Below are 68,719 nucleotides of genomic sequence, written 5' to 3' on the forward strand. Positions count from 1 at the left end.
TTCGGTCCGAACACTATCCACTAGAATATCGCCTTTGCTAACATGATCTCTGAGAAAATGATGGCGAATATCTATATGCTTGGTTCTAAAGTGTTGGACCGGATTTGTGGCTATTTTTACAGCACTCTCATTGTCACATAAAAGATGCACTATTTTGAAAACAACACCATAATCTAGCAAAGTTTGTCTCATCCAAAGTAATTGAGCACAACAACTACCCGCAGAAACATATTCCGCTTCAGCGGTAGAGAGTGCTACAGAGTTTTGTTTCTTGAAAGATCATGAAACTAGCGATCTACCAAGGAATTGACAACTACCAGAGGTGCTCTTTCTATTAACTTTGCAACCCGCGTAATCGGAATCCGAATATCCGATTAGCTCAAACTTAGCACCTTGAGGATACCAAAGCCCTATACTAGGAGAGAATTTTAAATATCTTAAAATACGCTTAATGGCCATCAAATGATATTCCTTAGGGGATGCTTGAAACCTTACACACATGCAACACTAAACATGATATAGACCTAGACGCTGTAAGATAAAGTAAACTACCTATCATAGACCTATAAAGCTTTAAATCTACTGGTTTACCTCCCTCATCAAGATCAAGATGATCATTTGTTGCCATATGAGTCTTGATATGTTTTGCATTTTTCATACCAAACTTCTTCAATAAATCCTTCAAATATTTTGATTGACTAATAAAAGTCCCAGCTTTGAGTTGCTTGATTTGCAGTCCGAGAAAGAGCTTAATTCACCAATCATGGACATTTCAAATTCCCTTGACATCATTTCTCCAAATTCCTCGCAAAAATCTTTGTTAGTGGATCCAAATATGATGTCATCAACATAGATTTGATAAACAAAGATATCATTGCCAATAGTCTTAGTGAACAACGTAGTGTCAACTTTCCCAATATTGAAACCATTTGAAACAAGAAAATTTCTAAGTCTCTCATACCACGCACGTAGAGCTTGTTTAAGACCATAGAGAGCTTTAGAGAGTTTATAAACATGATTTGGTTTCTTATGATCTTCAAAACCGGGAGGTTGTTCGACAAATACGAGTTCACTAATTTTACCATTCAAAAAGGCACTTTTAACATCTATTTGATATAATTTGATATTATGAGATGAAGCAAAAGCAAATAAGATTCTAATTATCTCAAGTCTAGCTACGGGAGCAAAGGTTTCTCCAAAATCCAAACCTTTAACTTGAGTATATCCTTGTGCAACCAATCTTTCTTTGTTTCTCACAACAATTCTATCTTCATCTTGCTTATTCCGAAAAACCCATTTAGTGCCGATAACATTATGATCCCTTGATCTCTCCACTAATTCCCATACATTATTGCGAGTGAAGTTGTTTAATTCCTCATGCATTGCATTCATCCAATCCGGATCACTTAGAGCTTCCTCTACATGGTTAGGTTCAATAGAGTAAACAAAAGAAATAATGCTCACAAAATGAAGCAATGCGAGAACGAGTTTGAACACCCTTACTAAGATCACCAACAATTTGATCAATAGGATGATCTTTGGTAATAGTGTGATGAACACTTGGATGAACTACCAGCTCTTGAGATGGAATTGATGAAGCGGTAGCTTTTTGTAATTGATCATCTGAGTCTTCTACATTTTGATCTAGAGCTTGACCATTTGAAGAGGAAGATGGAATAGCTTGAATAGGAATAGATGGATCATCCTCTTGTTCATCTTCTTCTTTTGGTTTGATGTCACCAATAGACATATTTTTTATAGCACTTCTCAAGCCCTCATTACCTACATCATCCAAATTTTCTTGCTCTTCTTGAGAGCCATTAGTTTCATCAAATTCAACATCATGTGTCTCTTCAACCAAAACCAGAATTTTGGTTATAGACACGATAAGCTTTACTATTAAAAGAATAACCAAGTAGGAACCCTTCATCATATTTTCTTTGAAATTTTGATAACCGAGTACCTTTCTTTAGAATATAGCACTTGCATCCGAATACTCGAAAATATAAAATATTTGGCTTCCTTCCAATAAGAAGTTCATATGGAGTCTTTTTCAATAGCTGGTGACAATATAATCGATTAGATAAATGGCAAGCCGTGTTGATAGCTTCGGCCTAAAAATTATTCGAAACATTATATTCCGAAAGCATTAACCTTGCCATATCAATGAGAGTCCGATTCTTCCTCTCAACTACTCCATTTTGCTCCGGAGTACAATTAACAACTCTTGTTAATTTTACCCATCCATAGTTAAAAATTATCCAGTCTATTATCCTCTCAATGCTATTGATTTCTTGTTTCCCATCCAAAGTTTAGGAACCGATCGAACACGATTTACAACCTACTCGAATGAGGGGATCGCTTTAGGGAATTGTTGTAATTTAGTTCAAATTTGAACTAAATTTCAAACCCCTTATTGAAGAGGAAGATTGCTTTACAATTTTTTTAAAAACTAAGTTGAGGATTTGAATTCTGACCCCTTTTCTAAAGAGGCGCTTGATTTACTTAAAATCTCTTGTTAGCTCACTCGAAGTTGTCATCATCAGAGGCAATTCGTTGTACTCATCAACCAAGTGTACTCAACTACATCTGTCAAGTAGGAGCGATAGCTCTTGTTAGCTTACTCATCCAGGATGAAATATTATCCAGCTCGTTAGCCTGATTATTTTCAGTGTCTTATTCATTTCTTATTACATCCAGATCTTAGGGCTTGTGCGAATAAGTTGATTTCTAACAAGGAAAATGATCAGGGATGTAAATAAATATCAATAGGTAGTTCTCAATCACTATTTAGTTTATTTTTTCCTTATGCGAAACTTAGTTTATTTTTTTTCTTAACTTAATTATGTGAAAGTGAATCTCCAATTTAATTTTGAGTTTTAAGTTGATCCAATGACCCAAAAAATATATAACTTTCATCCCTAAAAAAGATGCATTAATCCTTGTTTGACCTGATGATAAATTAAACCAAATGCAAAGGAAGAGATTATTGCACGCTTCATACCAAAAGGCAATAGCACACGTCGATAACATTAACGATAATATGGATATGTACATCGGCAGCAGCCCAAGTATTTCAATGGTTCAACACATGTCAGAGGAAGTATTCAGAGATCAAGGCGTCCCCAGTATGGAAATTTTAACTGAACCTGCATCACGGATTCCGTTTCAAGTCTCCAATCATCAGCCGGCTGTATGGTGTTGTCCTGGTTACAGAGAGACAAGTGCGTTTTGAGGATGCATCTAGCTTCCACAGGCCAGGCACTCTTCCGGGTTGTTCAAAGAACAGACCATTTGTGCCATTTTAGCTTCCATATCATCTTGCGGTGCAGCATTGGTATTGTTCACCTGCATATGCAAGTGTTTTTCATGGTGAGTCGTGTTTGAGCAGCTGTTTCGGAAAAGACCGTAAAACAATACATATGGAATTAAGGGGCAGAACACATACTCCGTTCTCCTTTAGAAGTGCAGTATCGACTGTAAACTTGATTGCGTCAGCAGCTGCTCGTGTCCGTAGATAGTACATCCCCGTTTTCAGGCCCTGACATCGAACAAGATTAGAGAAACCGCCATTCTGGGTTAAGTACAAACAGCTTAAAGATAAACAATTGCTTTGATGGCACAAGGCTAAATACCTTAGACCAAGCATGGAAGTGCATCGATGTTAGCTTCCCAAAGTTAGGTTGCTCCATGTGAACATTGAGGCTTTGGCTCTGATCAATATAGCATCCACGATCGACCGCCATGTCAACTAAAGTTTTCTGCTTGATCTCCCAAACAGTCCTGGTGCAATAATTACATAGAAACTTTTAAATACATATGCAGTTGTAGCATCCAGTAGGAAATAACGATGTAGGAGGTTGAACTACATACTTGTAGATTGCTTTAAGATCGTCTGGGATTTCTGTTATCTTTTGGACAGAACCGTCTTCATATATTATCTGGTTTTTCAGAGCAGGAGTCCAAATGCCCATTTCAGTCAAATCATGAAGAAGATGCTTGTTAACCACAACAAACTCCCCACTGGAAGAAAAATTGAAACATCAATCATATGCACCTGTAGATCAGAATGTAAGCACTATAAGGAGTATATTTACAGACCTTAGAACCCGTCGACTGTAAATGTTAGACGTGTAGGGTTCAAAGCACTCATTGTTGCCAAGAATCTGACTAGTGGAAGCAGTGGGCATTGGAGCAACAAGAAGAGAGTTTCTTATCCCAGCTTTAGAAATAGTCTCCCTTAGAGATGGCCAGTTCCATCTGTTAGATGGCACTACATTCCACATGTCAGGTTGGAGAATGCCCTACGAAGGAAGTAGGTAAACAATAAGTGATTAGTTATTAAGGTCAATGCATAGAAATTTGAGGGTAAAATCAGACATAAAACTACACCAAGATAAAAATCGTGAAACATCAGACAGGATAGTAATTAAAAGAGGGAAAATTTGTAGAAGAAAACCTTGCTGACAGGGCTCCCTTCATATGTTTCATAAGGACCTTCTTTAGCGGCAAGTTCAGCAGAAGCTTTCAGAGCATGATAGTATATAGATTCAAAAATATCTTTATTCAACTGCTGAGCCTGCAAAAGAGATTCCATTTGTTACATACCAGCTAACTACAGAACGGAACAGGTGCCAGTGCTGAGCTGGGGAAAGGTACCTCTGGTGAATCGAATGGCATTCCCAGTAATATGAAAGTATCTGCCAAGCCTTGAACACCTATGCCAATTGGCCTGTGCCTCATATTTGATCTCTTTGCTGTCTCAACAGGATAATAATTAATATCAATTATTTTGTTGAGATTGTACGTAACAGTTGAAGTAACCTGGCAAAATCAACAATGTATCAGAACATTAATCGACATAGGGCAGAATCAAGGATATGAATTAAATAGGATCTGAGCAAACCTCAGCTAGCTTGTCGAAATCAAAATATCTATTTTTCGAATCAATGCTGCCCACAAGCTTAGATGGATGGGACTCTATAGGAACACCCTGAAACAGAAGTTTATTATATGACATGTCGGAATACAACTTTCATGATAGAATTCAGCCAAAGCACTGACAAGATATACCTTTTCCCTTACAAAACGTGGTAAAGCAATAGATGCAAGGTTGCAGACAGCAGTTTCTGTAGGGCTAGTGTACTCAATTATCTCAGTGCACAAGTTTGAAGATTTGATTGTGCCCAGATTTTGTTGGTTACTTTTCCTATTGCATGTATCCTGCAGAAAATTATTAGGCATTAAAACAAATGCTTGGAGCCTGATAATTAACAGGGGCAAAATTTGGAAAAATAAACACTAGTCCAGAAGCAAGTACTCCTATTTGTATAGTTGCCAAATGTACCTTGTAAAGCATATATGGTGTACCAGTTTCTATCTGTGCCTTCAAAATGTCAAACCATAGGGTCTGTGCTGGTACAACTTTCTTTGCCTTGCCCTGAAACAAGAGAACTAGGTTACTAAAGCATGTTCCTATTTCAATAAACTGCATATCCAAATACAATTTTTAGCTTACTTCTCTCTCATATTTCTTGTACAAATTCTCAAACTTATCGCCCCAGCAATCAGCCAACCCTGGAGCTTCATTAGGACAAAACAATGACCATTCTCCATTATTCTGAACTCTTTGCATGAATAGATCAGGAACCCATAGTGCAAAGAAAAGATCCCTTGCACGATGCTCCTCCTGTTAAATTGTCGTTCACAATAACAAGTCTTTAAGAATTTTTCAGGCTAGCCTTTCAGAAGATAGAAGTAATGGATTATACTATGTCAGAGACAGATAGCAGGCAAAGCATATGCACATATCCCGTGATCAGTGAGCAGACTAAAATATTACGAAGCTTAGATATCATGCACAAATACACTAGAGCAACTATGTCCATAAGATATTATCTTGAACCAAACAAAGACTTGAACAGACATCTTTAAGGTATGGCTCCAAGCACAGGCAAGGAATAAAATTTTATGTGCAGGAATCGAGATAGCAATAAGCATGCATAAAATCAGCTTCATGTTGCAGTTACTATACAAGACTATGATGGCTCACTGTTTTCGTATGCAAAGCGTAATTAAGCACTAGTGGTCGAGATTTTACCTTCCCATGGTTCTTTCGCAAGTCAAGGAACTCAAAAATATCAGCATGCCAAGGCTCCAAGTACACAGCAAATGCACCTAAGTTTTAGAAGCTCATGAGAATTTCTGAAGACAATGGAATTCAACTAAAAAATGACAACAGAACATACCCTTTCTTTTGCCGCCACCTTGATCAACATAACGTGCAGTATCATTGAAGACACGTAACATAGGAACAATTCCGTTGGAGGTTCCATTTGTTCCTCGAATATAACCCCCAGTAGCTCGAATATTGTGAACTGAGACACCAATTCCCCCAGCAGATTTGCTTATAACAGCACATTCCTTCAGGGTGTCATAGATTCCCTCAATGCTGTCATCTTTCATGCAAATAAGGAAACAGCTGCTTAACTGCATCACAGAGAACGCAACAGTAAGTAAGCAATCTCACAAGCCACACTGCAATCTTTTGGCGAGAGAGAAGCACAGTACTTGGGGCCTCGGAGTGCCAGCATTGAAAAGCGTCGGTGAAGCATGTGTAAACCAGCGCTGAGACATCAGATGGTATGTTTTGATGGCAGACTCAATGTCATCCTTGTGTATTCCCACTGAAACTCTCATTAACATGTGCTGTGGTCTTTCGACAACCTTCCCGCCAAGCTTCAAGAGGTAAGACCTCTCCAATGTCTTGAACCCAAAGTAGTCATAATCGAAGTCCCTATCGTAAATAATCTCACTGTCCAAGCGAGCAGCATTCTGAAATGTCACAACATTGGAAGTCATATGAGGAACAATGACATCAAGGAGTGCGAAGAGCACAGCAGGCATATTGGAACAGATAAATAACCTTATGGGGAAAAATGTAAAAGGAACAGTAAATTTAACCGCCAGAAACAGGTGCACAGTGACAATCTACGCCGGTTTCCTGTCAGAAATGCATCACGACTAATCAGCATCTCACCTTCATGATTATTACATATATGTCTTCTGCAACCAGAGGGGCCATCAGCCCAGATCTCTTGTTGAAGTGCCCGTACATGTCCTTAATTCTGCATCCACAAAAACCACAACGCATTTCACAACCCAATCCACGAATCCAGCGTTCCTCCTGCCGCAACGAATGAAATTAAGCCAAAATCAGCATTCACTTACGTCTCCGAGAAGGACTTCTTGGTGTTCTTGTGCAGGTTGGACACCGCAATCCTCGCCGCAAGCTTCATCGCCACAGAAAGGGCAATCAATCCCACGTCAAGACAAGACAGGCAGGAGAACGGGGAAAACCAAGAGGAAAGGCGCGATTTCGGTGGATTTCGAGGTCGTTACCGAGGCGTAGTCGGGGTGGGAGGCCGTCAAAGCCGCGGCGGTCTCGGCGGCGAGCTCGTCGAGCTGGCTGGTGGTGACGCCCTTGTAGACCCCCGCGCAGACCTTCTGCGCGACGAGCACGGGGTCGCAGTGCTCCTGGCTGAGCCCGTAGCTGAGCTTCTTGAGCCGCGCCGTGATCTTGTCGAAGTGCACCGTCTCCTGCCGCCCGTCCCGCTTCACCACGTACATCTTCCGCCGGCGAGGACTTCCGTCGAACACCTGGTGCGCGCGCCCACGCCGCCGCCGCCGCCGAGCCGAAACGAGCGGTGGATTGGACGGGGGCAGGAATGGGAGGGAGGCGGTAGGGTTTGGCGGAGATTTAAATGGCTTCCCTGCGCGGCGAGGCGAGCAATAATTTATAGCAGCAAAAAATGGAGGAGCTTTCCTGGTGCTCTCGAGGAAAACTTTCGGGTTTGGAATGCGTTTGGCGCGCGGGCGCGGAGGCGTTTCCCGCGCGGTTTTGGCGTCGTGGCGCGGGGGAGGCTGGGTCGGTTGGTGGGAGGCGCGGTCCCCCGCGCGGGAGCTCAAGACGCCGACCTGTGGGCCCGGATGTCTGTCCTGTCCTTATGGGCCCACGTGTCAGATAGCCGTCTGCGCTGCGAAGGGTATGGGGTGCCACGTGGGGATAGGCGGGCCGGCCTGTGGCCCACCCGTGTCAGCCGTGACGGCGGCGCGTGCGCGGGAGGCGTTCGAGTTTCGCGCACGGACGGCCGCTGATTTTGAGACGGCGGCGTGGAATTTCGGGAGCCGCATGATTCGTCGGTCTGGATTGCCCTGTCAGTTCCTTCCATTAGAAGGAGACGCCGTGCTGACGTCACGAGCTGAGATGCGTCGGGTAGGCTGACCTTTTTTTTTTAGGTCGTGTGCTGACCGTTGAGATCTGGATTTGAAACTCGAGAGGAACCGTACGGGAGAAGGCAGCGGATCACCGAAGCGTGCAAGGGAAGCTAAGGCCGTCGTACGAATCCTTAGCTGGGCTGGGTGGGCTGCGGAACGTCCTTCCTGGCCTACCTCTCGTGGGCTGTTGAGAAAGGAACCCTCTCGGCCTGTCAGGCCACCCAACTACGAAAGCGCAAGAGAACGAGCTGATGGCCTGATGGTAGCGCTGCCGTTAGCAGGTTACCCATCCGGATCGGCATCCGGATGTCTCACCGGGGCAAGCCCTCAAATTAATTCGCTGCCTCTCGTGCATGGTGATATAATGGAAATGTGATGTGCTCGAGACTTGATGGTTTCGTTGATCTCATTAGAGATGTGACTTTCTAGCCGTATTTAGTTGTAGGTCTTGATATATGTGTGGAGGGTTAAGGCATGTGTACGTGCATGAACAGATATTACATCTGTATCCAGTTAAAAGGCGTAAAAGAACTACGAAGCACAACTCTTTGGTCCTAACCTCTAAAAAAAAAAGTGACGAGAATTTTTTATTTTTAAAATTTAAAATTTGCAAATATCTGCTGCTGTTTTGAAAATTTGAAATACTAGGCTTCGACCACCTGTTGAAATGGCGATGGGCCACATGTCGTCCATTAGAAGGGCATGCTAGCCCTCCCACCGAGCATAGTACTTATTTGAGTGGTTTACCGGCAGCAGAACAGGAGAGGAGAGGAGAGCATCGAAGCCCTGCCATAATCCATTTATGGTGAAGATAAAGAGTCTTAACTTAGTTATTTGTTTACAAACTAGTTAGGTTAGCCATTAAATCTAGTTTTTCATATAGGTTAAGTATTAGATCTAGTATTTTTTAGGAACCTAGCATATTAATATAATTTTCATATAGGTTAGGTATAAAATCTAGTATTTTTTAAGGAACCCTAGCATATTGATATAATATGTTATATTTTTTTAATCTAGCACATATACTTATCTTTAGTCAAAATAATAGTGTAGTTTGTGGGCAAGTATGTTAGATAAGTGACCGTTCAAGATTTTTTTATGGAAAAAGAGGTATTGCTTATAGTCCGTAAGGGGTAGATATGTCAGGTTTACTCAGTGGAGAAGTGAATATCTAGACCAATAGAGAAGACTTTTGTTAGAGTGCATGGCTGGTTAATGTGGAGTTTTAGAATAGATACTGGGCAATAAGAGATGATCATTAGCGTTGCAGTTGACTGCGAAACTAAATGTGTTTACTGGGATGTGTTCCATCTTACTGATACATCGGTTTGGAGGAGGTATCTAGAGGGAGCAATGGAGAGAGGTTGCCATTAATGTTACTTGTGCAATTCAAGTATCGAGAGAGAGTTAGGAAGTTACATGGTGGAGGTGCTATGGAGGATGCTAACAAGGTGGTGGTAAACGAGGTGGAAGCACCGAGTATTGGGCAATCGTCTGTAAGACTCTAAACTCAGGATCTCCTATACCTCCTGTATCAGTCTCTGGATCAAGTAACTGATACGTATAGTATAGCGATCATGGCATCACAGTCAAACTTCATACATAAGGTATTAAGGTTTAGAGTACAAAAAGGTTTGCAAACCATACGATATATTATAAACTTGATCTAACAGCCAACAAAAGCACAACAAAAAGAACTGCCCAAGATAAGCAGTTAGGGTGCGAACGTGACTTCTAACTCTACTCTTCATCCGTGCCTCCATCCTCGACGTAGTCGACAGTGACTTTCTCATCTGAATGGTAGCAAGAGTGAGTACAGAAGTTACTCAGTAAACCTTATACTACTTCAAATGGTTGATAGATGCATAAAGGATATTTCAAGATAAAACTTTATGGTTAATTTTAAGCGTAAATCAGGTTTATACAATCATTCAGTTGTATTCTCTACTAATAGCTTTAAAATAGTTTGAAGTAGTTCAAAACCAGAAAACAAGTCATATCTAGGGGTTTTCGATGCAAGGAGGGGCTACACCTCACTCCGTAGTCTCTATCATCATATTTAGTGTACTTCTAGTACCACACAGATCCTAGCAGATTGAGCCCGCAACCTCATCACATGGATATCTAGTCCACACACTCACTCATCAAGACACACACCTAGTGTCTAATCAATCGTGACCATGTATTTGCATGTCCATGACCGTGGACACGGCTATTCGAATAGGTTTACACTATATAGAGGTTGTACACTATACCCACATGATATGCTCAGCCTCCATCTGTTGCGAGCGGAGAAGCGAATCATACCGAGACACTTCAATCACCTTTTATACCAGACTTTTCTAAGAGGTTTACCCCCAAGTACTAGAGGTCTTGTACTGAATGTCAGCTTCCATTTTTAAGCACTTGCCGGTCTCTGCACATTCAAATTGAGAGTCAGATAGTCACTTGACTGCTCGTGGCTCTCAACCTCCTAGTATGATGCCCAACTTAGTCTGGTGAAAGAAAAGTCAAGTCCTGCCCATACAGTACGCATGGTTGCAAGGGGGTGGCTCAGCATGGCGGGACAAGATTCGGTGCTTAAACAATCAGTGTAGGTATCTTCCAGCAATGAATACCACAAAGGTAACTCAAGTCCCGAAGAGCATCCTTGACCGGAAGACCACTCTATCTGCCCCTGCCAAAATAGTCTTCACCCATTTTTACACATCTCTCACCACATCCCAAACGACATCAAGGATTTCGCAACCATCACAAAATTCACAACCATCAAGGATCCATGGTATATGTGTTAATTTGATAAATAGTGAATTGATATCTCCGGAGAGATGCATTTCAAGGCGACGTCTCTGAGGAGACGTATTCAATCCTAAGCATGCTAGATATCGAGACGTCGTTCGACGTTAATATAGATAACAACAGATAATTTTTAGAGCTATATGTATTCTGGACGATAATATTTTAGGCATGGCAATTGTTTGATAGGATTAACTACTACAAGCAGTTTGGAAAAACGCAATACATAGCATATGCAATAATAGGTCCAGTTTTAGTTGATCATGTAGATTATTTCAAATCATAGATTCAATATGATCAAGGAGATAGGACTTGCCTTCTCCTATGTTATCTTCTAAACCTTGATCGAAATATAGATCTTCCTCGCTCCTGACGCTTCCTGCGCAGCACTCACAAAACTCCGTTCGTTCTGCAAACGCGATTATGATCAATAATGAACTATACTAGAGAATAAAAAATAACATAAAATAGAAAGCCAAAAGAGTGTTGATGGATACCACAATGGGATAGATAGGTAGATCTTGAATTTATATGAATTCCAGTAAAAGAATCGCTGAAATTCGAGCCAGAATGTAAAAGTTATGACTTCCAAAAGATTTAATCTAAAATTAAACCAAAAAAATATGAAATAATACTATTTATAGGTGAGACCCACGACTGGAGCCTACTAAACAGTAGCACAGGCCCACAGTAATAGGTGGGACCCACTGCATAGTACCATGGGTTGGCTGAAATGGGCTTGGACTGGGCTAGGCTTAGACTACATAGTGGTCGGCCCATTGCCACGAGGCCCATGGCAGCTGGGTTGGTCTGGCAGGCCAGCGGTGCGTGGACAGAGCCATAGCCCACTCGGCTAGGTTGAGCCAATGGCCTGCAGTCGTTCCACGCGTGCGGGGGTGAGCGGAGTGGTGAAAGGGATTGATCGGCGACAACAAATCGCGGGGAGCCGCACCGGCAAGCATGCCGGAATCACGCTCCCGCCGAGGGTCCTCGAAGGCAAATAGTCGTCGGGCCTCTACACATGACGGCTAACCCATCTGATGGGGCTTATCGATGGCGAACCGTGGCCGGAGCAGCGCCAGGTGGCGGTCGGAGCAGGTCTAAGCGACAGTGTAGAAATTGGGCAGTACCTCCCCTCTTCGGGATTGTGGCGGAGAGCAACGGCACGACAGCGGTGAAATAGAAAAAAGGGGAGGAGAGAGGCCGGGGCTACACCTGTTGTAGCCTTACGGGTCAGCTTGAGGCGATGTTGGGCTCGTGACATCGTGCGGTCATCAGCGAGCAGCATGACGGTGAGATGGCGTGGGGTGCCCACCTTGATCCCCGAGGCATGGCCACACTACGTCGTCCATGCACGTGTGCGAGCACGAATGTCGCACGGCTGCACACACATGGGCAGCGTGCTATGAGAGAAGGGAGAGAAGAGAGACCGATAGAGCGGAGGGCTTCACAATGTATTCAATGCGCCGGCCGTGATATTTCCCAGGGGAGAGCAGCAGTCACGATGGCGGTGCACGGACAGCATGACGCGGTGATGCGCTGGAGGAGGGAGACTACACGAGTGGCAAGCGGATGGGCGACACATGGACAACCGAGCTCATGTGGGCACATGCACTAGAAGGCGACGCGCACAGAAGCTGGGTTGGCAGTGCAGCTGCGGCTCAGGCATGGGAGAAGGAAAGGGGAAGGGAGCCGGGCCGGTTGGGCTGGCTGGATGGGTTGCGCCAAGAGGGAAGAAGGGAAGTTGACCCAAGAAGAGAAAGATATTAGGCCCGAGGTAAAATAGAGAAAAGGAAAAATGCTTTTGGGATAAATTCAAATGAGGAATTTGAATTTGGATTTGGGAGTAAAGCTCTGAGATTAGGAAGATGAGTTGAATCAAAAAGATTTGAATTCAAATTGGAGTTAAGCTGAACGAAACCTAAGAATAGATTTGAATTTGAGAGACATTCAAATTGAAGTTAAGCTGAACATCAAGGATTTCACAATCATCACGGAATTCACTACCATCAAGGATCCATGGTATATGGGTTAATTTGATAAACAGTGAATCGATATCTCCGAAGAGATGCATTTCAAGGTGACGTCTCCGAGGAAACGTATTCAATCCTACGCATGCTAGATATCAAGGCGTCATCCAACGTTAATATAGATAACGACAGGAATCCTATGTTGATATGTGTTCTGGATGCTGACATTCAAGGCATGACAAGTGTTGATAGGATTAATTACTACAAGCAGTTTGAAAGAAAATGAAATACATAACAGATGCGATAATAAGTTCAGTTTTAGTTGATCTTGTAAATTATTTGAAAACATAGGTTTAATATGATCAAAGAGATAGGACTTTCCTTCTCTGAAGCTCTCCTCTAAGCCTTGGTCATAATCAGAATCCTCTGGGCTCCTAACGCTTCCTGTGCAGTACTCACAGAATTCTCTTGGTTCTGTAATTACGACTACGATCAATAACGAACTATACCAGAGAAGGAACAAATAACACTAAATGGAAATTCAAATGATCCCTAATGGATACCATATTGTGATAGATAGGTAGATCTCTAATGTAGATAAATTTTGGTGAAAGAATCATCGAAATTGGAGCCAGAACGGAGAAGTTATGATTCTCGAAAGATTTAATAAAAAAATTAAATCAATGAAATTTGAAATTGCACTATTCACATGTGGGGAACACGGGTGGGGCCTACTGAACAGTGTCGGGTTGGGCCGAGATGAGCTTGATTTGGGCCTGGACTTGGGTCAGGCTGATAGTGTTGGGTTGCATAGGAGTCGGCCCACTCGGGTCAAGCCACGTGGTGTTGAAGGCTGTGGAAGCTGGGCTGCCCCACTGGAGCATGACCAAAAGCAGTTAGCTGGCTTAGTAGGTCGGTGGCGCCTGGTCCGAGCGATGGCCCACTTGACCAGGCCTGCATGACGCGTGGGCTGTGGCACAGCCATGCGCGCATGTGTGCGCAGGCGAAGCAGAGAGGCGAAGGGAATCTGGTTGGTAGTAAGAAATCGTGGCGGAGCAACACCGAAGCCTCACTAGAATCGCGTTCTGCCAAGGCCCCATGATGAGATACTAAAACCAGCTGCCTACGCGCTATAGGGAACTGGTCTGGAAGCTCATTGACAGCAAGTGGCGCTCAGAGTGGTGTCAAACAACGACTAGAGTAGATGATGGCTATCGGTGACACAGGAACCAGAGGTCCCCGAGTCCCGAGGCCAGACCAGCAGGTTGGCACGTGGTGACCTCTCGCGGGGATGATCTCCCCGAAGCGCGGGAAGGCTAAGTCCCGGGAGAGGGCGCTCGGGGCCATGAACAGTGGTCCCCGAGTACCCGAGTTCCCCGATGATCTGCGAAGACCAAGTGCCGGGAAGAGAGTGCTCGGGGTCATGAACAGTGGCCCCCGAGCACCCAAGTCCCCCGACCACCAGAAAAGCTGAGTACCGGGAAGGGTGTGCTCGGGGCTGTGAACAGTGGCCCTCGAGCACCCGAGTATCTCGAGGACCCAAGGAAGGGAGTTCCGGGAGAGAGTACTCGGGGCCGTGAACAGTGGCCCCGAGCACTCGGTTTCCCGAGTACCAAGAAAGGGCATTTCTGGGAGAGAGTGCTCGGGGATGTGAACAGTAACCCCTGAGCACTCGGTTCCTCGACGGCCCAAGAAGTCCTTTGCCGGTGGCCCCTACAGGGGTCCAACGGTGAGATGTCAACCAGTGAAAGGCCCAGTGCCACATTTAAGAGGGCGCATGACCTGTCACTTCCAACTGCTCCTGCCACGCTCGGTGTCAGTCCCTGCCACGGTTTGGCAGAGAGGCGTGGGGACATTTAATGCACGGGTCCCATCCCGCGTCATCCGGCGCGCCTCAGGATAGCATCGCGAGGCCCAAGGTGCCTCCCCTGCCACCCTGCTGTGTCAGGCGAACAAGACCAGGCGGGCACACCGGGTTGCTCTGTGGCTGCCCGGTGGGCCCGCTCCGCGGCGCCCGTTGCCAACGCCATCATGACGACCGAGACCGGGCGGGGGGCGCGTTTTCAACCCCCCGTCACTTCGCGCAGCAGCCCATGATGGCTGCTTTTCCATTTATAGAGCCTTGGAACTCGTGCCCTCCCTTTCGGGGCACGCTACCGCCGGTGAGTATTTAAGAGAGCCGGTGGGCACGGACAAAGACAGACTCGAATCCACATTCTCAGAGGTGGAAGAGTCCTGAGCGGAGACAGAAGAACACTCAGTATAAGCACAAAAGCTGAGACCACCGAAGAACAAGGAGCCCGAAGCTCTAGGATAGACAAACATTCTTGTAACCAACAACTTCCCTGAGGGACATTCTCAGGGCATTTATAGCATCCACACAGGAGCAGGGTATTACGCTCAGTGCGGCCCGAACCTATCTAAAAATCTCTCTAGTGCATTTACTGCATTCTGCATTCAATCATTCCATCCCACATGTCATCGCATTTACACCCATTTATTTCTCCCGCAAACATATTCAAAATCATCCCCCCGGCCGAATCTAAAAAATGGGTCCCTCCGGATCCCTGCGATAGGAGTTCACCCTCCGACAGTGGCGAAGAAAAGAAATTGGGCAGCACCTCTCCTACTCTATATGTGGTCTACCTGCAAGAAAAAGGAGCCTAGCACTCCTAGGCTACACAGCATGACGGCCGAACCACACACAGAGGGGATTTACAAACGTTGGCGAGGACCATGGCACATCGGTGGAAGAAGAACACATGGCTACATGCGGCCAGGCAATGTGAAGGCACGGGGATGACGACAAGCTAGCTAAGATGTTGCGCGAGGGGACGAGGATGCTCATCGAGCTCGAGAACGGTGATGGACAGGCCGGCGGTGACGGTGCTGCTCGGTCTCTGGCTCAGGCGGGCTCCCGTCAAGCTCCTGAGCGATGGAGGGCAGCATAGGGATGGCGGCAACCTCCTGGTACTCCTTGGCTGCTTGCGAGGGGAGAAGTGGCGATGGCAGAGCTACAATGACGAGTAATGGCGATGACATGGTGCTGTGGTGGTGGCGAGGCGGGGAAATAGAGAAGGGGAGACCGGGCTGCTCTATTTATAGAGGGAGGGAGATGAGCAGAAAGGTAGTATGACGCGTTGTGCTATCCTTGGTGAGCAGTACGATGACAGCGATATTTCACTGGGGATGGTGGCTCTGCGCAGGCCATGCACGTGCGACAGGCGCCAAAGTCAAGCAACGTCAGACGGCATGGGTGGTGCGCGTGAGAGAGCAGAGAGGGGAGAGAGAGCGAGAGTGCGGGGCAACTTACTGGCACATTGAATGCGGGAAGGCAGTGAACATCGCGGTGGTGGACAACGCGGTGTGTCGCGGTGGCGAATAACGCGATGGCTCATGTGTGGGCACTCCGACAGAGAAGGTGCATGCCTGATGGCTGACACGTGGACGGTTGGGCTTGCGCGTGGGCACGAGCGATCGCGCGCAGGCTGGCGCGCGTGGGGAGAGCTGGGCTGAGCGGCGAAGTGAAGGGGGAAAACGGAACCAGGCCGGTTGGCCAGTTGGCTGGGCCGCTCAAAAGGGAGTGGAGGGGGGTTGAGCCCGAGGAAGAAAAGAAAACGGAAAAAGGGTTTGGGTTTGACTTTGGACTTAACATCAATTCAAATAAGTGTATTTGAATTGTGATAAGGAATTAGACCTCGTGATTTGAGAGAGGATTTGAATTCAAAGAATTTGAATTTAATTTGATTTGAGCTGAAGTGAAACTAAGAATAGATTCAAATTTGAGAGATATTCAAATTCAAACTTTCACACAAAGAACCATACGAACAATAAATCGAAGCGTGTGAACAATTCAATGCATAGAGAAGTTTAGAAATTAAGTTAGTGCATTTTGGAATACTTAGACAAGTAATACATTTGAATGTACACACACATTTAATTGCATTCGATTGTATATTTCCTCAATTTCAGTTAGCTTAATTAATCACACAAAATTTAAATTTGGAGTGAAATTTACTATAAATTAATATGCTAAAACTCAAGATGTTACAATTACTGAATGAGGGTTGTCCATGAGGAGTGCACGCCTTCAAAGGAGAATAGGTTGAATATTAGGAGGTGTCCATAGTGGAGGACCACACTTATCAGCTGGACGATGGAGAAGCAGCACTGGAACCTTTCATCTTCTTTTGTTACTAATGTCATGTATGCTCAGATTATGGATAACCAGAACTATGGACCCATATCCATAATCAGGGCAAGTGATAAAACATGCCTTTGGTAGGAGGTTCTTCATGTGTCCCGAACTTGACCCTAATTTAAAGGTATGGTCATCTTTCTCATTGTTCCACACCTGCCTAATCCATATTGCAAACTACACTCATAATGCAACCTTTACTTGTTAAACAACATTGCCGCTTCAAGAAATAGATTGACGTGGTTAGGCCGTCGTTTAATGAGGGGTGGATCAGATAGGTCGCAATGAAAAGGGAGTACAAGATCATGATAGAGGAAACACAACAGAGGCAGGTGTCACGTCATGCGTGGCAAGAAGAACATCAGCGGTGATAACAGGAGCTCAAGCGGTAGGTTGAAGACCTTCAAAGGCAAAGCAAGTAACGCCGTCTCTGGAAAGACATTTTAAGGAGGTAGGAGGCCGAATTTTAGAGGCATAAGGAACTTCTTCGAAGGCGCCAAATTCTCCTACGTCGCCAAGAAGGCGAGGAGCATGAAGCAACATGTGAGAAGAGGAGGAAAATCTCCGGTCCATGCAGTAGAAATCATGTTTTATCACTTGCACTGTAAATTTACAACCATGTACCACGAAACTTTGTATTCATCATAGATGTTTAACTTTGCGAAACAAATTGGCGGCGTTCGAATAATCCATAACAATTCTGAAAACTAACCCTTAAATCAATCCTTATTTCATTTTTTAAAAAAAAAGCAAATTGTCGCAGATTCAATAGGCGGCATGACCTATCGCCCTTCAAACGAGTGACAGGTTGTACGGCATGTCCATGTTGGCAGGCAACGTCAACCTGCCACCCGTTGGAAGGGTGATAAGCAACGAGCTCTTGTCACCTTTCCAACCGGCATCATGAGCCTAGTTTTGTAATTTTTCAAAATGGCCACATATATCTGCAAATTTGTTATTTAAAAAATAAAAATAAAAAACTCAGGTGATGACTGCTTTTTCCCTGTAGTATTTTTTTTTTGTTTTAAATTCCTACTGTGTTTTTTACCAGATCATGATGTTACGGTTGTTTTTCTCCCCATTGAGGTATACGTTGGATTTGTTTTACCTCTATGATGGGTTCCAGCGGACTAATATTCTGAACACACACTTGCTCAGATATGCAGACAGGCCAGTCACACATTTATTGTGCAGTTGTGCCAATTAAATCGACTGATGCAAGTGTGGTGAAGTTAGTAACAGAAGCATGAAGCAAGCATAACGAAAGCTATGGAAATGGACCAAATATTTTTTTTAAGGGTTACAGTGGGGAAGCCTCCGTTGTTGTAATTTTATTAATAAGAAGCTAAGAACAAGATATCTTGTAAGGCATGCCATTGGAAATGAACCAAATACTTGTCACCTCAAAGACCAAAAGGGCCAGCAGTTGCACACATCGACTGATCATTAAGCTACACTTAGAAGATCGAAAAGTTTTCGATCTGAAATCAAAGTACATTATTACGCAAGAGCACCAAAGGAAATCAAGACTCAAATCTAGAGACGCTGCTAGCTTGAACGCGACCATGCCAGTACAAAGCGCCACGCATGGCGCATAGCTAAGCTCGTAGCTGGTGATCGATCTCAGTCGTAGAGGCGTAGAGCGGCGGACACTGGAAGCCTGGCGGAGGGTGCTTGCCGCAGGTGATGAGCAGCTCGAGCGCGACGGGGAGGTAGATGTTGATGCCGAGCAGGCGCGCGCGGATGGTGGTGCAGAGGCAGAGCGCCGCGTCCAGGTCCGCGATCCCCTGCACCAGCGGGCAGCACTTGGATTTCGCCTCCCGCCCGATCACCAGGTGGATCAGTCCGCCCAGCACGTCCACGCACGCGTTCAGCTTCAGCGCGTCGATCGGGCACGTCCTCCCCGTCGGCGGCGTCGGGGGCGGTGTCGGTGGTACGTACGGAGGAGTCGGCGGCACGTAGGGCGGCGTCGGTGGCACGTAGGGCGGCGTCGGTGGCACGTAAGGCGGAGTCGGAGGCACGTATGGCGGGACGTAGGGAGGAGTTGGTGGCACGTACGGCGGTGGCCGTGGCGTCGGGGGAACGTACGGTGGCGCGTACGGCGGATTGCATGGCGGGCACTTGGACGGGGGATTGTGGTGGTGCTTGGGCGGCTTGCCGTGGTGGGGCGGGCTGTGGCCGGCCCCGGGGGACGGCCTATCTGGGGAGCCCCTGCCGGGAGGCGGGTACCACGGGCGGCCGTGGCCGCCGGGCGCCGGCGGCGGGCAGTTCCATGCCAACGAGCTGGGGAGCACGACGGCGGCGAGGACAAGGAGAACGCGAACGGACGCGAAGGTGGCCATGCCGCCGCGCGCTCGGCTCAAGCGATGGCCGTGAACGATTGTACTCGTACACGCATACACGCCTCCTTTTATAGCTAGAGGGACCTCACGAGCGGTCGAGTGAGTGCAGCACAGCGACCAAGCTCTGGCACACAATGGCAGTCTCACACTCTCACGTTCCAATGCTTGAGCCAGCCTCCATGACTTGTCATCACTGCTCACTAATCATGGTTGAAGGCATCAACAATGCTGCTAGGTCCTTATAGCTAGATGCATAAAAAATAGTGTTAAACACTGCATAAAAATTATAATTTTCAATAAAAGAAAGACTATACATACTTAAAAATTATAGTTTTAAATTATAATTTTAAAAACAGACTACACATGCTAAAATATGGTTCACTATCTTGTTAACATTTATATAAGCATCGATATTTAACACTGCATAATTTTCAATACAAACAAAGACTATATATACTTAAAAATTATAGTTTCAAATTATAATTTAAAAAAAAAGACTACGCGTGCTAAAATATGGTGTTAGCATTAATATAAGCATCGATATTTAAATAAGCATATTGCTCTCCGCCTAAACACATGTGTTACTGCCGTTAATAAAAACCCGGTTTTTTTCCATAAACACCTCCTCTGAGCACTCCATTGTACATGCACTTGAGTCAGCCTAATTCTATCTTCATCGCCATGCAATGTGGAATAAGGCGGTTGCTATTTGTTAGGCGATTGAAAATCAGGCGTTCCTTAGGTGACCATTGATTTGAGTTCAAACGATACTTGTCTATCTTCTTCCTTCAGCTCTAGCAACCGCTCCTACAACGCTCCCCTGCCTTTCTCGCCTCTAGCGGCTCTCTCACCGCCAGATCCGTGCCCACCACCAGCTGCCAGCACTGAGCCACCGGCCGTCCTTCACTACCCCGCCCCTGTGCCTGCCTTCTCTGTCGGGCCGGCCTGCTTCCTCGAGCATCTCTCTAAACCCTAGAAGCACACCCATGACCCCGAAAACCCTCTCCTCAAACCCTAAATCTCACCGGCGGTTGCGTGATCGTGGCTCATAAATTTCAGGACAAGAAGCGTGGTGGAATAAATTGCTTGTGTGATGGACTGGCGGATGGCCGCCAGGTGTTGGGCGCGGCGTGGGCACAAAATCTTTTTGTTTAATAATATTTTTATTGGAAATTGCAAAAATAATAGCTAAATTCAAAAAATTGCAAGAATAGGTACTTGTCGGCACACGAAATACTGATAAGGGTCATGTTGGCATTTCAAATGCTGACAACCTATGTGGCATTGAGCATGGGGCCCTGTCGACACACGAAAAGCAGACAAAAAGCCTGTCGGCATTCCGCGTGCCGACAGACCCCAGATAGACACTGATAAGGGTGTTGCGGGAGCGAAGAGCCGATATGCCTGTCGGCAAACGAAATGCCGATAGGTCTATCGCGTGCTGTTTGCCAACATGCCTCTTTTTATTGATTTTTATTAATAATTAGGGCTGACGATAGCTACTTTTCCATTTGAATTTGAATTTTTGTTTTTAATAAACTTATGCTATAGGAATCTGGCAAAAAACTATTAATCGAACAATAATACTCCGGGAGCACAATTCTTATAGAATCAGGCACGGATGTTACATACGCTGAAAAATATTAAAATGGGGTTTATCTTCAGTGCGCAAATGGATCCTAACCATAAAAGAGATGATGATATTATACGTTGGCATGTATGGTACACTTAAAGACTAACGTAATAACGTATCGTTGCTAAACCTAATATGCCTTAGGGAAAGAAATTAGGTCAGATTATAATAGATGCTCTCTACTGAGTGCACCTAGGATATTTGCACTTTTGCGTGGCATCGGGGCCTCCCGCCTTAGCACGACGGGCCCTTTCCTGCTTTGAACATGTAACCTCTAAGAGCTTCCATTGCCAGCCGGTTCCTCGACGTCTAGAAATCAGAAACTTCACCGTCAACCGCTGATGTGCGGACTAAGTTACAAAAATATATATACACTCATCATAACACTTAGGACCACTGAATATCTCCCGAACTATGCAAATCTATGTCCACATACTGAAAGTTGCTTAGATCCACCACACTGCTACAATATATAACATATCCAGGGTCGTAAAAAACCTTAAACCCCACTATGATCGACATACCTGATTCAACAACCATACTATACTAAGTTAGGTTAAATAATTGTAACCAATATACAATAGCTACGACCACAAACTTGTATTCTACATGATCATCAAATATCATGGTAATTTACTCTTTATGTTCGCACTGTACCATTCTAAATGTATTGCCATCAAAAACAATTACTGCATTTCTATTCTAAATATCCTGCAACTATTAAATATTTGTACTACATATTCATAATAATTCAACTTCAAACTAGCCTATATTGTCTAACTATTGAAAATCCACAACAATTCAAATGTACAATTCCTTCATTGACGGAAATTATATACATCTAATAATATCCTATTTTCATAATGCTATTAAATAACCTATTTTAATTCTACATTACCAAAATTTTAAAATTTTCAACTATTCCACATTTCCTAACTAACTATACTATATTTTCTAGCTATAACTAATTTTAAACCATATCTACTCTACTCTCCTCTAAATTTCATATCCTTATTTTTCTAAATTATACTATATTGGATATTTCTCTAATAGTTTCTAACTATTTTCATAGTATTTTTTTAAATATTCCTCATTTTTCTAACTATTCTTAATTTCAAACTATTTATCCACTATTTTTCTTAAATCACCTATGATTTTTCTAACTGCTCCTGAGTCTTCTAACCACGACTACTTCTTAACTACTCTAAATTTGTAACTAATTCTAACTAATTAAAAAAAAACACTAACCGGTGCCATTGCACGTTGGCTGAAGCCGCCCGCCCACCCGCTACCGCCACTCCCGCCGGACACCGTCGCCCGCCTCCACCCGCCTCACGTAGCCGCCCACCTCTGCCCGCCGCTCGACGCCCCGCGTCGCCCACCGTGTCCCGCCGCACGTCGCCCCATTGCCTCCCGCCGCATGACGCCCTGCGCTGCCCGCTCGCCATCGTTGCCCGTCGCCGCACGCTATTTGTGTACAGTCGCGCGTGGGAGAAGAATCGACGGACGTGAAATATATAAAGGCATGTCGGCATTCCACGTGCCCACAGGCTGAGGAGTCGTCTGTCGGCATTTCGAATACCGATATGCCGCCACACTGCACGAACTGCCTACGTGGCATCACCCTTTAGGTGGGTCCACAACCTGTCGACTTTTGGAATGTCGATAGGTCCTTGGGCTCACTGCCACCAGGCTGTCGGCATACGGAATACCGATAGGTCTATTGTCGGTATTTCGTGTGCCGACAAGTAACTATTCTTATATATATATTTTAATTTAGCTATTATTTTTATAATTTTTTAGTAAAATAATATTATTAAAAAAAATCAGCGACACATGGCGTGGACGCGCGTGCAAGCGGCCAACGGCGCGGGCTCACGGGCCGGCGCTACTATGCTAGCGCAGAAGCGTCAGCTCTGCTCGAGACGTAGCTACCTCGGCCGTGCATGCATGCACGGAACATAGCCGCAGGAGGTGGGGTGGACTGACGTGGTTGTCCTCCGAGTAAACTGCCCGCGCACCCGTGACCTGCCGCGGGTTTGGTTTGGAGCCTTCCGGCGCTGGACTCCGCCGTGCGACGCGACGTCGTCGGCCGGGGGGTCACGCGTACGACGCTACCGAGCGATCGTGTCCCAGGTGAGCAGTATCTCCATTTCCAGGCTAGCACGGACAAGAGCGACCGATGCGTGGCATGTCCTCGGAACGCCGCAGGATTGCATGATCCTGGCCAAATTCAGCTAACGCGAGTGAGGGGCGGGAATTGCTTATGGGACGGCAAGAGTCACATGGAACACGGAAATTTCATTAAGGTATACTGATATATATTTTATCAGAACTATTTATTTACTTAAGATCTTTAAGGGAAGAATATGTAACAAAAATAATAAAGTAAGCAAGAAAATATATAGTTGGATAAATATAAGATGGGAGGGATAAACGAACGAGATATGTCATATGTACATAAGAGCATACGGAGTTGTATTTCTCAAGTCACGCTGAAAAAGTGTTCATGATGATAACTGCATGTTCAGTTTCAGTTCTTTTTTTTTCTTAGCGTATATAAGTGCAGGTTTAATTAATATTGGAGTATTGAGTAAGGGGCATCTAGACGAACCGGTCTCATGAGGGATGTGGCGACTGACGGGAATATTTTTTGAACCCTAGCCTATTGCGAGATCAGCCTTTGGTTCGTACGACCAGCGCGAGGCTTGCGCAGCCAGCCTTCTTGCGATATAATATAGTCCTGCGATCAGCCTTTGATGGTTACGGGACGTCCATACCGAACTATCTAAATCGTATTTATTGATGTCTACTCAAGTGTTTTTCTTCTCGAAGTACCTCCTCCAGCGAACAGAGTTGTGGCCAGTGTAGATGGGCAGTGTCTCGTCCCATAGCATTAATTGCTAAGGAGTGGAGTGTTACGGACCGACTTGCGCCACACGACGGATGTGGCAGGATCTACAGAACGACCATGCAAGTGGATGATTTTGTAGCTAGACTTGCAAAGTGTAGGGACGAGATGGCTTGGCAGACGAACTTGCAGTGCACGGTGATGGGACAGGCCTAATGACCGGGGGAGGCAGGTGTGGCGGCGTTCCAGGGAGGGGACGTGTCGAGGTTTAGTCCCTAATAATGATTTCAAGATATGCTGGACAGCAGGTGCGTGAACGGCGTTTCGAGAATCGATGTTTGCGCGTATAATAGACTCAGGGACACAGGGAGTTATACAAAGGTACTTCTAGCTAGCTACTAGACTTGATCTTTCTCCTTTTACAAACGGGATCCTCATCTCTTTATATAGTAGGGAGGAGGAGAACTTACATGTGGATCCAAATAAAAGACCCTACTGATCCTAATATCTAACCCAAGCCATCATTAAAGAGGACCGTCCCCAACCACTTGCTTGATTAGCCTGCTGACAAAGTCCCGTTCGTCGTACGGCGCCACGTCGACCTACAAAAGTCCAACTCCGTAGCATTTAATGCTATGAGACGGGACAAAGCCCCTTTGCACAGTCCATGACTTCGCCCACTGGATTTGGCACCTAGGGAAGGAAAACACTTAAGTGGATGTCAATAGATGTGATTGGACATGTTGTGTCAGATACGACCATGCAACCGATGAGGCCGGTCGCGGGTTTATATGATGGTGCAGAGAGACTGGTCGTGCATGCCTCGTATTGGTCGTGGGAACCATACCCTGGTCACGCGACCGACCAGTTTTAGAAAATATACGTCTTTGGCCATTATATCCCTCACGGGACCTGTTTGCTAGGGTACCTCTTTACTCAATACACCGACAGTAGCCCCCGAGCTTCCTCATGACTGTTGTCTGACCTGATAACACCACTTAGGCCTCGGGCGAACGTAGTCTACGTAGAGAGTGGTCATTAAAATTGTCAGTCCTTAGAGTGCAACTCTAAACTTCACGTCACGTGGGGAGGTTTAAATGCCCCGAGAGGGAAAAAAGAGGGTATGAGAGAAAGAGAGACATTGATTGCCGCTAGACCTGAAGGACTCCTAGTTCCTTCTATGTGCCCCCTCGGGTTTCGAGCGGTTTTGAAGGCTGCGCTGGTTTAGGTGTCGCTGTGGTTTAAAAAGGAGGAGTGTTGGATGGCCTTTCGAGCCACCCTCTCGCCTTCCTTCTCACCCTCAGGCTTTTAGTGCCTAGAATCCATTCACCTTCATCTCATCTTGCATTCTGCCCTGTAGTGTCTGCAGGCCCGAAAGCCATGGCGTATTCCCCTCTCTCATCACTGGAGAGGTCGATGACCTCGGATGGCTCAACAGGGGGAGAGTCGGCTCCGACTTTGGATCTGCTTGTTGTGGTGCTTCCGGAGACGGCGGTTGCCATGAGTGCACTTACGAGGTTAAAGCCGGCGACCATCGAGCTCACGGCCTTCCAAAGAAGGCCGCCCCCTCTGAACCGTCTTGATCTCCCGCCCGGGCAGATCCCTCGATCGAGGTCATTGATATCTCCGATGATGATAAGGGGGTCGATTGGGACCTTCTGGAGAAGGACATTGATGAAGAGGAAGAGTCAGGGATGAAGCAGAAGAGAGGTCTACAGGGTGCGCCAGTGCTGATCAACATCCCTAGCAGGATCTTTGTGTCGGCCACCTTCCCCGGACCTGGTTTGTGTTCCACCACAAAATCAAACCCCGCCAACTTACTGACCCAATGTTGTTGAGGTGGCATCACCAAAGCTTGGTCAAGGAGAAATTTCAAACTGGCATGATCCGTTCGAACCACAAACGGTCGACCCCACAAATAAGGTCGCCAATGTCTAATCGCCTTCGATAATCCAATTAGTTCCTGCTCATAAGCCGCTAATTTCTTATGCCGATCTGCCAATTATCGACTGTAATAAGCCACCGGGTGCCCTTCTTGTTGAAGCACCGCTCCAATGCCGGTGCCAAAGGCATCACATTCCACTATAAAAAGAATGTCAAAGTCTGGAAGGCGGAGAACAGGAGCCGATTGTAAAGCGTCTTTCAAACGCCGAAAAGCTGATGCAGACTCATCTGACCATTGGAACTCCCGACGACGAAGAAGATTAGTCAGAGGTGCAGCGATCGTTGCGTAATGATGGATGAAATGCCGATAATATCCCACTAAGCCCAAGAAGCTCTGTACATCGGCCACAAACATAGGAATCGGCCAACGATCCACATCCTGCACCTTGTTGGGATCGACATCCACTCCCTTGGCTGAAATTACGTGACCGAGATAACACACCACCTCCTGAGCAAAGGCGCACTTAGATCTTTTCAAATATAGCTGATGCTGCCAGAGTTCAACCAATACCGAATGAAGATGCTGCAGGTGGTCTTCCCAAGAAGAGCTATACACAAGTATATCGTCGAAGAAAACCAATACAAATTTGCGAAGGAATTTGGCTAATACCTCATTCATAAGAGCTTGAAAAGTTGAAGGAGCATTACACAGCCCGAACGCCATAACCAGGGACTCAAAATGTCCATGGTGAGTACAGAACGCCGTTTTTTCAATATCAGCCTCACTCATGCGGACTTGATGATATCCTGCTCGCAAATCCAATTTGGAGAAAAAGTGAGCCCCATGCAGTTCATCCAGTAATTCCTCGACCACCGGAAGTGGAAATTTATCTTTAATGGTTTTGGCATTGAGTTTGCGATAGTCCACGCAAAACCTCCAAGACCCATCCGCCTTACGCACCAAGAGTACCGGCGACGAAAATGGGGAACGACTGGGTCGGATAATACCTTGTGCCAACATCTCTTCACATTGCCGCTCAATTTCGTCTTTCTGACGATGTGGGTATCTATAAGGCCGTACGACGATGGGATCTGATCCTTCCTTCAAGCAAATTCTGTGATCACAAGGACGCGAAGGTGGAAGGCCCTGTGGCTCCTTGAACAAATCATCAAAGTCACTGAGTAAGTCCTGCAATCGCCTGTCCTCCCCAACTGTGAGGCTGCGCAGCTGCGATTCCATCGCGTTGCTCCTAATGCCTTGCAAACACACCTTGCAATCTTCCCACGAAAAAGTCATTTGCAGCGAGTCGAAATTCCAGCCAATAGTGCCTAGCTGCTTTAACCACTGCACGCCCAATACGACATCAAAACCTTCCAACGGAATCACCAAGAAGGAGTCCTCGAACTGGTAGGACTGAATACAAAACTGGGCCTGTGGTATGCGCCCAAGACAGGGTAAACGAGCACCATTTGCCACCCGCACCTGCTGTCCTGTAGCCATTGTCTGGTTAATTTTCATCGTGGAGGCAGCATGACTGTTGACAAAATTGTGGGTACTGCCACTATCCACCAATCCCACCAAATGTTGGCCTCCTATCTCCACAATCACTTGCATGGTGTTACCGGCCTTCGGTCCGCGCATTGCGATGGCGGACAGGGTTGGCTCTTCCTCCTCAGGTTCCTCCTCCTCTCCTTCACTCACTACCTCCAAATGGAAAAGACGTTTGCAGCGGTGGCCACGTGAGTATACCTCATCGCAGTTGTAACAGAGCCCCTTCTCCCTTCTTTCTGCCATCTCTTCTGCACTGAGTCGACACCTGTATGGTTGAGTCCTTCCTGTTGACGTGGCCGTTGAAATCTGGGTAGTAACAGAGGACACCTTGGCGCCCCTTGGACTGGACGCCGAAGACGCCGACTTGGGCGTCCCCAATGCTGCTGTCTCGCTGCCTGCCGAAACGCCCAAGCCGGAATTTCGTGGCGCCGCGTTCCAGGATGCCCATGATCCCGGTACTGCGGATGTAGGCATGTTGTGACTGATCCCAGGACGTGCACGTGACACCTGCGCAACCTTGGCAAGCCATAAATCTTCCCGCCTTGCTGCCTCCCGAGCGAGACCAATAGCATCCGCCAAGTCTCGTGGACGATCGCGCCGGATGTCGGCGGCTAGTGTCGGCGACAACCCTGCTGTAAAAAGCTCGATCTGATTGGCCTTCGACACCTTTGGCGTACGCGCAAGGAGACGCTAGAACTCCCTCGCGTAGTCTTCCGCCCTGCCATCCCCCTGCTTCAAATTCGATAAGTCACCAAGTGGTCCTGCGGTCGAGTGCCGCGTGAAGCGCTGAAGGAAAGTCTCATGAAATTCATGCCAACTGATGTGCTGATCTTCCTCCTCCCAGTTATCCAATACCTCCTGTGCCTCTCCACGTAGATGCATCCCTGCCATCTCCAACCAATCCTCCCTGGGAACATCGTGCAGCCTCCCAAAACGCTCGCACTGCCAGAGCCAAAGCAGCGGGTCCTCCATCCCATCGTATAGCGGTAACTCATAACGTGGGGCATGCGCTGACCAGCGGCGCCCTCCTTGCTCATCACTGCCTTCATCTTGTCGCAGATGCTGTCGAATTCCAGCCCCGACGGACAACCCACACGTTGGTTGGATCAGTTGCTTGCCCGTGATCTTGGAAAGTTCCGTGATCGCCTTCCCAAGCTCGACCACCATGATCTGAACCTTGTCCATTGCGGTGGCTAACTTCTCCACTGTGACCTCCAGATTGCCCAGACGGTCCTCTGCAGAAGCCATGGAACGGGAATCAACTGGCCTTCCTGATACCAATTGATATGGGTGGTCGCGGTTGTAGGCGCGAGTTCCAGGGCGAAGCCCAGAACGTTGAAGAGACGACGACGCCACAGCCCACCGGTGACCTATGGTATTGGCTGACGGTGCCACCAGCTGTTTGTCGTCGGCGACGCCTAATACTGGTTGGTTGGCAATCAAAACATGCCCTCTCTTCTCCTCTTCTCATTAATTTATAGAATCCTCCTAAACATGGAAAATACTAAAGATAGTAACTACTGACTCCTAATAGGATTACAACTTCTATTAACTAGCAAAAGAAATCTTTCCTTTCTGCAGCCCTGACAATACTTTCCAAAACCTTATGTCTGCTGCGAATTTCAGCTTCTCAAATCTGGGTGTCTCTTCCGGAAATACACCCGATCAAGGTTGGACATATCAGCACAGCTAACATTTTTCGCTAAATGAATGTGTAATATTTTTCAATTTACCGAATACAAAATCTATATTAAAAAACTAATTATACATATATTTTTTAATTGTATTAAATCGAATATGTCGTTCGATAGGTAAGTGATACAAATATGTCACTCGTTATACGTGCAAGATGAAGGTATCACCCATTCAACAGATGAGATCAAGTTCTCACCCGCTGAACGGATGAAACCTTACTCTCTCCGGTTATTAAATTCATTGAGAGCTAGGACCTACAAAGTTTCGGTCGTTCAACGGCCGAAACCTTGTTCTCACCTGTTGAACGTATGACGGTAGGATAGATTTCATTATTTTTCAAATAAGTATGTAATCTTGAAATATTTGAAAAATATATATAAAAAAAATCTAAATCTGAAGCATACATCTATGCACTATGGAAACAGAGAAAAGGTACAATCACACACACAAAAAAAATATTAATGTGGACACCTGCACCTTTCCCCAAAAATATGTAGACACCAGCACACCCTCAACTTACCCTCAGCCGAACATCAAACACAGCAGCACTCTCACTGACCAACTGTCATAGTTAACTCCATGAGTACTGGCCTGGGTTTCGATCAAGCATTCTAATTGATCTACCCCCATCAGAACTTTTATTATTATTACAACATACCGCAATCAGATATGTCGTTATCTTGCTTCTGCAATCAGCCAGACAGAGTGAATGATCTGAGCGAGACATCTGGGGGTGTCACATCTCCAGTTATTGGAGATTAACATCAAAGCTAATTTTGCTATACAATTAAACCAAACAAGCATCCAGCAATGAGAAGAATCATAAAATTGCTGCTTCTGATACAACAGAACTGGCTGTCACCGATGTACCTTTCATTGAAAAAAGATTTTCAGTGAGCTTCATTCTCCGATGCTTTCCAACTCTTATGAAACAGGATAGTTCACTCTCAAGTTCAAAAAAAATTAGGGTGGCATCAGTGATAAACTGATAATGAGCTCTTTGTTCATGTGCTACTCACCACGCTGAGATGACCGAGGCCTGAATGATGCAGATGCCATGCCATTTAGATCCTGTAACGGTGTGAGTTGCTTGACAACTTCATCCATCGATGGACGAGACTTAGTGTCACGACTAAGGCAATAGTGGCAGATCTGAGCAACTTTCTGCACCCCTTTGATGGAATAGTTTAGTCCCAGGCGAGGATCTACGAGCTGATAGAGCCTTCGCCGATCGTTTAGATAAGGTCTTGCCCACGCGACTAGGTTCTGCTCCCCAGTAGGCCGCTTCTTGTCCATCGATCGCCTTCCGGTTAACATCTCGAGTAGCACAACTCCGAAGCTATACACATCGCTCTTAGATGTTAAGTGCCCTGAACAGTGCGCTTGACATGAGTAACATGAGTAACAAAACTTGAGATATCAACTGCTTAAAGAAAGAATCATAAAATGACACTCGTTTTTATTTTTAGGCAGGGCACATAAATCCAGTGGAAAGAAAGCTGCGGGATGCATACGTTAGTTGTGTTTATATAGAAAGGTAAACACTAGAGAGAGAACATTCATGCATTACCAAAAAGCTCGTGCTATTCATGTGATTATGGTTGTCGAGCAAATTTAGGACAACAAAATTCTAGCATGGAAGCGAAAAGTGTTGGAATGTGACCCATTTAAAAGCCCATTCATGAGAATGCAAAGCAAGAAGGTTTAGTCCCATATTGCCAAGGCAAGGGGATATAAACCAACTTAAATACTTGAGTTCTCTCGCCTCTTTGAAATAGAGAAAATAAGAAAGAGAGAGTATATTTTGCTATATTCACACGCGCGCTCGTATTCGCGTATTTTTCGTGTGAATATCCGCGTGGCGTGGCAGCACAAAATAGCAAGCCCTTTTGCTGCTCTCCCTTTTTAATTGTGATCAATGTCATAATCAGCCGTTTTAATCGCGATCAATGCTTTAATTCTGAGAGTAATTGGTCAGTTATGAAAGCAGCCAATTAGTGGGCAATTTGTGAGAGAAAACAGCTCCAAGAGGGCAGCCATTTCCCTATAAATCCTGGAGACATCCAGGCTTTTGAGGACACATCTCTCTGCTCCACATTTTCTTCTCCACCCATCCAGATCACTGTCTTGTGTGCTGTGTTGCCAGATCTCGCCGGCCCTTCTCCTTGCCGTGCACAAGGTTGGAGGGTGAGCGGTATCTCCGAGCCTCTACCGTCGTGAAGCCCGCATGAGGGACGGCAATAAGGTTTCTGGGCAGCGCATCTGCGCGACCGCTCTGCACTGCTTCATCTACGATCTGCACGGTAGCGAATCGACACATCGTCAACTTCATCCCTTCATCAACCCGACTGTGAGTTCTTGATGAATCTGATGAATTTTTTGTACAGTTACTTGCTGCTAGGATTAGAAGTATGTTCATCTGTTATAGATTGTGAAATATACGTTCGTATAGAATCTGGAATTAGATTTTTGCGCATATTACCAACAAAAAGTAGTACAGAAGCAAGCATCCCACCAATGCCAATACTACAGCTAAAACATCCGTGTGTCACTGTCAGGTATGCATAAGGGTGCTTTAAAGCGTAATTCTGTAGTAACCATACATAACAAACAAGTAGCAATCATATGTAACATTAGTACTATCATCAAGCAGATCCAGTATCCATGTCTAGGTCTCGCACTGTATCAAGAATAAAGTATGACACAGAATCCTAAAAAGAAGAAGAAATTTCGAACTTTAGTTGATGGAGAATTCAAAAGGCTGAATGTAAGAATGACCTTTCGGATGACCCCAGTTTTATTATGCCTTCAATGGAAATCTTAAGCCATCTTAGCATCCAATTTGGTGAGAACATTATTATGTATTCTTGATTTTAGAAATACATATCAAGCCAATCATATAACCAAATAAGGTATCGATTTGATATTGTCAAGATATAGAAGCTCAGAGAAACATTGAAAAGTACCAATGGGTAACTGCATGTTGAAGAAATTTTGCTACAAGTAGCTACTGAAGCCAAAAGTTTCTCCTTGATACCTGTCATTACGTACTCTGGTGCAGCATAACCGTAGGTGCCAACAACCCGAGTAGAGACATGAGTTTTATCACCCTGAGGGCCAGCTTTTGCTAAACCAAAATCAGAAAGTTTTGCATTGTACTCCTGTAGAAGCAAAATAACCACTGTTGCCAAGATAACAAGCATTATATAAGCATGATAACAAACATATTTAACAGATACAGTACCGCATCAAGAAGAATATTCGATGTCTTAAAATCCCTGTAAATAACTGGTTTGGGACCTCCATGGAGGAAGGCAAGTCCTTTTGCAGCACCAAGAGCAATCTTCATTCTGTTGGACCAAGGTAGGGGAAGAGCCCCTTCAAGAGTAAACACAGTAAGATGAGAGGATCATAAGAGGGAGAAAACATTAACATTACCATCAATCAAGGAACTTCACAAGTTTTATGCATAAACAGTAAAATTGCGTTCATGACTAAGCAGCTAAAGCATTTTGTCCAAAAAACAATGGTTACACCGGGATGACCTAATACACATCTAGAAAATAGCAATCGAATGGACAACACCATTGATGGTATGTATGCATCCTTGTTCACTACTATTATAGAACGACTGATGTTTCTGGAAATCCACCATCTAATAATAAGAAGACACGAGTAGGCTTAAAATCAATTGGTACACGGGAAACCTAAAATACAAGTAATAAATCTGGCCAGGTTAAATTGTCTATGATATCACATAGGACATAAAACTCCAAAATTGCTCAGAAAAATGGAGAACAACACTTATCAGTGAAGCAAACTACAAATTAGGTCCAAGAAGGGAAACAAATGTAGTAAACTAAATCTCAAAACACTCAATTTAATGCATTGACTGTGTTAGTGATTGCTTACTTCTGAAAAGATGATTTTCAAGACTTCCTCGGGCCATGAATTCATATACAAGTAATCTTTGATCATCCTCAATACAATATCCAATCAGCTTAACAAGGTGTTTATGATGTAACTGTCCCAGAAAGTCAACTTCTGCCTGAAAATGTGATTTCTTTAAAAGGCATAGGTAGAACTAAATAAATATATCTAAGAGGTACCATACAATACTTACCACCCATTCTCTATGACCTTGTAGAGCATCTGGCTTCAAACTTTTAACTGCTACAGTAACACCTGTGCCAGGTTTTGCAGGAGCTGTGCTGTTTGGCTCAATCCACCCCTTGAAGACGTAGCCAAATCCACCCTCCCCAAGAATACTGTCTGGCCTAAAGTTAACGGTGGCAGATTTCAACTCATGAAAGGTAAACTGAAGTAGCTTGGGCAGTGTTTTCATTTCAATTGATGCATCAACACCATTTTCAGCATCATGGTCTGTCTGAAAATGATCACCAAGCTCCCGATTTCTAGCATTTAAGTATCTCGTCTCTGCTGCTACAGAAAAAATGCTTGAGCATCTCATACAGAACATGGAAATTTACCTACAGAAAGTACTAAGCTAAGATAGAACATATGTGCCAAGACCAATACTTATTAGCTCTTGGGCTCCTAACATATTCAATATGGTTAACCAAGTTGATGGACATTGACCCAAAGTGTTATGTACTTGGTGTACTCATTCTGAGTTTTTAATATAGGACAAAAACCCATCCAGTCGACTTCAAGTATCACGAGTATGTTTTCTTATATTATCCAGGTTAATCATTTATGGAGTGTCACTGTCAGACATATGACCAGCATAATTGCAGCAAGTAACACAATTAGATGTACTTGACTCCTGGAACAAATGGATCAAAGACTTTCTTCATCCCATTCTCACCAGCTTCTTCAGTTATTTCATACGATTAGAGTTCAGAAAATCTATCTTGACAGTTGGAATGTAACAGAACGAATCACATGAAACAATTTTCTTCAAAGATGGGGAGCAGAAACCATTAAACCGAAGGGTATTTTCATTTTCCAATCTCATAGAACATACTTTTTACCTCTTATTAACTAGCACACACCATTGCTCAAGCTCTTGTAGATTCCATGGCACAAGTTGTTCAAGTTTAGGACATATGGAGGAGCTCGCAGGGAGGATTAAACTACAAATTCCGCATCATTGTAATAGACATCTAGTAATAGACAATGGATAGGTGCAGTCTTTTTGCTTTTTTGCTCGCATGTACTTTTGGTTTACGAGATGCCTAGATTTAGAGTTCTGTTTCGTAGAATTAAGGGATATTCAATCTGGTCTGCGTAGCAGAGGGGAAACTTTCATGTAAAACCTATATGCAAAACTGGAAACCCCAGCAAACACTTTGCTTTTAATAAATCAGGGCCAAAAGCCTTTGGTCTAAATAGCTTCAGTGAAATAGGCAAGATAGAATACGTCCCCAAATGCTGAATTAGTCTGTTCGAATTGGGACCTTATCACCATGAATGGGTTGTTGACAAGTCGATCGATCATTAGTCCATTACACCCACATGTTTAATGGGGATTGAGGACATGATCCTTGTGAAAACTATGTAAAGAACATTCTACATATGTTTAATTTGTTCTATTGAAAGGTTGAAACTTTATATTTTACCTTCCAACCCTTCCATGCCAATCTAAGCCATTGCTCTTTAGCTTTGATCATACCATGGCAGTGCTAAGCAAAATCATCCGATCAAATCCATGATAATCCCCAACGAATACGATCCAAGAATGCCGGGGACACAGTCACATAGAAAAGAAGCCCCCCCACACACACCAGATGATCAGCGCATCAATCACAGCATCACGCTAATCGCCAAACCAACTCTTTGCCCACTAAAGAACAAGCAAGCAAGAACAAATTTTTCCCAAAACCAAACAAAAGGTCATAAATCGCAATCCTACCTACCAACCAAAGAAAGAAACAAAAACGGGAAGAACAACAGCAAGAAGCAACCACCACCTGCGTCGTGGACGTGGCTGCCCTTGGCCGCGGCCGCCCGATCACCGTCCTCCGTCGCCGCCGGCCGGAGGCACGCCCCGCGGAGGCCCCGCGCGACGGCGGCCCAGCACCCGCACCCACCCTGCCCCGCCGCCCGCTTCTGGGACGGCATCTCCTTCTCCTTGCCCAGGCGAGGAGGTCAACGACCTACAGCTCCCAAACTCCTACCGCCCATCCACACGGCTGGCACGGCACGGCCCGGTTCGGTTCTTTCTTTCCCCCGCGCGCTTTGCTTTTCTCGCTCCCCGTCCAAATCCTCCGAGCAGATAAGTGCGATGCGGGGCGCAAAAGGGTAAGGGAAAGCGAAAGCGAAAGGTGGCGCGCGGTGGGGGTGCACAAGTCGGAGAAGCAAGCGAAGCGAAGCGATGGATGGGTAGCGCCGTAGCAGGGGTGGAGTGGCCAGGTCAGTGGCAGTGGGCCGTCACCACGGCCACTGGCACTGGCACTACTGCAGCGAAGGGTCGCCGTCGCCGTCGTCATGATAGCTGCGCCCGAGGGGAAAGGTGCTTTTCGCGGCTGGCTTTGCCTGCCGCACTGGCTCACTGCCTGCCTCACTGGCTCATTGCCTGCCTCGCTTTGCATTAGTCCCTCTCGTCAGCGTCTGCGCGGGAACGGGGCGCCGCCAACCAAACCAACCAGCGGTAAGGCGGCCGAATTTACCGTCCTCGTCGCCGGGTTGATTCGATTCCGTTTCCCCGGCGTGGTGGGAACGGCGGGCAAGTGGGAGCCTACACCGCAGCACCAACGGGCGCCGGCAGTAGAAGGATCAAACCGGCTGCAGCTAGGGAACGACGGCGGGCTAAGAGATTAGAATGGATCGACGCCTAGTGGTAGGAATGTGGTGGGGAAAAAAGGTTTCTCTCTATCATTTTCAACATATTTGGAGCTGATAAAAAAACACATTTTGGAACTTGAATATGCTGGATTTTCACAGTAAACGGCTTAATGCTAGCAGCAGCGGACGCAGCAAAATCACGGAAGAGGGTTTATCTTGTTCTTCCTTCCCATCATCTTTTGTGAGCGGAGGAGTAGTCTCAGTCTCAGCTAGGAAAAAATTATGGTCTAAGTATATTCGATATTTCTGATTTACCTATTTTATTAATAGATTCTGATAGAAAAAATTATCATATTTACTGATATTTTATTTAAATTTTATCCGATATATACGATATATCTAGTAAATCATGTTTACCATTAAAAAAACCTTATGGCAGCTACTAGGAAAAATTCTTACATTCAGAACTGAAACTCGGTTTGCAGAAACGGTGACGAACCCAGAAACTGGAAGTAAGATGGGCCAAATAAGCTTGTGCGGCATGAATAAAGTCAGAAAGATTGCTTCCTGCAGAGGTTGGAGCTGTGGAAAAAGGTACCAGACCAGCATAGCAACCAGTGCAATTGAGCATCGGCCCCACCAGCATCCTCTAGTCCACATCCTTTGGGCGGGTAGAAAAGAGTTCAACAAACAATGATGCTCTCTTTTTTGTCCAGCATTCAGGGCAGGCTTCACCAGGGTAGAGAAAGTGAAAGACTGAAAGGACAGTGGACGGAAGAATTGTCTCTCTCTCTCTCTCTCTCTCTCTCTCTCTCTCTCTCTCTCTCTCTCTCTCTCTCTCTCTCTCTCTCTCTCTCTCTCTCTCTCTCTCTCTCTCTCTCTCTCTCTCTCTCTCTCTCTCTCTATATATATATATATATATATATATATATATATATATATATATATAGCTTAACTGGGTTATTTATTTGTATTGATATTCGTATTAGTGAAGTGTTATTTATTACTAAAGTTATTTATTTTATATATAAGTAAAATCAACAGATATATAAAATATTCAAGTAAGATAGATGAATGTTATAAATCCAGAAGTGCTTGTTGTCTTGCATTTCCTAAGGATGAAAAGAGGCGGCAAAAGAGAATCGTGAAACTTCTCCTCATGAACAACAAAAGTAACGAGCAATTTTATTTACTGCAAACGTATATACACCATTAGTAGTACTCACTTCGCACCACATATCATATAATCTTACGATATAATCTATCTCAACTACATCATGATCCTTACATCTCTTATGTACACCTCATGATATGATCATATTCATATACACCGCTCCCTAACTCCTGTGTCATATTCTCCCCCGCGTTTTACCCTCGCTCATAGTCCTATTATGTTAGAACACAGGGGAAGGACTATGAACGAAGAGGTGACCACGTGCCACATGGATGGACGAGCAGGGAGCACCTGCACTGCCATCCCGTTACAGTGCAAGGGCACTCAACTATTCGTTACAAAAGAAGAAAAGAGAGTGATTTACCAACAACGAGCACTACACTGCCGGAGTGCGATGAACTTAGGCTTTTCATCTGGGCACCGGAAATCCCACGCCAGTTGCTCCTAGAACCGCTGTGCGTTCGGCTTGAAAAGCATGTTGACAATTGTACAGGGCGCCTGCTCCTGCTCCAATCAGCCCCCAACTGGCGGTTTCCACGACAGATGGATGGAACTAGCACAAGGTTACAGGTCCTTTTTTTTTTTAGGCAAAGGTTACAGGTCCTTGTGCAGGCATACAACATGTTTCATTGCTGCTTCGTATTTACAGGCGTCAATTGTAAGCCGGGGTCAGTAATTTTTACACCTGAGTTGATAATTCAATCTGGGGAAAAATGAAGGCTTTTATCTCCCCTAAACAATATACACAACGCTCAGAAGTAAGGCACAATTGACAACACAAAATTTAGTGAAAGGATAAATCCAGTATATCTCAAAATCAGATAAGCAATGCTGCTAAGTTCCGCTGTTAACCACAAATTAGGAAATACAGAAGCTGGTAACCAACAAGAGTAACATTCTCCTGCAGAGCAGATTCCAGGAATTACAACAGTAGCAATATTCAGCATCTTGTAAGGACTTCAGTTCTGAGTTGGCTGCTGCTGAGCTGGAGGGCCCTGAGGCTGCTGCTGAGCTGGAGGAGGGCCATGAGGCTGCTGCTGCTGAACTGGAGGGCCATGAGGCGGCTGCTGTCCTGCTTGCACTTGATGTTGGGACGAACTAGCTTGTGCTTGTGCTGGTGGTGCTAGCATAGGCTGATATGGTGGATACTGCGGTGGATATGGCATGCGAGGTGGAGGCATGTAGCCACCATATGGTGGATAGTATGGTGGGTACTGGCCGTGGTAGTATGGCGGTGGCGCAGGATAGCTCTGTCCTGAGCTGCTTGATGGCTGAGATTGCCCAGCTGGCAGTGGCCCTGGTTTGCCTTCTCCGTCCTGTGACTTGACCAAAGCACCCATCCTCTGAGGATCCATGGAAGGATACAGAGTCCGCTCCGCTGCTGCTGGTGCTGGAATGTTGAAGTAATATGATGCTGGTGCTGGTTGCTGTTGGCCCTCCATCCCAGGAGGTTGAGGCTGGTCACCGCTCTGCTGCTGAGATATGACAGCCCTAGGGAGCAATCCTCCATGGGAAACATGCCCTTGCCTCGCAGCCTCATCCTCCTCTGGCTTTGGAGCCTGCGGCTTGCCCCACATGAGCTTCAGGCGCACACCCTTTATGACTAGCTTGTTAGCAAGGTCCTCTGCAGCCTTCTCAGCGCCTTCTCTTGTAGTGTATGTCACAAATGCACATGCACGTTGAAGTACCATCCTTATGGAATCAATTTCACCATGGGCATAAAACTGATCCCTCAAATCCTGCTCAGTTACTCTGGTATCGAGTCCACCAATGTAGAGGGTCCTTATACTCTCATCATCTGGCGGTGCGAGTGATGGCATCTCACCAGCCTTACTCAAAAGTTTCAATGCAACTGGATCATTAACTCTGCAGAGAGTAAGAAGAGACTGTCAGAAACAGAGGCGGAGGAAAGAATACACATAGAAAATGAAGTGAAAACATCAATACATTGATATTCAGGTGTCTAATCAGGCAGATGCCAGTAACGATCCTCAGAAACTACAGATCTACAGACCGATCTAATTTTGGTGGTATCATCTTAAGGTCAAAATAGAACTAAAATTATGTGTCTGAAGATAAAATGCTAATATGTATCTTCTGATATGCCAGCTAAAATCAAAGTCTAATACATACAAAGCATTGCATGATAGATAAGTCACTAAACATCTGATAGTTTTGCCGGATGCTCCAGAAAGAACTAGGATGGACTTCACTACCACATGAATAGTAGTATAGTGATACAAAAGTATCATGGTTAACGTAAATTTAACAAATCATAATGTAGAATTGACAAGCGCTGACACATATTCAAGCAGATTCAATTTCAAGATCAGAAAATCAAGGCAAATAAACAAAGTTGTCAATGTCTCGAAGCTAGTCTCCGGTTCAGATATGTTAAAGTCTTGGCTTGCATATGATAATCAATGACAGCAACCTCTGAATGAAACATGATGATGCCTGTAGAGAACCACGAACAACATGTAACCCAAAATTATGTATGAGCAATCACCATCACATACCCATAATAACGATCTTTGATGTTCTGCTGAGATAACTCCCCAGTTTCAGGCATCTCATGCCGATATGGGCACTCGGAACCTCTTGTACATTCACCGCGCACATAGAAACTGCAGACATGAGCTCGGTTCCTCTTGTAATATGGTGTTGTCCTCTGAAGCTTCAGAATGGTATCATTTGGACGGGCCTTCCCATTGGAAGAATCATAGTCTATACCAGCTCTGGCCTACATTTATATACAAAACCTCTCGTTAGGAACAACTACTCATAGATTAAAGAGGAATGAACAAGAATAGGTTGATATTGGAGATGTGAAAAAGCACTGTAACTGTTGCAAATCACAGTACATTAAAAAGGGTATTATTTGTGATCAATATACATTAATTGTATTCATCTCGTATTTCCTTATAACATTATGGTAGGCAAGCCCATTGATTTATTTTAACTTAGTATTTGGTTTTGAGTATAATGAAAATAAAGTTTACAATGGCACCAAGATTAATTGATGAAAAGTAAACATACCCTGCGATCATGCTCTTCTGCAAAGTACTCACGATTCACATCACTCCGTGGAATCGCATCATTCGAATTGATAGTGAGTGCTGTGTCCCGAACCTGAACCGGTAGACCATATTCAAGGTCCAGCAGGCAGACCTGGCAGACATTTTTCAGCTTGCAACATGTCTGGCAGATCTCTGTCTTCTTGTACCTTGCATCCCGACCAGGTCGCCACCGGAAGACAGTAAAAGGACGCGCACATATCTTGCACTCTTTGTCATATTCTGCTCTTAACTGCCAAGAAAAAACAAGAAATCCAGTAAGCCACTGAATCTTGTATCTACATGAAAGACTGAAGCAAACCAAATGCAAAAATAAGGAGTGTTTGATTATAATAAATGCTTGATTGTAAAGGTACGCTCATCCATGTCTATTTGCTTGAACCCCTACACCATGCCTCGCCTTCTGCATGACAATTTTATCTTGTTTTGCTAGCCACTATAACTTTCTTAAATCTAATTCTCATATTTTCAACTACAAGGTGCGTATGAAAAAACCAAGCAGTTCAATTCACCATACTGCTCTTGTAGAACCATCAACAATCAGAGCATTTTTTTTACAAAATGATACTTAGTGAAATTGTTAAAATAAAACTACTGCAACAACACATTTATTGCAACCCACACCCCCGAAGCAGAGAGCTGCCTTTGTGGGCGATCCATGCCCAAATTCCCCAGCACAGCTATCAGAGTGAGTTCCACATAGCAACGACAACTTCATACAAACAGGGAGTACTACAACATGATTACATATCCTGCAGAGTAATTCCTCAATCAAAGTCTAAAAGGGAAACAATTGACGCCACGCGTTCACAACACAACACGCGGCACCCAAACAGAAGCACAACCTAGGCCCGATCCCATCCCACACCCAGCACACGAAAATTACAAAGATTCGAATCAAGCCGACCGCCGAGACGCACACCGACTCACGACGCCACCGCCACGCCAACCACCCAGGGGCACGAAGCATTCAGGCAGGACTAGGGTTTGATGCATTACCATCCGGACGTAGGGGTTGTCGCCGAGGCATGACTCGCAGATGATGGGAAAGTCCGACCGCTCCCACCCATCCGCCTGGGCGTCCCGCAGCAGCCTGTGCGCCATCTCCTCCCCCTCCTCCTCCTCCGCCGCCGCCGCCGCCGCCGAGAGGGAACGAAGAGCGAAGGCGCTGAACGCAACGAGACGAGGCCCCGAATCGACGACGCGCCGGGGCAGGGCTCGCTCGCTGTCGGTTTCGCTTGGCTATAATTTTTTAATATATATTTTTCAAATATTTTAAGATTATATACCCTTTAAGAAATAATAAATTCTACTCTACTGTCTCCGTTTAACGAGCGAAAACAAGATCTCATCTGTTGAACGGACAAGATTTTATGAGCCTTAGCTGCTAGCAAATTTAATAATTAAAGAGAGAAAAATCTAACCCGTTCAGCATAAGAGAATTTGATTTGACGGTGACATATTTGTATTGTCCACCTACCAAACGACATATTCGTTTTAAATCATAAACACCAACTATAATTGAATTAAATAGGATATATCGTCTGTTGTACTGTTATGAATGGATGAGACTTTTTTTTCTCTTTGGTTATTAAATTCGCTTATAGGCCAGGTCTACAGAGTTCCGCTCGTTCAAAGAAAGACGCTGAAGTAGAACTCATTATTTTTTAAACGGATATATAATCTTAAGATATTTGAATATATATAAAAAAAATCGCTTGGCTCCGCTCGTCACTAGGGGCCCCTTCATGTGCCAGGCTTTACGTCAGCGTCTACGTGGGCCCTCTAACTGGGCCAATCAAGATTGGTGTCTATGTGGGTCTGCCCATGCTGGACGCACAGCTCGTTAATTGAGTTGTTTTTATTTGGAAAAAATTCATCTCACCCAGTTCGATGGTATGCCAGGTAACCTCTGAGAAAATAAAAAGTTTATTCAGATATGTTTGATAGAGTTTAAAAATTCTTTACCTTGTGGGTACTTAGAGGATCTTTGATTGAGACATCTTATTATTATTTTAAACTAAAAATAGATATTTAAAGTATTTTATTTTATCTATAAACTCTAAATACTTCGTAGATCTCAAAAATAAAGTTATGCTAAACAATATCTCAACCCTCTCACCTAAAGAAACCAGATCAATTAACCTCATATAGTGGTTTTGCTACCATAGCAGATGAAGTGGATGCCACGTGATGACGATTGTTTAAAAAATATTTTAAATAGTGGGAAGTTTATTTTGTTATTTCTTTTCTCTTTCTTCTCCTCTCTATTTTTTTGTTTTTGTTTACCTTAGTAATTAACATAAAATAATTCCCACCATTTGAAAAGAAATAAAAAAAAGTGGTAGCCACATCATAACTGTGGCAGCGTCTATTTCGACAATCTGGGTGTACAGCTTCAAAATTGGCAGGAAAGATTATTGACCAAGGCTGGACGACCATCTTTAGTCAACTCAATCCTTTCTCCATCCCAGTCAACCATCTAACAGTTTTTCCCTTGGCCAAATGGGCACAGAAAAAATCAACAAAATCAGAAGATCATTCCTTTGGAAGCGTTCAGATAATGTGCATGGGGTTATTGTTTGGTCAATTGGAAAAGAATATGTCAGCCATACAAATTAGGAAGGCTAGGAATTCTAGATTTTGAAAAATTCAATCAAGCTCTCCGGCTTCATTGGTTGTGGTATGAATGATCAGATGCCTCCAAACCATAGGTGGGTTCTGAGCTACCATATGATGCTTCAGACCGTAGCCTCTTCGAGGCCTCCACCATCATCATTGTGGATGATGGCACTAAGGCAAGATTTTGTCAAGATAGATGGCTAAATGATGCAGTACCAAAACTCATTGTCCCTTCACTGTTCAGCCTCGTCAGAGGAAAAAAAAAATTATTTTTGGAAAAATCAAATGGGAGATGGATTTGCACTATACGACATAAGATCACAGCCCCACCCACATTTTGGAGTTTATTGACTTATGGTCTCGATTGCAACACGTCCACCTATCCCTGGCACCTAGACTCTATCATTTGGAGATAGGCTACGGACGGTGTCTACACCACAAAGTCGACTTATTTAGCACAATTCACAGGTTCCATTGCACCTTTCAACTCAAATATAGTCTAGAAGGCAAAGACAGAAAACAAATACAGGTTTTTCGCTTGGACTCTCATTCAAAATAAGATCCTTACAGCTGATAAGCTCACCATTCGAGGATGGCCACACCAACCACAGTGCTCCCTATGTCATACATCGTCGGAGACATCAAAACATCTTTGTCTTGATTGCCCCTTCTCCATGCTAGTGTGGACCCATGTGTTATTAGCCTTCCAATTTGACATTCAACTACTCGTCACGTTGGGACCCTATCACACCCTTTATGAGTGGTGGCACAACGCTTCAAAGGCCATGCCAAAAGCACACCGTCATGATTTCAACGGTCTCCTCATCTACATCATGTGGAATATATGGAATGAACGTAATCGACACATCTTTCAAAACTTGGTGAAAACTCCAGGAGAAGTGGCAAGTCTCGCCATAAATGACATATACTAGAGGAAGCATGCTTTGCTTCTTGAGGACTAGAGTCCTCTTTCCTTAGGATTGTCCTTTACCTCGGAGCTTACCTAACTCTTTATCTCATAGTCACCATGTAAATCTAAAGCATGTGCGGTTATCCTTGAGACTATTTGTTATATTTTACTACACTATCTGTCGATATAAAGAATATGAGGCTCCCCCTACCAGGATGGCTCACAACTACCAATTATTGTAGGATCAGTTTTCTTTCTCTAATTCGGGCCCACCGCGCGACCACAACCCTGACCTTTGCTGGAATTCCCGCGACCAGCTTCTACTGGTCGTGGGACAGATACTCGTCTAACCGGTCGACTCTCATTTAATACCGCTACTCATGACGTTTTCTTTCCCCAGACGCTCCACTCTGGATGAGGTGACCGAGGCCGGCGCAGAGCTTCCGTGTCCCGTCCCGCAACATTAATTGCTACGGGACAGGCTCGCAGACGCAACAGGGAGCGTGGCAGGCCATGTGGGAAACCGGCGATGGGACAAGGTAGCCTGAGCAACACATGAGCAATAAGCAGGGATGCGACCGACAGATGGAATGGGCATCGCAGTGCTCCAGGGCAAGCACAACACATGCGTACCCTGTAATGATAGCCTATGTTAACCATCTATGCGGGCATGGACCTTTTTGTTGGGCCCACATGTAAGACTCATATCCCTCTGGAATATAAAGGGAGGGGAGTCCGGCTTGGAGGGGGAGAGGGATCTTTGTAACACAAAAACAAACTCCATGAGAGGAAGACATAGGATGTAGAACTATTACCCCATCGGGAGCCTGAACCTGGATAATCTCTTGTGTTCTTAAGTAGCATATAAACATATTCCCACGCATACACACTAGAATGTAGATCACGCACCTGTCGCTTGGTACACCATGGAATCATTGTTAGGGATTAACCTTTGACATTTGGCACGCCAGGTAGGGGGTGCATTTTCGCGTTCTAGTAAGTGTTGTTAATTTGTTTTGGGCTACCCATGTTTGAATCCTCGACGACCCCCGTTCCGAGGACCCGAGTCATTGCGAGGTGTTCTCCATTGGATATGACCTAGATGAACTCGATATGTTTTAGATTCAGGACATTGGATCAGGATTCAAATGTTTTGGGATTCGATGGAGGGCAGCAGAGGCAACCATGTTCCTGGTGCTGAGGGGAGCTCACGAACCGCAAGCCCTGGGGGGAACTAGCCTCATTAATGGCAACCCCACCCGAAAGAGTGCTCATCGCGTCGGGACAGCCAACGCACAACCCCGTGGCGCAAACTGAAACCATTAGCCAGGTATGATTCGATTAGGTAAAAGAGTACCTAGAAACTAACTGAGTGTGTTGTTTCTTCGAGCAGGTTCAACCCGAGGACGAACAGAAGGGTCTACACTTTAAACTTCTGACATGAGTAATAACCACTCTCGTTGGATACCAGTAATAGAGGCAGCCTACCAGGATCTCAAAAAGGTAACCCTCTCCTCCCCCAGTGCCGACCACCCATCGATCAGAAGGGGGAATCTTTGTCCTCTCTTGTAGGATTTCAAAGTGGTCGCGGGCACGGTATTGGTCGCCAAGCAAGGCGCGCTTCCCCCAACTAGGAACGAATGAGCACAGGACCATGAATCATCAGTTACATGGTTCAATTATGTTTTTATAATTAATAATAGCATTGCGGAGTATGAGGGCCTCTTATTTGAAACGCGAGCAACACCTGCACAGGGGGAGAAATGCCTACTAGCGACGAGGGACTCGATGCTATGTGTAACCCTAGTGCCAAAGGGTTTTTAGTGCTCAGACCAGACTATGGTGATATACCTCTCCGAAGTGACAAAGCTAGAGAATGTTGTGGGTAGTGCGTTCGTCCTCCTTAAGCTGAGAGTGCTCAGCGGAAAGCCCAGCCTTCTTTCGCTGGAGCTCTCCACACCTTTGCTGCAGCAAGCGTCCGACCTCCCTTTCTTGGGTCAGTTGTTTCTCCAGCTCGGCGTACCTACTGGCCGCCGCTTCTTTTTCCTCAACCAGTCTGCGAATCGAAGCTAGGATACGGCTGACTAGGGTGAGCAAGTCAGGGGCCGACATGGGCTCCTCGACCTGGAGCCGCTGTCGATGCTCCAAGGATCAAAACACAGCGCGGGCGGAGGGACCAGAACGTCTTGCTATGGCACCGTCAAAATCGTGATGGGAGCCATAGGAGTCTCCAAGAGCCTACGGCAAACAAGAGAATTACGGAATCAAGGAAACGAAATTCAAGGTATCTACGCTTACCCAAAAAACTTACCGCGGTGGCGGGGAGCTAAGCACAAGTCTGTTCCTCATGAAGCTGCTGGATCGACTGGTCGGAGAAGACAACCCCACGATTAGGCTGCCAGTACTCGAGGTCCCACGAGTGGGCTTAGATGCCTCTACGATAGATGAGTCATCCGCTAGCCTCTTACCACGCTGCGTAGACGCCTGGTCCTTGACAGTATGGTCGGAGTGCGCTTGATCAACACGGGCCTGGGATATCTGTTCAGTACGTGTCTGATCGGCGCGGGTCTGGTCATGAGGCCTCTGGTCGGTCCCGATCCGGTCGTGGGGCGCCGAGTCGTGGCGGGTCTGGTCGGAGCATTGCAGGTCGGCCCTCTACTGGCCAGCGTTGCTCTCAGGGCCATTGCCCGCGACCGCCACTTGACTCTGAGTAGGCTAGCCACCTCCCTGCCCAGTCGGTTTTGTGTCATGACTAGGTTGGTGAGTGTCCGGGGTAGAGATAGGCGACGGGGAGGGCAGGGAGCCCTCACGTTCAATCTCCCAGAGGACCTCCTCGATCTCGTCGACTATCAGTCACAAGACATCGACCTCAGGAAGATGCTGAAAATAACTCGAACCATGAGACCCTAACTAAGGAAAAGGCTTAGAGTAGGAAATTCTAGAAAAATGCTAAACATATCAGTCTAACCTGAGCCCTTTTTGACAGTGGGAGCTCACACAGGGGGACGCACAAAGGGCCACCTTTCTTAGCGACCGCCGCCATCAGCGATGTGACCTGCAAGTCGATGACCTCATCGGGAAGATCTGAAATAGAGGAATATGACAACGTTTGACCAGCATCTAGAGGTAGAAGGACGACTGTGATATTACCTGCGGAGCCCTCCCAGGTGTCATCATCACTCCTGGTGTATAGGTAGGCCGGGTGTTCTCTCCGCCGTAAGGGACACAGCCGACGCTTGATGAAGTCACGGATGACGTCCAACCCTGATAGACCAGCTTTCGCGAGCGTTGTAACCTGACTAGCAAGGGACAACAGTTCTGCGGTCAACGTGGGAGAGCTTCCCCAGCTCTCTGCAAGGTGCGCCGGTGCACCTGGCACACGGAGGTTGTCCAAAGAGTTGTCGATCGTGAGGTAGAACCACTCTTCCCTCCAACTCGACCATGACGGTTTGAGATCCACCTCCAGATAGGAGCTCATGACGCTGTCACAGAGACGAAAGCCGCAACTTCAAGTGACCGACCTGGGCTGCAACCTAGCCGTGTAGAAAAACCTGAAGAGATCAAGGCATGGCTTGATCTCAATGAAGTTTTCGCACATGTGAGCGAAGATACTTAGCATGATGATGGAGTTGGGCTTGAGATGAAGGTGACATATATCGTAGAATAAGATGACGGCGGTAAAGAACTCGAAGAAGGAAGGGACAAGACTTGACAGGAAGAATGAGGCAAAGATCACAATCTTCCCCTAGCGAGGAGTAGGAACGTCCCCCCAGGGCGATATCTGGAGGACAAGTGTCACAGAAACAAGCGATTCTCATACATTTGCTTTAGCTTCACGGTGGTGCACTTGGACTTAGGGAAGTCAGGCTCCTTTCTGATGCACGGCACCATGGGAGTACAATGGTGGTTTTGGCGAGAGGCACAGGTGGAGGTCGGAGGCGATGTGCTCTGATGCAAGGGCTTAGAGTGCGGAGGGGTTTCCGGGGGCTCTTTGTCCTCCAATTTATAGGATCGACTCGGTCCCGTCGCCTCGGGTTCCGAAGGGCTAGATGGGGAACCGAAATTCCCTCGAAGTCCAACGACCATCAAGGTTTCTCTCTCCCACGATTCTTTCCCTTGCGCACGCCCTCTTTTTTCTCTCTCCCATGATCTCTCTCGATGGACGTTTAACATCATCTCGGGATGCGGTTTTCTAAACCTGCCACGAAAGTGGACCGTGTCGCCGATCACTCATTGGGCAAAGCTTGGGTTCACCTGGGGCTTGAGTAGTACGACTGGTCCCAACCACATCTGTATGAGTATCAGCTCAGATGACCGTATCCACGATGGAGCTTGAGGGCTACTGTCGATATAAAGAATATGGGGTCCCCCTGCCAATTATTGCAGGACTAGTTTTCTTTCTCTAATCTGGACCCACCACGCGACCACTTGGCACCGCGCGACCATGGCCCTGACCTTCGCTGGAATTCGCGACCAGCCTCTACTGGTCGAGGGACAGGTACTCGTCTAACCGGTCGACTCTCATTTAATACCGCTACTCATGTTGTTTTCTTTTACCAGACGCTCCACTCCGGTTGAGACGACTGAGGCTAGCACAGAGCTTCTGTGTCCCATTTCGTAACGTTAATTGCTGTGGGACGGGCTCACAGACGCAACAGAGAGCGTGGTAGGCCGCGTGGGAAACCGGCAATGGGATAGGGCAAGCCGGGCGACAAGCGAGGATGCGGCTGACAGATGGAATGGGAATCGCAGTGCTCCAAGATAGGAACATCACATACGCACCCTGTAATGATAGCGTATGCTGACCATCTAGATAGGTATGAGACTTTTGTTAGACCCACATGTAAGACTCCTATCCTTCTAGAATATAAATATCCTTATAGAATATAAAGGGAGGTGGGTTCGGTTTGAAGAGAGTGAGAGATCTTTGTAACGCAAAAATAGACTCAATAAGTAGAAGAGTAAGATGTAGGGCTATTACCCCACAGGAGATCTGAACCTGGATAATCTCTCATATTCTTATGTAGTATATACATACATTCCCGCGCACACACAGAAAGCATATCACACACCCATCACTTGATACACCCTAGAATCATTATCAGAGATTAACCCCGATATTATCTTTTTTTCCTCTTAATAGAAGTCGATAGAACTCATGCCTAGTTTCAAAAAAAATCACCACAGCCACGTCAGCTCCATGGTAAAAAAAGCCACCTTCAAAATCACATGTGGGGTTAGATAGACTTATTTTCCGTCGGGGGGCGGAAGGGAACACATCAAGCTTCAGGGGGTTAGTTGACTTTTCCTTCTTATTTCGGCGGCTGAGGCGACACGGCAGCAGCCACAAGCTGTGGCGAGATGGACGGCGGCGGCGGGTGGAGGAAGGCGATAGAAGGTGAGCTGGAGAGGCTGAGGGCGGAGAGGAAGGAGCTGGACGGCCGCATACGGCTGCTGGAGTCGCAGCTCGAGGCCAAGTCTGTGGCTCCCGCTTCGACTGCGGGAGAGGGCAGGGCGGCGGCGGCAGCAGCGGGAGGAGTAGGAGGCGGCGCATACGGCGGGATCGCGTGCTCAAGCATCCGTGGCAACGGTTTTGCGCCGGCCGGTGGGCTACCGGCTGATATGATCTATCGGTACAGCCGCCACCTCCTCCTCCCAGACTTCGGTATCGAAGGTTAGTTGTCGCTATCGTTAGAAGCTTTGCTACTTCCAATCTTGCTTGCATTAGTATTGGCTGCCTGAATGCCCCGAGAACTGCACTTTCGCCTGTTTACTGGTATATGTTTGCTTGCTTCATCTGCTTCCGATGTGCACTATCACAATTCGTGAGCTCGGTTCAATGGCCGGATACTCGGATGTAGTAGTGTTGGACTGTTGGTTCAATGGAGCCTCTGATGCTATGTCAACTATGTGGCAGGTCAGCGGAAGCTGTCGCAGTCGTCGATTTTAGTGGTCGGCGCCGGAGGTTTGGGCTCTCCTGTGGCATTGTATCTAGCAGCGTGTGGCGTTGGTAATGTTCCTGTCTTTTGCTGAAGTTATGCTTAGCATTAGTTTCGTGAGGAGGCAGTTAGATTATTCTGAACTTAGGCAAGGTCCTCCTCCATGTTGGGACGAATTATTATATAGCGCTTTGTATAATTTATGTGGAAATTGAATAGTTTACTGGGCTCAAGTTCCCCTGATTTTGTCACATGCACCAATGCATTTGTTTCTTTTGACCTGCTATCTTCTTAGGTTGCTTGGGCATTGTGGATGGTGATGATGTTGAACTTAATAACCTTCATCGACAGGTAGACACAATTTGGCATGTCTTTTTGTCCCTCTTATCTTGTGTTTTCTATTTTTAATATTCTTCTAATTTCTGAATTATTTGAGCAAAGTATACTTATTGGTAACAGAAGGGAAAATATATGCATCCACTCATCAACTAGCAAACTTATAGTCACTTGGGAGAGTTTTGCTTGATAAAAGCAAAATCATTTTGAACATAACTCCCAATCAAGAATTTGTTATTTTGATCTGTAACAGTCATAGGGCATATCAATGCTAATCATATTTTTCCTTTGTTGAATCTCTTAGATAATCCACAAAGAAGCATATGTTGGACAACCAAAAGTGAAATCAGCGGCCGATGCTTGCCGTGAGTAAGAGACTATCCTTTCAGCAGTTTCTCTACATTGGTTGCCAAACAAAACTTTTGTAATATTTGATCCTGTTCCACTAATGTCACATATGTTATCTCAAATCAGGATTAATTCCTCTATCAAGGTGGTAGAGCATCATCATACTTTGAAGCCATACAATGCTTTGGAGATTGTGCGGAAGTATCCTTTCAGAATCTGATATGACAAAGAAAAAATATATTCTGAAATGCAGTACTCTTGTTTTCAGCACTACTAAAATAACCACAGATATGATATAGTTGTTGATGCAACTGACAACCTTCCTACAAGGTATATGATCAGTGATTGTTGTGTTCTGCTGAACAAGGTAACTTTTTTTTGTTGTAAATGATGCATGCAATACTTTGATATGGAATTCTTGTTTCTGTCATGTTAGCTTATTGGTCAGTAAAATTCCCCATCAATATGATAAGTGCAATAGCCTTTTGTCGATTTCATTCCCATCATTCTGATCAAACACTGAGATTTTGTCTATTTTGTGCAGCCTCTTGTATCTGGTGCAGCATTAGGTTTGGAAGGGCAGGTAAACGTTTTCTTTGCCAAACATAATGATTTTTTTAGTTCACCTTATATTTTTCATTCATTCATTGACTTCTTTAACAGTTGACTGTTTATCATCATAATGGAAGTCCATGCTATCGGTGCCTCTTTCCAAGTCCACCACCAGTGGCAGCCTGCCAGAGATGCTCAGATAGTGGTGTTCTTGGGGTCGGTAAGTGACACAGCAGCCTACCTGTCTTGGTCATAACAAACACCTGACAACAGGAAAAATATGAATTATAATTATTCATTGTCGACCTATTTCAGATGCATGCACTAACTTCTTTGTCGCTCTATCGTGGATTTCGCCACCAAGTAGGATATATAAAACATGAACAAGCGACTCAAATATTCTATAAGTTGAAAATTTTGTCATGTCCATATTCCTTAACTATCGAATGGGTGCAGCTTGTTGTTGACTACAACAATATTTCTGTTCTGGCCACATCATGTAATCAATAGTTTGAGTTCTATTGTTATTTTTTAAAATTCTGGTATTAACCATGTGCTTATCAGATATCAGTGCAGACAGCTTGGTTTCATCTTTTTGCATAGTTAGCTTGTTGTGAAGTGGAATTAGCGATTTGTATTAGCAGCTATTTATAAAAAGCACCTTGCTAATTACCTGATTTATAGTTTTGCACTGGTAGAGTGACTACTCTTTTGTTGACTAGTTCCGGGTGTGATTGGCTGCCTACAAGCTCTGGAGGCTATAAAAGTTGCAGCTGCTGTTGGTGAACCTCTATGTGGGAGAATGTTACTATTTGACGCACTATCTGCTCGTATTAAAATCGTACGCGACTTCATTTTCCACTATCCTTTGTTGTTTGTTCATGATGGCAACAGGCCAACAGAGTGTCACATTCTATTTACCAAACTATAGACAATGGGAGATAAGAGGTTTGCTATTTGAACTACATATTTGACAAACTAGACAGTTTAATGAGATAATACATTTCCATCTGAGGGTCATCTGTGAATATGTGCATTTTGCACAATGACTTGCTCTGCGTTCCTTGTAGTACCTGCAATTTTTTCCGTACTTGGACATGATAGGGGGCATAGGGCATATCTTTGCAGCTGTCGCAGGATTGCAGTGCATTCAGTGGCACCAGTGCTGCATGCTGTCGACCTCCAACTTGAACAATATCTTTAGTATATTTTATCACAGAACCACACTAGTGCATTCAGTGGCACCAGTGCTGCATGCTGTCGACCTCCAACTTGAACAATATCTTTAGTATATTTTATCACAGAACCACACTAATACCTGGAATTGTAATAATCATGTTAAAGCATGAAAAAATTGAAATTGGTCCTCAAAATAATGTAATATAAGCATCAATTAGAACCTTGACATTTTTTATAGCCTGATAGGAGATAGTCATGTATTAATTGTGTTCATGCAGTTTAGGTATTGTGCTTTCAACCAAATTTATAACTTGGAGCAATTGAATTTCTGGGCCTTGGCCGGGAGCTGGTTCTCGGCTGTTAACATCCAGTTACCAATCCATTTCTTGTCACGCTTCATTTCTATCTCTTTTTGTGTACAAGTTTTATGGTCAAAGTGACAAAAAACAACTCAAATGGACATAATCTCACCGGTTGCGGGTGATCTTTCACTAAAATGGTTAATTGATTTTGTCCAGTTTGTTCACATAGTTCATAAAGTAAGTCTACATATTTCTGCAGGTTAAGATCCGTGGAAGCTCGCCAGCTTGCACCATTTGTGGCGAGAATTCAGTTTTCACACAATATGATTTTCAGAAGTTTGATTATGAGAACTTCACGCAATCACCAATGTCTGATAAGGTAATGTAAATTGATGCAGTGCACATCGAATCATATTATCATGAGTGATCTTGAAATTTATTCTGGTTCTACTGTTACATTTTTGTAGTCAGCGCCAAGTGTGAACCTACTTCCAGAGAGCGCGCGGATCACTTGCAGAGATTACAAGAAACTGGTTGATAGCGGCAAACCTCATCTACTGTTGGACGTTCGACCTGCGCATCACTTCCAAATAACTTCGATTTCCCGGTCTCTGAATATCCCACTCTCGGTGTTGGAGGAGAAGCTGCCTATGCTTCAAACAGTCTTACTGAAGGACTTAAGGGAGGCATCAGTGTCGGATGAACTGTCTCCCTTATACGTCGTGTGCAGAAGAGGCAATGACTCGCAGAGAGCTGTCCAGCTTCTCCACGAGAAGGGGTTTCTTTCTGCGAAGAACATAATCGGCGGCTTGCAGTCGTGGGCACAAGATGTCGATCCTGATTTCCCAGTGTACTAGTGAAACGGATGTAACAATTGAATGGCCGGCACATTTGTAACAATTGACGGCTTGTGGGGCTGAGTTGCTATTTATCTCAGCTGAAGATATGCTTGGCTTTTTTAGGTAGTACCATGTAACGGTTTGGATACAGTCACAGGTACTGCTGTTGCAAGAACCGTAACTATGATTACTTTCTCTTGAGTACACTTAAACATTCATTATGAACGGCATCAATGTTAATTCTGTGCACTGGTAGCAATACAGTACTGGATTCATTTTGAGTTTAGGAACACGCCATTTTGTTAAGTGGTTTCGCGAGGTGAGGGAAAGAATGCATGGAGAGACACTTTAGAGATGGAGTATTATTTAGAGGAAGATCATCATAAGTTGGGTGACACTTCAAACGCTGATGAGGCTAGTGCATGATCCGCTTGATCATGCGATCATTCAAATGCCAAAAGGAAAGTAGTACGCCATCTCAGTTTTGCCTGCCTATGGCCTTTTCAGGTCCCGGTAAGTCACTGTTCCGCTGACTTGGTCTGATCATCTATTCCTTCCTCGCATTCCTTAAGAAGTCTTTCAATAGAAGGATCATAAGCAATAGCCATCCGCAGGTATTTGGCAGCCTCAGAATTCCGACCTTCTTTGGATAATATACTGCAGACCAACATTGGAGAGCCTTTAGTAACTGTCTAGCATTTTACGAAAGCAAGAAAAAAAAATCAAATGAAATGTGATACTAAGTTATCTGTAAATCACCACAGCATAAACAAGCAATGCAGTTGAACTAAGTTACGTAAGCAGCTACAGCCTACATGATGTCAGAACTACAACAAACCATAGAGCTCAGGCCTACAAACATATAACTGTCGAGCATTTCTACTTCGCTTTGGAGCAGCTAACACTAGAAAGTATGTAGTCTGTTATTAGTTGTCAGACCAAGGGAAGCCTCTCTTAATAATTAAAAGATCTGAAAAAAAAAGATTTATTTACCTTCCTAGAAGAACCATCCCACTGAAATAGCATGTTTTGTTAATGGGTTTTTCTGGCTCCTTGAGCTCTGCTAATCTCTGCAGGAGTTTGATTGCCATCTCGTTATCGCCCTACAATAGAAAACGATGATGTGCTTATGTTGTTCACTGATACTTTTATATACTAAGTCCAAATGTAGCATTATTCTACCTGCCGTTCATGTGAAATACCTGCCCCAAAGTGTGCAAGCACAAGAAGTGGATCATGTTCTTGAATCTACACAACAGAGAGCATTAAATCTTAAATTACTGCCAGATATATTGCCTCCAACCATAATATTTGAAGTACTGAAAAACATCTGTGGTTACAACAGACCTTTGGTATAGCATGTTCAAAACATTCCGCGGCTTCAGGAAACAACCTGTTCGAGAACAGGGTCTGTCCCATTCCAATCAATGCTGTACACAGATCTGGGTTTTTCTCTATTGCTGTTCTGTGGGGAAACAGTTGGCCATCAACTTCAATTATTTGCAAATAAAGAAGCTAACTAACAAGTGATCAGACACAGCTTAACACCAACTTACCTGATCAGTGGAATAGCTTGATCTCGGCGGCCAGTTCCAAAATACTGTAATGCTTGCTAATGAAAAATATAAAGATATAAGCTTCTGAACTCATATCAGAATAATATTCCAAGACAAAAATCATGCAGACATTCGTACTTCAAGAAGCTCCTCGGGTGAACTGGACTCGGATATATTTCCTTCCATACCCTCCAGTATAAAATTTGGAGTAGGAGACTTTTCTGCTCTGTAACCAAGATGACCTCTAGTATCTGGCAATCCCAACTTCTTGCGGACAGCATTATTTCTAAGGGACAATTGCTGCACTTTTATCATTGAAAATTAGAATGTAACATAAAAAAAACCAGACCAACCTAGGAGGAACTATGTGGCTTTTTATTAAGAAGAAATAGACACCAAATTCGCATCAAAGATGACTCGAACTTGAGTGATCTACGCGTACATCAACACATTCAACCAACTGAGCTTGGCTCAGTTCCTAAAATTAGAATGTAACATGAAATACACAATGTTGACTGCATCACATCAAGTATGTTCAAATTAAATTACATGAAATATGTTCCGCTCAAAGGATAAAAATAGGGATTCACAAACAAAAAGAAGAATTCTCAGTCAGTTTTTCCTGTCAGGACTAGGGATGGCAATTGGGTATGGCGAGTATGGGTAGTGCTCACCCATACCCGTACCCGCCTGCGGGCAAAGGCTGGCGCCAAACCTGTCGCCCGTGGGTATACCCGTTTACCTGCGGGGCGGGGCGGGGCGCAGCAAGGCGGGGTTGGCTGGCAACGTGGGGCGGCAGCACGACGCAGCGGGGTGTCGCGGGGTGGGGCGGTGTGGGGCAGCGACGTGGGGATGGGCGGCGCGGTCTAAAGGGGACGGGGCGGCGTGGTCTGATAGGGGCGGGACGGTGCAGAGCAGCCGAGCAACAGATGGGGAGGGGTGCTAAGCAGATGGGGGCGAGGGGTGCTGAGTGGATGAGGGTAGGCTACTAGGGTTTGGACCCACCTGTCAGAGAACTATACGGATATACGAGTTTCGTAGGTATGGGTACGCCTTACCCATACCCGTACCAGTCTACCCGTCGGGTGGTATTTCCTGCCCGTGAACGTACCTGTGGGTACCAAATGCTACCCATACCCTACCCTATTCGGGTATTTACCCGCGGGTAATCGGGATAAATTGCCATCCCTAGTTAGGAATAAAAAAGCTTTAGACGAGAGCAATATAGGTTGTGATGCATCTATCTCTTCTGAGCGACCTCTTTGGATTCTTAAGACCATTATTGCAGTAAGATACCATCTGCTCTGAGTTATCTATTATCTTCTTCAAGGGGTTGTTAGTGCTTTTACTTATTGTTTTATTGCAACAGTAATATAAAAAGGGTGCCACACATAACCTGATATGCATGCCTACCTTGTTGATACTGGAATATATACCTGACTAATATCAAAACCGCAAAAAAAGAAAAGAGATATGAGATAATTCTACCAGACAGGTCCATCTTCCCTATTTTTAAATAAGGTGTAATATTAGTCTACCACAAAATCTTATTTACATGTCTAGAAAAGCTGCGAGAGAACAGCTCGTGAATCTTATAAGTTTTCATTGTAAAAGTTGTATTGATCAAATATACAAGTATGAAGGCATGGAATTGCTAGAAAAAGAGGTATCACAATATCCCACATTGAGAAAGAAATGGCTTCATAATACAAGTAATAGAAACAATGTCTCTAACCTGAGCTACACTAAATAAACCATTTGTAGTCCAGTAGACCAGGCTTCCCTGCCAATCAAAGATAGTAAATAATCGGAATGTGGCATCTGAATTGCTATTTGAATGAAACAAAAATTGCAAGTGTGATTCGTCTTCTTCCATAGTTGGTTTGGATTATGATAAACATGCTTCCAGTTAAGGTAACAACAACATATTTGACTAAACAAATTTGTGCAAATTAGTTCACATTGTATCCTAATGTGACAACATCATGCTTATATTAGCTTCGACTTTAACCCTGCTCCCTAACCTGATTCCTATAACAAATCAGGTTTGCCACAATCAGTGTTTCCCCCCTCCAATTGTGATATCTTAATTCATCCAATGGACTACTGTGTTAACTTTGCTTGTGACAGCACAAGCAGGAATAATTGCATCTAGCTGTCACTATTGTGACACTGAAAAGATTGTAATATGATGGAACAATATGTCAAACAGACATGTTGCTGCTTTGTAAATATTAATCATCTGCATGATCAAATTCCAAGATAAGAATTAGGCCAATTTATTTAATTCATCTCTACCCACCAAACTTGAGAAATAGACTTTGCAACTGGTATTTGACCCAATGTGCACAAAATTCATCTCTAACTACATAAAACATTTTGCAAGGAACTGACCTGAGGAACCACATATGCGATAAGAAACAATGGGATAGCCAGGATATCAAGATATATCTTATAGTACTGCAAACAAGAAAGCAATATTCTCAGAATATAGAAAAAGTGCAGATTTACATTAAAATTAAAGGGGAAAGGAAACATGCAGGTAAAAGTAAACATTCCTCCCAGAAGTAAATTCACAGGTATTTCGATGACCTTATTTAAGAAAACAAAATCTTTGTAATGCGCCACTTAATTATGCCAGTAATAAAGAATTTGTGACAGCTACTCAACTAGCTTCTTGTTCTCTGCCATTGGTTTTAGGAACATACCTTCGCCAGCAAGCCGAAAATTCCTGGATGGTTCTTGATCTGGGACCCTTGAAAAGAAATCTGAGGCAACAAATCAAACAGTCAAAGTCTCGGAGACACTTTAGGACAAAAATGCTCCTAGTCCCAGCTTCATAAAACTTATAAACCAACATTGCTGATCCACATACAACAAAAAGAACTGGCAAATGTTCCAGACTTTATTGAAAATGTTTTATAAGAACATGGTCAAACTTTACTGCCCAACTTCGACACTGGACACACTGTTCCATCCAATATAAGATCAACGATTGTCAGAAACCAACCAAACCAAAATCACAACAACATATAATTGGTCCAAAGTGAGCAAACCTAACTGAAATAGCTCAATCTAAGCTCACAACGGGTTCTCAACATTGCTGTCACAAAGTACACCAGCTTGCTCGCACGATCGGTAACCAAACCCTATATGCAAATTTTAAATTAATGATCATACAACGAGAGCCTAGCAGAAGTAAACTAAAGCAGCCACAACCTTTCAACTTTTTTTTTTTGTGTGTGTTGGCCAGGTACTAGGACTAGAGTTACATGGCAAAAGGTAACGAAGTAGGAAAGGAAAACTAGCAACAAAACCTTACGAAACAAAAACTGGTTAGAGATTACCTGAACATTTAAATAATGTAGACCAGCAACTAAGATAGGAAAGACAGGACCTAAAGCACCATGCGGAAACTCAGTCAGGTTATGAAACCACAGAGTACCACCCTGTTTGTTGACCAAAAATAAAAATAGGAAGTTAAATTTCTATGAAGTCAAAACAGGAACATGGGTGCATATAAAATGGAACCACTATCAACAAAGAACATAGTTGCTAGCACTATGACCTTCAAAAGACCATACTCTCTCTAGGAAACTTCATAGTAGCAGAATGAATGTAATAGAAGAGAACTGAGAGCAGAGATACCTTGAACATACATTATCAAATCCAGGGTGGTTATTCAAGCACATACTCCGGATACTCATCATCCAAAGAATGAAGCAAGGGAACTGCAACAAGAACACATGAGTGGAAAGACGATGACAATAAAGCATTAAACTAGTTTGATTTCGAATGCTCTTTTAAATTCTTTCAAAACAACATATGGGGGGAAAAGAGATTAGGAACAATAAATAGTAGAGAAAGTACCCCCTCCGTCCATTTATGTAAGGCGTATTTTTATTTGAAAATGTCAAACTTTGTAAGTTTCGACCAACAATTAGTCAAATTCTATGTATGTTTAGTTTACAAAAGTTGTATCAAATAGGTTTGTATTTCAAAGTGCTTTCAATGTGATGTTAATTTTGTAGCAATTGACAATATCGCAAGAGAAATTGAAGGTCAAAATCTACTTTTGAAGACTTTTTCATTCCAAAATACGCCTTACATAGATGGGCAAAGGGAGTACATTTGAAATTTGATGTCGATCATAAGATCTGTAACTAATATTAAACTATGTGGAGGACATAAGCCAGAAGATCTTATGACGGTACTTTTTATCATTACCTGTACTGAAAAATAGGCGAAATTCCAAAGAAAGGAAGGGCAACCAAGCTCTTTCCTTTTCTTCTGGAAGAGAGAGAATTGGTCACGGAAGCTCCTTCCAGATAGAGGAGGGGGTAATGGAGGTGGCACTTTAAAAGAAGATATATGAGAATGAAGTCAGAAATGCATACATATAAAGGAGAAAATGCAAACAATATAAATTCAACAACACAAATATACATTTGAAATCAAGGCTCCCCTAACATAAGCATTTGAGTCAAAGAATATACTAGGCATTATTGCATCAGGAAGAGGTACTCACCATAAAATTAATTGTACCGGAAGGTAAACATAATAACACAAATAAACCCAATGGAAATTCAAGAATAATTTTCTTAAAGATAAATAACAATATTAATCAGCAATTTTAAGTGCACCAGTTAGTCAATGAATCGCCACAATTTATCACGAAATGAAAAGGGCCAATGAGAAGTTTGCAGAACAGTTACACAACAGTTGTAGAATTTACATTTTCGGAATAGTTCACCAATTTTAGCAGTCTTCTGAAGCTGTAATGTCAGGGCAGGAAGTATCGATAGTCTCATGGCCACAGTCGATAAGGAAATTGTTATCCACCTGGAATGAAAATCAACAGTTACACCCTTAAACTAGAGCATCCAGCGTATCCATTAAGTCAAAATATGCAAAAAGTCACAACGCATGCAAAAAAAAAAAAAAACAAAGAACGATGATTCAAAAGAACAAGCATGGCCTAAATTTGCTACGATAGAAGGTGTTGCCAACAATTGCGGGAAATGGCATGCTTTCTCTCACCAGGAGGCCTACCATGGTAGTCCGGTAAGGCTATGGAACCCGTCGATGAGGTCGACCACCGTGCTAGTAGCCAAACCCGACACGCCCACGACGCCGTCGGCAGTGGCGGCGGCCTCTCCCACGGCATCCGCCGCAGCACCCACCGCGCTGGCGGCCCCTTTCCCGTCATCAACGATATGCACGCCATCCAAGTAGATGCTTTCCTTCTCGGTGCACGCACCCTCGAAGGGAGCTTCCGCAGCGTCCGGTCCAGGGCCGGGGGCAGACCGGGAGTACCAGGAGAAGCTTCGCGCGGGGACGGCGAAAGGGGGGAGCACGAGAGGGGGCAACGGCAGCGTGGGAGCGGGAGGTGGGAGGCGGTTCTGGTGGTGGTGGCTGGGGCTTTGGGTCGCGGCGGAGAGGTGGGCGACGGCGCCGGCGAGCGGCGGCGGGAGGAGGCGGCGGCGGCCGAGGAGGCGAACCGCAAGCGCCATGGGGTTTGCGACGTGGATGGAAGGGACGAGAGGATCTAAACACTTGACACGTGGAAGCTTCTAGCCGTTCGATTGGTACCAGACGGCTCAGATTCAATTAAACCAGTATTTTGTCGGAAAGGCCCTTTCTTTTCTCTCAAAATGCCGGTCAAGTCCTACGCTTCTTCCCCTTCGTTCCCCCCCTCCGAACCCTAGCCACCTTGCTCACTTCCCAGCTCGAACCCGCCACGGTGCGATCCACAGCAGTGCGGCAGCTGAGCCTGAGGTCGAGGAGGAGGCGGCGAGATGGTGTTGGTGTCCGGCGGCGGCGGGAACGCGTGGGCGAAGGAGATGACCATCCGCCGCAGGATGGCCAGCATGTGCGCTCTGCACCCTGAGCTCTCCTGGTTCTTTGTATCAAAAGAAAAAAAAAAGATTTTTTGCTTCAAGCTGCTAACTTTGGTTATTTGTATGGGTATGGGTTCAGCTTCAACAAGACGCAGGAGCATTTCCCGTGTCTGAAGGACTACAACGATTACCTGGAAGAAGTGGAGGATATGAGTGAGTTGTTTTCCCTGTTTGCGAGTTTGTCATTCATGAGCCATAGCAATGGGGCAAAAATTAGCAAGCTTTGACCGTTTCAACTTTGTTCTTTTTGAGAAGCTTTCAACCTGATCGAAGGTATAGATGTCGAGGCGATCGAAGCTAAAATTGCGAGGTACCAACAGGAAAATGCGGAGCAGATATACTTGTCCCGAGCGAAAAGGGTGTGTTGTTCTTTGCACAGTCTCTGATGGAGTAACGAAATTCCAGTAGAAATGTTTTACTCTAACCTTCTACTCATATTCATATGTTCTGATTGAGAACAGTTTGTCTTTTATGTCCAATGCGTTCTTTAATAGGCTGAAGACCTTGCGGCAGCACTTAAAGCAAGCAGAATGAACCCTGGAAAGGCCGATGCCAATGATACGGTCAGTAGATATGATATTTTTTTGTGTGAAAATATATCTTTGTGAGGCTTATGAAAATACAGGTTCACTTCTTTAATAGTACTGTTAGGGGTCTGAATATCTGGAAGTTGGCCGTGTACTTACATGAGCAATCCCATCGAGTTTGGGTCATGGGAAGTCTGCTTGTGTGGGGATTATTCAGCACTACCAAATAGCAGTTCAACCAGGCAAACCTCTAATAAACATCATCAGAAAATGGCAACACTGAAATGCTAAACTGTGAAGTGCCAACTTTCAGATTTATCACCTTGACATCGTCTCAAACATCTTTATCAGTAATTGGGAATGCAATCAAATATTGTCAGCATGTTCTAGTCTAGATGAAAAATGACCTATGCAAGAATGGTGATTTGGTCCTCAAAGGGGCAACCCTTAGCAAGTTGAGTCCTTTGGTAGCATGTTTCAGCTGACTATGAAATTGCATTCCACCTTCAGTATGTGTGTTTTTTCTCCTTAGACAATTTACTTTTGCATAGATGTCTTAAGCTTTAGATATTGCCTGCTTAGTTATCTGACCGCATGTCATGACTACAAATAAAGTTTAGAAAAGTATCCTATTGCCATCTAGTTGTGGACGCCTTTGTAGGCCACGCCTATGGGCGCAAACGGCGCTGCCAGCACCCGGCCATGCAAGGCCAGGCGTCCACAATCCCAGTCGAGGCTTAGAGATCTCTCAGTTATCTTCAGTTAATTAGATCGTTTGCTTAAGCATCAAGTTAGCTTTGGTTGTTAGGGAGGTAAGATTCAGTTTGTTAATTTGAGATTGTTAGGGCTGGCTCTATATAATGAGCATCGGCAGAAGGTTTGAGTTAAGCAAAGATTAAACCCAATCCCCGTAAACCGGCTGGTTAGAGCCTCTTTGAGAGGGTGAGTACATTTCCATCTCTTTGCTATCCCCAACCCATCTACTAGCCATATCACATCTTCACTTTGCATCCCTATGACCATGTTCAACTTCATCCGGTTTGACTCAATGTGTGGCATAAAGAACTACTGCAAGCTTCTAGTTATCTTTCATTCTGTTTCTCTATTCTGTAATTCTTTAACTTGATGCTCGTTTTTCCATAAGAAGAGAAGCTGATGCATCGATGTGGTGCAATTTACTCTTTTTTTAATGTGCCTTTTAGGTTGCTGTGGCATTCCAATTAAAAAACAGATTTATGTGGTATAAATGTCAACGTTTGGTACTCTTGCAATCTGCAACAGGCTGCTGGGAGCTCCCAGGGCATTAGTGGTGGGGCAGGAGTCCAAGGCCAGTATGCGCCTGCTGCTGTTCCTGGTGGGCTGGCTCAGCCTCGTCCGACCGGTATGGCCCCCCAACCAATCGACGGTGCATTAGATCCTCTTCAAGGTGATGACAAGGAGACCAGGAGACTACGCGCGGAGAGAGGAGCACGAGCAGGTGGATGGACTGTTGAATTGGGTAAGAGACGAGCACTGGAGGAGGCGTTTAGCGCCATATTCATCTAGGATCAAATCAAAAGCAGCACCTAGCTTGGAAGAGGCCTGGTATATATATGACAGCCTTCGGACAACTATATAACGTTGGATGGTCCATAACATTGCCGGCCTCAGCATATGGAGTTCTTGCAGAGGAGAGTGCAATACCTATCGGCATCAAGCGGCCTCGTGATTGCAAAAACATCCTTTTTGCAAGCTGGGAACGTGCATGTTGTTGTACCTTGACTTGTCAGTCAGACTTGTGACTGTTCCTTTGTATGGACACATATGTTTTTTTTAGCCTTGCCTCCTCCCAGGCATAATACAATTTTCCTCTGTAAAATTTCTTTTCGCGAGAATTTTAGCTAAACCCCGACCTGGTGAGAATTACCGTTTCGCCTGTAACTTTTATTCTTTCGAAGGACTGTTATCTTTTGGATGATAATGTAATCTAATTTCAAAAATGTCGGTTCACTTCACATGAACCAAATGTAACCAAGATTACCATTGTTATGGTATCCTTCCACTCTTCGTAGTCCTCGCATGTCGTCTGGTTAATGAGCATATTTATGCGGATCTGTTACCAAGTGCCAGGTTCCAACAATCTCAAGTACAGTACTGACCAGGGTTACATGATCAATTCAGCAACCGGCTTACCATAGAACCTGAAGCAAATTGACAGGGCTGGAAGCTCAAATTGACAAACCATTAGTTTCGTAGATCCAAACTTCCAGTATTTCTGATAAGTAGAGCTTTGTTAGAACTCCACTGCATAAATGAGTGGTAAGAATGTTTTTTGACTTCTGTACAACATCAATGCAAGCTTGGACTTAAACGATGTTGCTTTTACATGTTATACAGTTTTGCTCTTCTAATCAATCAAATACATTATGCATAAATAATCAATAAAATGAAATTATTGCACCAGGTTCAATTTTGGAAGGGGGCTATCTCCGCTTAGAAACTGGGCTTACTTTGCAAACTTCCACATCAAATCCAAAATCCATGAGAACAAGAATCCACGCACGTTGTTGCTCGGACAGCTGGTCCCTTGGTCCTTTGACCTCCACAAGTTTAGCTTCGCCTACGCCTCGTTCGTCAAGGAAACGCCATAGCAGCAGATCAGGCATTCCACTAGACCAGCTCCTGTAGTCGATGGCTAGATGTCGGAGGAGTGACGCCAAGCGACGTCCGCCGATGCATGCAACGACAGCTCGTAGATCAGTCAAGGAATGACGGTCCCAGTTAACACCCCGGCAGGATGTCCCTTGATGTAGCTCCCAGGAGCTGATTAGCATCTCTTCAGCCATTCCATCTTGTATCTTTTTCAACTGGGACTCTACAAGGTCCTTTCTTGATTTGTAGAAGTCATCTGTTTCCAGATCAAGAGGGGCTGTCTGCAAGAGAACGTGCAAATCAATCTATGGAAAAGCGCTGTGGGGAAACCAAGTAAAAGATTGTGATAAGGTCCAACAATCTATCAAATGAAATCAACAGAGTTTTAATCAGGAATCTACACAATGTAGCTTTCTAGTGACTTCACAGAAAATATGGTTGGGCACATGTTATGTGCAGGAAGTACTGTTCACGCGAAGGAATTGAGGTTCATGCGTGTGAACAGTAACCGCGGGTGCTGTAGCGTGCCCTCAGCTTTATCTTCTAGTTTGTTGTTTGGAAAGATTAGATAGCATTTAGAGATAAGTTAGTAGTTTAAATCAGTTAAGAGTTAGAGATAAGTTAGTAGTTTAAATCAGATAAGAGTTAGAGATAAGTTAGTAGTTTAAATCAGATAATAGTTAGAGACAAGATTAGAAATAAGTTAGGGTTGGATTTGAATGAGATCTTTGTAGGCCTATATAAGGCACACGGCTGCTACCCTTTGTAATCAAGCAAAGAAGAATTAATTTAATCTCCCCACTCTATGGTCTAATTCCTCCCCTAACAGCTGACGCCGCTCGGCGGATGATTATCCTAACAGCACCTGACACAAAAAAAAAAAAAAACATGGTTCATAGGTGATGTACCTGGAATTTAGACTGGAAAACATCTTGTATGTCTGAAAATATTACATCCCACATTAGAAGGCCAAAGATGGTCATCCAAATGCCACCTTCCGAATGGGAACCTTGCCAACCGCCTCCTTCATCAGCATAGTATTGTAAAGCCAACTGCTCTACCCCACAAAGTTCACCATCATAACCATAAAATACATTCTTTGCTCCTGTTTCACAATTTAATGGCCTTCCTTCAATGTTCACCTAATAATAGAAGAAGGATCCCAAGCATAGATTGTTTAGCATGAAAATACAATGGACAAAAAAGAGAGTGAATTTACGCTCAATTAGGAACATCAGGGTGATATGTACCTCTATTATATTTCTCTTAACATGAGCTGCATAACTGGGAACTTTCCAGCGTCGTGGAGGTTTGCTTAAACGCAGAACTCTCCTTTGCAGCGCGAACTTTGAACCAGAGCGGACCCATGGATCAACTACTCCTCCTTCAGCTATTGAAAGGCTCTCATTTGGACGACCCGTATGCTCCAAATCAACAGATAGCCTCAGTGTCCAATATCCTCGCCGTCTATCACAAGCAACTTTACTAAGTAGTCGCTTAAGAATCCTTATTGCATCTTCATACCTGTAAAATTTGATCGGCATGAAATCTTGATCCCCAGAAAATAACAAAATTTCAAACAGGAACATGAAAGAAGCTTATGAGCCCTTCAAATCCAAAAGGAACTAAGAGAACATATTCTCTCCTTGAGAATTGAGCATGAGGAGTGTGCCCTTAAAAAATGAGCATGAGCTGTGAAGCAGTGATTGTGTTACTATTAAAAGAAAAATGGTCACAGTTTGAAATTCTACTAAAGTAGTATAGGCATTGATTTGAGTTATAAACTTGCCTCGTATTTACGGAAAAATGAAACTACGTTAAAAAATAGAAAGGTACAAGGAAATTATAGGGTATTGATTAAAAAATAGTGTAAGAAATTTAGGCTCTTGAGTGCTTGAGTGTGTGGGTTTGAGATAAAAACGCTATAAACTTGGTGGCCTAGACTCTGCAGTAATTGCGTTGGTTCGGTAATGAAATCCACAAAGCTTCAACGGGACAATCGAAATATTTATGGACTGAAAAGGTCCGGTCATCAACTCGGTCTTCACCCATCAATAAAACAATCAGTATTTTCTCTAAGCACTGGTTCCTTGGTGACTTGTAACAGTAGGGACTCCAGCATGTGGAGTCTGACAATGAAAAATTTTCTACTACAAGCTACAAGTACAAATTTCACTGAACACAGGAAATGGTTCTTCATGTGGATGTATTACAGTCAGGAGGACTGAAGAAAATATATAATTCGATTTGGTTTCTTAATGAAAAAAAACTCAATTTCAATACACCCCCTAATTAACATTTACATTCAAGATAAAAGTTTACAGCTTGCCTGTAAAAGTGTATGTGCAACCAAGCATCATTGTGCCAAATGCCCAAGGTATGTACCAGCTATAACACTAAAGCATCTCATTATGTAGCATGAACCAGAAGGCATATCAACACAACCAAGGGAAAAAGAATTCTAGTGTGGTTAAGGTTTCCAGTTCAACCAAAATTGTAAGGAGCATAAAAATCTACGCATCTGAAGATTATGCTTGAGTTGATCCATATTTTAACAGTTACCACAACTTACCTGTGATCACGTTCATAAACAGAGACACCTAATGTAAGTATTTTCGAATAAACCCAGAAGGCTGAAAAGCATGAAAAGAATGATGGGGAAGGTTCAGATGAAGTGGTATTTTCTTGTTCTGGCATAGTGCATAATCGATTCTCAGACAAATCAATGCATCTTGTCACCAATTCCATGCTATTATTATCAAGGGATTCATCCATCACCTGTGCAACTTGAACAGCCTGTTTGCAATGTAAGATATTAAACGCAACTGGAGAGTGGCACATTATTCTTCTTTTCGAAAAGTAAATCAAAATTCCACCTCTTCATACTCGAGTAGATCACTTCTTTCTTGAAAAATGCGGTGAGAGACACTGCAAGCATAGTCTGGGAACTTCACTACACCAAATTCAACTAATAGAAAGGATGAAAGATCTTGATCGCCATTTAGAAAAAAGAGCCTCTGCATGATTGCTCATAATTACCATAGATGGCAAAAATATCTGTTGTATGAAATAATACTGTTGCCAGAATAAACAAGGAATATTTAAGTTTATGATTAAAAGCAGTAAGCATTCACCTGAACACGCCATAGAAGTACATCCGCCATCTTAGAAATTTTTATACAGGTTCCTGTCCATTTTAGGATTCGCTTTGGTAGTGCTGCACTGCATGTTCCAGAGGTGAATCTTCATGAGGCTGAGGTCATGATTCCCAAGAATGTAACAAGAAAAGAGCCTTTACCAGGCACCACTATGATATGAAGACAGAAGGGTGCTAAGAAGCCCATGTCGGCGTGTGCAGCTTGTGTTATTCTGAAAAGAAAAACAGAATGAAGAAATATCCAGTGAGAAAACAAGGTAGAGAATGCAAACTAACTGAAAGCGTATAGCACAAACCTATTTCAGTACAGGCAATTCTATCACAAATTGTACTCATTGTTGTATGTTCAAAGGGGAAAAACTATACTTCTGTGTCCACACTGTTTTCATCAAGTGTTAGTAGGCAAAAACTATGGATAGACGGATGATGTTCTTATTGCCTCTATACCTTAGCATTAAAATCATTGCAGGGGTTATGCACTATCTTTATTCCATGTTGTTCGGTGTTATAAAGGCGTCCACATGTGTTCTCAGATATTTTTTTAATGATCCAACATATATCAACAGTATCATCACCAAACTGATGCTGATCACTTATCATATTAGTATTAAACAGTTGTGCCAATACGAAATCCTAAAGTAGTGTATAGCTTACATAGTGGCAAGTTATGAACAAATGGTGATTCTTAACGGCAAGAGGCCAATGCTTGGACAGCGGCCGAATCTCACCGACAAATAATATATCGACCGATCGAAAGGAATAGCATAACAAAGCCAATTCAGCAATCTTGGAGTGCTTGATGAGAAAAGGTATTGAAGACAATATTGAAAACCTTAGGAAGCTCCTTTAGAATTTCCTTCATTTCAGGAACGCTTAGCACATCAAGAATCTCCTTCATATCGTATTCAGATGGATCATCGGTGCAAGAAAGCACGTCGATATAACCTGCCACTATATAAGAAACAGCTTTTCAATTCAAGAAGCTAAAGGATGGCAGCATACCAATTAGCAAAATTCAGAGGCCAGGTTATTACACTTCAATTCCATGACTGCATGCTCCAGATCTGATATCTCACGATAAGATATACTGCTCTTTCGGAACCATGGCCCTGTAAGAAATTAAGTTAGCCAAGTGCAAAGTTATTTGTACAGTAAGCCTTGTTCTGAAAATATTTCTTCAGCAAGAGGCTGCATTTTAATTATTTTAATCAAGCTACTGAAGCACATGCTCTAAACTTCATTGTGAATCACTGGTGTTAAAGATAAAGTCAACAGATGCATCAGTTAATACAGAACTTGTAACAAAGCCAAACGTCATCATTGCAATACCCTGCATATATACTGTGGCATCTCAAATGTGAAAGCCCTGAGTCTTATGGATCGTCACAACCTTATAACCTGAATGAGCCTAGTATAGCAAGTATTTAATAGTGCAGGGATCGGAACGTTATCTCCAAAAGGTCCAGAAGCAAAAAATCTGGACAATTTGGTGGAGGAAGGTTCCATTGACAAATTAGTGCTGCCACTTGTATGTCGTACATCTCCTACTTGGTCAAGTGTAACACTGACAGTCCTGAAACCTCTAACAATAAAGGTATGCACATATGTAGGAGCAGAAATGAAGCCCAATCAACATTTTACCTATCACTGGTTGGCAGGAAAGCTAACCTTTTCGAGTGTAGATCCTAACAAAAAGCCGTTGCCCGTCATCTGATAATAACTTAA

The 68,719-nt window shown here is 44.3% G+C and overlaps 8 protein-coding genes across 14 annotated transcripts in view; 2 read left to right on the forward strand and 6 right to left on the reverse strand.

Annotated features, from left to right (window-relative positions):
- Window positions 1-3,001: 3,001 nt before the first annotated feature.
- LOC133926322 (ribonucleoside-diphosphate reductase large subunit-like) lies at window positions 3,002-7,910 on the reverse strand. Its single transcript, XM_062372206.1, has 17 exons — window positions 7,402-7,910; window positions 7,231-7,292; window positions 7,040-7,127; window positions 6,571-6,834; window positions 6,249-6,489; window positions 6,101-6,177; window positions 5,519-5,689; window positions 5,348-5,440; window positions 5,074-5,223; window positions 4,907-4,993; window positions 4,660-4,824; window positions 4,460-4,579; window positions 4,102-4,304; window positions 3,874-4,023; window positions 3,636-3,783; window positions 3,449-3,541; window positions 3,002-3,348 (listed from the first exon to the last, which is right to left on the reverse strand). The coding sequence occupies exons 1-17, from the start codon at window positions 7,627-7,629 to the stop codon at window positions 3,244-3,246; spliced, it is 2,445 nt and encodes an 814-aa protein (XP_062228190.1). The 5' UTR covers window positions 7,630-7,910; the 3' UTR covers window positions 3,002-3,243.
- A 10,690-nt stretch (window positions 7,911-18,600) lies between these two features.
- On the reverse strand, window positions 18,601-19,634 carry LOC133925776 (36.4 kDa proline-rich protein-like). The gene has a single exon (XM_062371527.1). It carries the CDS (start codon window positions 19,581-19,583, stop codon window positions 18,840-18,842), a length of 744 nt encoding a protein of 247 aa, XP_062227511.1. The 5' UTR covers window positions 19,584-19,634; the 3' UTR covers window positions 18,601-18,839.
- Window positions 19,635-29,579: 9,945 nt separating this feature from the next.
- On the reverse strand, window positions 29,580-35,818 carry LOC133926324 (serine/threonine-protein kinase PBL35-like). Of its 5 annotated transcripts, none has more exons than XM_062372209.1 (7): window positions 35,132-35,798; window positions 33,322-33,635; window positions 33,111-33,246; window positions 32,443-32,576; window positions 32,236-32,359; window positions 30,218-30,568; window positions 29,580-30,068 (listed from the first exon to the last, which is right to left on the reverse strand). In XM_062372209.1, exons 1-7 carry the CDS (start codon window positions 35,280-35,282, stop codon window positions 30,019-30,021), a joined length of 1,260 nt encoding a protein of 419 aa, XP_062228193.1. In that variant the 5' UTR covers window positions 35,283-35,798; the 3' UTR covers window positions 29,580-30,018. The 5 variants fall into 5 exon arrangements, with proteins under 5 accessions (XP_062228193.1, XP_062228192.1, XP_062228195.1 ...); XM_062372208.1 differs by having other exon boundaries at window positions 33,322-33,638; window positions 35,132-35,792; XM_062372211.1 differs by lacking the exons at window positions 29,580-30,068; window positions 30,218-30,568 and adding exons at window positions 30,848-31,565; window positions 31,641-31,730 and having other exon boundaries at window positions 33,322-33,638; window positions 35,132-35,818.
- Window positions 35,819-37,888: 2,070 nt separating this feature from the next.
- LOC133926323 (zinc finger CCCH domain-containing protein 49-like) lies at window positions 37,889-41,417 on the reverse strand. The gene is made up of 4 exons (XM_062372207.1): window positions 41,196-41,417; window positions 40,159-40,428; window positions 39,639-39,862; window positions 37,889-38,985 (listed from the first exon to the last, which is right to left on the reverse strand). Exons 1-4 carry the CDS (start codon window positions 41,298-41,300, stop codon window positions 38,079-38,081), a joined length of 1,506 nt encoding a protein of 501 aa, XP_062228191.1. The 5' UTR covers window positions 41,301-41,417; the 3' UTR covers window positions 37,889-38,078.
- Window positions 41,418-48,991: 7,574 nt separating this feature from the next.
- On the forward strand, window positions 48,992-53,444 carry LOC133926328 (adenylyltransferase and sulfurtransferase MOCS3-1). Its single transcript, XM_062372218.1, has 11 exons — window positions 48,992-49,402; window positions 49,646-49,738; window positions 49,963-50,018; window positions 50,308-50,372; window positions 50,478-50,552; window positions 50,640-50,718; window positions 50,896-50,934; window positions 51,015-51,123; window positions 51,626-51,744; window positions 52,644-52,763; window positions 52,852-53,444. Exons 1-11 carry the CDS (start codon window positions 49,090-49,092, stop codon window positions 53,239-53,241), a joined length of 1,458 nt encoding a protein of 485 aa, XP_062228202.1. The 5' UTR covers window positions 48,992-49,089; the 3' UTR covers window positions 53,242-53,444.
- A 117-nt stretch (window positions 53,445-53,561) lies between these two features.
- Window positions 53,562-60,444, reverse strand: LOC133926327 (ALBINO3-like protein 2, chloroplastic). Its single transcript, XM_062372217.1, has 14 exons — window positions 59,832-60,444; window positions 59,515-59,621; window positions 59,007-59,134; window positions 58,439-58,510; window positions 58,127-58,228; window positions 57,488-57,547; window positions 57,174-57,239; window positions 56,515-56,562; window positions 54,918-55,079; window positions 54,780-54,835; window positions 54,571-54,688; window positions 54,406-54,471; window positions 54,217-54,326; window positions 53,562-53,880 (listed from the first exon to the last, which is right to left on the reverse strand). The coding sequence occupies exons 1-14, from the start codon at window positions 60,290-60,292 to the stop codon at window positions 53,742-53,744; spliced, it is 1,695 nt and encodes a 564-aa protein (XP_062228201.1). The 5' UTR covers window positions 60,293-60,444; the 3' UTR covers window positions 53,562-53,741.
- On the forward strand, window positions 60,441-63,247 carry LOC133926329 (uncharacterized). The gene is made up of 5 exons (XM_062372220.1): window positions 60,441-60,651; window positions 60,759-60,832; window positions 60,935-61,038; window positions 61,174-61,242; window positions 62,488-63,247. The coding sequence occupies exons 1-5, from the start codon at window positions 60,578-60,580 to the stop codon at window positions 62,749-62,751; spliced, it is 585 nt and encodes a 194-aa protein (XP_062228204.1). The 5' UTR covers window positions 60,441-60,577; the 3' UTR covers window positions 62,752-63,247.
- A 210-nt stretch (window positions 63,248-63,457) lies between these two features.
- The window catches only part of LOC133926326 (fanconi-associated nuclease 1 homolog), an 8,240-nt gene continuing 2,978 nt past the window's right edge, over window positions 63,458-68,719 (reverse strand). For all 3 annotated transcript variants that reach the window (XM_062372214.1, XM_062372215.1, XM_062372216.1), the window contains 10 exons: window positions 68,663-68,719; window positions 68,029-68,103; window positions 67,827-67,945; window positions 67,136-67,206; window positions 66,972-67,059; window positions 66,714-66,854; window positions 66,410-66,633; window positions 65,088-65,361; window positions 64,746-64,979; window positions 63,458-64,118 (listed from right to left, as the gene is read on the reverse strand). The exon at window positions 68,663-68,719 is cut by the window's right edge and continues 6 nt beyond it. In XM_062372214.1, the coding sequence (XP_062228198.1) occupies window positions 63,669-64,118; window positions 64,746-64,979; window positions 65,088-65,361; window positions 66,410-66,633; window positions 66,714-66,854; window positions 66,972-67,059; window positions 67,136-67,206; window positions 67,827-67,945; window positions 68,029-68,103; window positions 68,663-68,719 (1,733 nt within the window). In that variant the 3' untranslated portion in view covers window positions 63,458-63,668. The remainder of the gene's footprint in view (window positions 64,119-64,745; window positions 64,980-65,087; window positions 65,362-66,409; window positions 66,634-66,713; window positions 66,855-66,971; window positions 67,060-67,135; window positions 67,207-67,826; window positions 67,946-68,028; window positions 68,104-68,662) is intronic.

Source organism: Phragmites australis, chromosome 8 (assembly GCF_958298935.1).
Source record: "Phragmites australis chromosome 8, lpPhrAust1.1, whole genome shotgun sequence".
Classification (NCBI taxonomy): Eukaryota; Viridiplantae; Streptophyta; class Magnoliopsida; order Poales; family Poaceae; genus Phragmites; species Phragmites australis.

Coding starts and splice junctions, on each gene's coding strand:
- LOC133925776 (XM_062371527.1), bottom strand. CDS start 19,583: ATGGCCACCTTCGCGTCCGTTCGCGTTCTCCTTGTCCTCGCCGCCGTC.
- LOC133926327 (XM_062372217.1), bottom strand. CDS start 60,292: ATGGCGCTTGCGGTTCGCCTCCTCGGCCGCCGCCGCCTCCTCCCGCCG. Junction 58,229..58,438: donor ACCACCCTGGATTTGATAAT/GTATGTTCAAGG, acceptor GTCAACAAACAG/GGTGGTACTCTGTGGTTTCA. Junction 53,881..54,216: donor GGGATGGTTCTTCTAGGAAG/GTAAATAAATCT, acceptor GTTGGTCTGCAG/TATATTATCCAAAGAAGGTC.
- LOC133926328 (XM_062372218.1), top strand. CDS start 49,090: ATGGACGGCGGCGGCGGGTGGAGGAAGGCGATAGAAGGTGAGCTGGAG. Junction 51,124..51,625: donor TAGTGGTGTTCTTGGGGTCG/GTAAGTGACACA, acceptor TTTGTTGACTAG/TTCCGGGTGTGATTGGCTGC. Junction 52,764..52,851: donor AATCACCAATGTCTGATAAG/GTAATGTAAATT, acceptor ACATTTTTGTAG/TCAGCGCCAAGTGTGAACCT.
- LOC133926323 (XM_062372207.1), bottom strand. CDS start 41,300: ATGGCGCACAGGCTGCTGCGGGACGCCCAGGCGGATGGGTGGGAGCGG. Junction 40,429..41,195: donor ACAACCCCTACGTCCGGATG/GTAATGCATCAA, acceptor TTTTCTTGGCAG/TTAAGAGCAGAATATGACAA. Junction 39,863..40,158: donor CAGAAGAGCATGATCGCAGG/GTATGTTTACTT, acceptor ATATAAATGTAG/GCCAGAGCTGGTATAGACTA.
- LOC133926329 (XM_062372220.1), top strand. CDS start 60,578: ATGGTGTTGGTGTCCGGCGGCGGCGGGAACGCGTGGGCGAAGGAGATG. Junction 60,833..60,934: donor GGAAGAAGTGGAGGATATGA/GTGAGTTGTTTT, acceptor CTTTTTGAGAAG/CTTTCAACCTGATCGAAGGT. Junction 61,039..61,173: donor ACTTGTCCCGAGCGAAAAGG/GTGTGTTGTTCT, acceptor GTTCTTTAATAG/GCTGAAGACCTTGCGGCAGC.
- LOC133926324 (XM_062372208.1), bottom strand. CDS start 35,282: ATGCCGTCCCAGAAGCGGGCGGCGGGGCAGGGTGGGTGCGGGTGCTGG. Junction 33,639..35,131: donor CAGCCACGTCCACGACGCAG/GTGGTGGTTGCT, acceptor TTTCTGTAGCAG/CAGAGACGAGATACTTAAAT. Junction 30,069..30,217: donor GCCTCGGTCATCTCAGCGTG/GTGAGTAGCACA, acceptor TTTCAATGAAAG/GTACATCGGTGACAGCCAGT.
- LOC133926322 (XM_062372206.1), bottom strand. CDS start 7,629: ATGTACGTGGTGAAGCGGGACGGGCGGCAGGAGACGGTGCACTTCGAC. Junction 6,178..6,248: donor AGGTGGCGGCAAAAGAAAGG/GTATGTTCTGTT, acceptor TCTAAAACTTAG/GTGCATTTGCTGTGTACTTG. Junction 5,690..6,100: donor TGCGAAAGAACCATGGGAAG/GTAAAATCTCGA, acceptor ACAATTTAACAG/GAGGAGCATCGTGCAAGGGA.